This window comes from Juglans regia, chromosome 4, assembly GCF_001411555.2.
Source record: "Juglans regia cultivar Chandler chromosome 4, Walnut 2.0, whole genome shotgun sequence".
NCBI classification, from domain to species: Eukaryota; Viridiplantae; Streptophyta; class Magnoliopsida; order Fagales; family Juglandaceae; genus Juglans; species Juglans regia.
The window spans coordinates 570,511-642,599 of NC_049904.1; the positions used below are offsets into that span (position 1 = coordinate 570,511).

At 36.2% G+C, this 72,089-nt stretch overlaps 5 protein-coding genes across 9 annotated transcripts; 2 read left to right on the plus strand and 3 right to left on the minus strand.

The window, feature by feature from the left end:
* The first annotated feature begins 6,952 nt into the window (after positions 1–6,952).
* LOC108989956 (pentatricopeptide repeat-containing protein At1g13040, mitochondrial-like) lies at positions 6,953–8,706 on the plus strand. Its single transcript, XM_018963745.2, has one exon. It carries the CDS (start codon positions 6,978–6,980, stop codon positions 8,577–8,579), a length of 1,602 nt encoding a protein of 533 aa, XP_018819290.1. The 5' UTR covers positions 6,953–6,977; the 3' UTR covers positions 8,580–8,706.
* A 950-nt stretch (positions 8,707–9,656) lies between these two features.
* Positions 9,657–14,612, minus strand: LOC108990016 (probable serine/threonine-protein kinase PBL18). Of its 5 annotated transcripts, none has more exons than XM_018963852.2 (5): positions 14,407–14,612; positions 12,560–13,230; positions 11,732–11,989; positions 11,011–11,130; positions 9,657–10,618 (listed from the first exon to the last, which is right to left on the minus strand). In XM_018963852.2, exons 2-5 carry the CDS (start codon positions 13,187–13,189, stop codon positions 9,980–9,982), a joined length of 1,647 nt encoding a protein of 548 aa, XP_018819397.2. In that variant the 5' UTR covers positions 13,190–13,230; positions 14,407–14,612; the 3' UTR covers positions 9,657–9,979. The 5 variants fall into 5 exon arrangements, with proteins under 5 accessions (XP_018819397.2, XP_018819395.2, XP_018819393.2 ...); XM_018963850.2 differs by having other exon boundaries at positions 12,560–13,234; XM_018963848.2 differs by having other exon boundaries at positions 12,560–13,234; positions 14,364–14,612.
* A 7,802-nt stretch (positions 14,613–22,414) lies between these two features.
* On the minus strand, positions 22,415–23,479 carry LOC109020000 (non-specific lipid-transfer protein 1-like). Its single transcript, XM_019002383.2, has 2 exons — positions 23,041–23,479; positions 22,415–22,573 (listed from the first exon to the last, which is right to left on the minus strand). Exons 1-2 carry the CDS (start codon positions 23,388–23,390, stop codon positions 22,564–22,566), a joined length of 360 nt encoding a protein of 119 aa, XP_018857928.2. The 5' UTR covers positions 23,391–23,479; the 3' UTR covers positions 22,415–22,563.
* An 8,496-nt stretch (positions 23,480–31,975) lies between these two features.
* LOC109022157 (uncharacterized mitochondrial protein AtMg00810-like) lies at positions 31,976–33,112 on the plus strand. Its single transcript, XM_019004980.1, has one exon. The coding sequence runs from the start codon at positions 31,976–31,978 to the stop codon at positions 33,110–33,112; it is 1,137 nt and encodes a 378-aa protein (XP_018860525.1).
* A 995-nt stretch (positions 33,113–34,107) lies between these two features.
* Positions 34,108–40,184, minus strand: LOC109022158 (protein DETOXIFICATION 53-like). The gene is made up of 3 exons (XM_019004981.2): positions 40,005–40,184; positions 38,428–38,571; positions 34,108–35,553 (listed from the first exon to the last, which is right to left on the minus strand). The coding sequence occupies exons 1-3, from the start codon at positions 40,182–40,184 to the stop codon at positions 34,108–34,110; spliced, it is 1,770 nt and encodes a 589-aa protein (XP_018860526.1).
* Positions 40,185–72,089: the final 31,905 nt, after the last annotated feature.

Consider the following 72,089-nt stretch of genomic DNA (forward strand, 5'->3'; position numbering starts at 1 on the left):
TTCAAAGGATAAAATTTTTTAACGGTCTATTTTTTACAACGATCATATTTTTTCAACTGATAAGAAAACAAAACTAAGAACAAGCAGATATCCAAATAATTTCAAGAATTTGCAAGTTACGGCAAAGATAGATAATCACTCCTTAAAATATTGATATTAGGGAAAGTGACTTATCTGCATTAAATATAACCATTTCAAGGACAATCAAGTGGAACACACTTTTGCTTTTGGGAAGAAATGAAATCATGCAGTGGAACGCGCAAAACGAAAGCATGTGGGAGATGAAACTTTTTATGCCTAAATAATATTTTGGCTAGCAGTTGGGGCTCAATAGATTTGGCCAGTGAAATTGATGAAAGCTAAAAATACTGTAGTTTTGTTGAGTCTACTACAGTTCATTTTTATGCAATTTAGTTAAATTTTGGCCAAATTCTAACTTTGTTGAGTCTACTACTAGTGCTCTTCAGTGCTTGCACTCGCCGCAATATAACGATCGAACACAAGCCCCTAGACTTGTTAACTCTTGCGCCACCAAAGTCGAGTCCTGAGACCTACCACGATACAACGGTCGAACACAAGTCCCTAGGTTTGCCGACATTCGTGCCAAAAAGCCGAGTCCCTAGACTCGCCACGATGCATTGGTCGAGCTAGAGCCTCAGCGCTCGCCCACACAACCAATCGGACACAAGTTCCTGGATTTGCCGACCTTTGTGCCGCCAAGTCAAGTCCCTAGACTTGCCATGATGCATTGGTCGGGCTAGAGCCACAACGCTCACCCACACAACCATTCGGACACAAGTCCCTAGACTTGCCGACCTCGCACTGCTACGAGTCCCTAGACTCGCGCCGAGTGTTACACTCAAGCCACAACTGCTTTGCCTAGGTTACTTCATACAAACTTTAACACTAACAGAAAATTGAAACCGGGAACATCGGGTAAACATACACTTTCCAATAACGACAAGCATACATACAGATGCACCACTGGACTACGCGCATTACGCGGTCGAGTACACCTCCCACCACAGTCGAGCTGTTAAGAGCCTCGATCTAGCCCTTAAACATAAGCCTTCCTCTCCTTAGATCCGAATGATGAAGCCTCCTAGACCGATCAAGGGAAATACAAGATCTCCTCCCAAAAGCCTAGATTCGACAATATGAGGTTAAAGGTTGGTGTTTGAGTTGAATGAGGGTTCGGGTAGGTGTTTAGAATGGAAGCATGAAAATAACATAGAATTGAGTCACTCTTATTCATGGATTGCAAAGAGCCACTCTCTACAAGGGATTCATGAATTGCACCTTAGTAGCCCAAGTGTAGAGCAAATCAGCTTAGCACAAAAAATCTAAAGAACTAAACAAGCCTAGCCAAGATTTCTAAAAGCCATAGAATGAATGAAAATTAGGCCACAAGGCCTTTATTTATAGCGCTTTCTAGCAAAGCCCTTACACAAATGAAATGCTAAAAGCTAGGAAAATAAAGTCTATAACATAGGAGATAAAGTCTAAAAGCTAGGGGATAAAGCCTAAAATGAAGGGATAGGCTTATCCCCTCTTGGTGGCCGGCCACATAGTGCCCTCATGGTGTCTTGGTTCGTCTTGGCTTCATCTTGGACTCTTCCTCTATCTTTGTCTCTCTTAGAGTCAATCTTGGACTTTACCTTATCTTGTGTAATCACTTGAGAGTCCTGCTTGATCTTGTCTCTATCCTCTCCAACAACCTTATCTTCCAGAAGCCTTGAGTCCCCCTTATTCATGTCTCCTTGGTGGCCATGGGTTGGGCTTGCTTGGTCATGGGTTGGCCATGGCCTTGGCGTGGCTTGCCATGACATGTTGTAGGCTGGCCTGTGGCTAGCCTCTGGTTGGCCCTTGTGGGCTGCTGATGGGTAGACCATGTGTGGTCGTGGCTTATCCTTAGCTGGCCCTTGGTGCTATTGAGGTATGGGCCATGGCCTATCTATGGCTCGCCTATGGCTTGTTGTGGCATGGTCATGGGCGTGTCCTGCTAGCCGCGGGGCAAGGGCCATGGCACGACCAAAGTCAGGTCATGGCCTGCGTATGGCACATGCCATGGTGCAGCCGAGGCTGGGCCATGGCTTGCTCATGGCATGGGTCATGGTGTAGCCAAGGCTGGGCCACGACCTGTCATGGGTTCAAGGTGCCATGGCTCGGTCATGGCCGAGGCAAACCTGGGCCTTGGTTGAGCCACAAAGTCCTTCTAAGACCTGCCACATCCCCACCAAGTCTTTAGACGCGGCTGCCCAATCGTTCCTATTTTCTCTCCCAGCACCTTTTCTTCTAGGGTTCTTGTCATTCCCCCTTCCTTTAAGAGTGCCCTTGTCCTCAAGGGTGAATTCTGGAAATCTCAGCTTCATATAATCATAGTCCTCCCATGAAGCTTCCTCCCTTGGAACCCCTAGCCAAAGCACCAAAACTTGCCATACCTTCATTCTAGTCTGCCCCCTCTTGATCACTTGGTAATCAAGAGCCTCCTTGGGTTGGAGTAGCATCCTTCCCTCTTCATCAAACAAGGGCAGCTCCTCCACAATCAGATTCGGGTCTCCAAACCTCTTCTTGAGCACGGTCACATGAAACATCGGATGAAGCTTCGCCATAGGGGACAACTCCAATCGATAAGCCACCTCTCCAATCTTCTCTAAGACCTTGAAAGTCCATAGAACCTCTTGGACAACTTGTAGCTCACCTTCTTCTTCAAGGTCTTTTGCATATAAGGTTGAAACTTCAAATACACAAAATCTCCCGGTTCAAAAGATAGATCACGCCTCCCTTGATCATAGTGCATCTTCATCTATGCTTGAGCTTTTGCAAGCTCCTTCTTCACCTTAACTAGGATCTCATCTCTAGTTATCAACTCTCTCTTAACTTTCTCATTCTTGGTTGTCCCTCTCTCATAGTTGGCCAAGATGGGTGGTGGTCTTCCATACACAACTTCAAAAGGGCTTGCATTAATGGGGAAATGAAAAGAAGTGTTATACCAATACTTGGCCCAAGGAAGAAAGTCTTCCCACTTCATTTGTTCTTCATGGCAAAAACACCTCAAGTATTGCACCAAAGTTCGATTGACCACCTCCGTTTGCCCATCGGTTTGGGGATGGTAGGAAGAGTTTGCCTTCAACTTGCTACCTTGTAACTTAAAAAGCTCATTCCAAAAAGAACTCATGAAAACCCGATCTCTATCCATCACTATGCTCCTTGGAAAACCATGAAAAAACCCATGAGGTTTAACCACATTATCCACAAAAGTTTTGGCCACACTCTTTGCCGTGTAGGGATGCTTTAGTGAGATAAAGTGACCATATTTACTCAATCGGTCCACCGCCACCAAGATTACTTCAAACTCGTGGCTTGTCGGAAGCCCCTCCACAAAGTCCATCGAAAGACCCTCCCATATAGCCTCCGGAATAGGTAGTGGTTGTAAGAAGTCAGTGGGTGCCCTTGTGTCATGCTTGGCTTTTTGACACACATCACACTCGGCCACAAGGGTTTTGACCTCCTTCTTGGGCCCTTCCCAATAAAAGAAGTGCTTCACCCGAATATAGGTTCTCAACCATCCGGAATGACCCCCTTCCTTGCTATGTTGAAAGTGAGCAAGGATCTCATTCCTCAAGTTAGGAACATCTGGCACATAAACATACTCCTTGTAAAAGACAAGACCATCTCTAACCTTGTACCGAACCACTCCATCATCTTGAGCCTCCAACTTCTCACAAATCTCCAAAGCTCTTGGATCAGGCTTCACGACCTCCAGGGTCTTGTCTCATACCCTCCATTCAACCAAGTACTCGTAGTGGCTTGAATGAGTTCTAAAGGTGGCCTTGTCGACATCTTCTTCCTTTATCAGAATTTGGTGATAGCCCGCACGTAGATCAAGCTTCGAGAACACCGTAACCCCATGCAACTCATCTAACATCTCGTCCACCGTAAGAATGGAGAAATGGTCATTCACCATCACTTCATTAAGAGCTCTATAATACGTGCAAAACCTCCACGTACCATCATTCTTTCTCACCAACAAGACTGAAGAAGAAAATGGGCTTGTGCTTGGTCTAATGAGCCCGCTTGACAACATCTCCTTCATTTGTCTTTCAATCTCACCCTTTTGGAAGTGTGCATACCAGTAGGGTGGAACGTTGATAGGCTTGGACTCGTACGTCAACATTATGCGGTGATCAAAAGATCACGAGGGAAGTAGGTCACTAGGCATATCAAGAACTCACTGATGGCCCTTTAGAAGGCTTTGAACTTCACTTGGCAACAACTTCAATTCATCCTTAGGGCTCTCCCCGCGGTCTTCTATCTCCTCTAGGTCTCGATTTTGTGTAGCCACAATAGCAAAGCATCTAGCACCACTTTTGCACAAACGTTAAAAAAATTAGCTTCACATACCTTGACTCATTTGGTTGCCAAAGCCATCCATACTCTCTTCTTGCCTCCAACCACGAGCTCCATCACCATGACATAATTTGATTTAGAAGATAAATTTTAAAATATGAATCTTACATATCAAATTATCTCATGTAGATAATGTGTGGTGCAAAAACTTTCAAATAGTAGTACTTTCTTTTAACACTGAAGTAATAGAGTTTGGGCCGATTGATCATTTTTAAATAAGAAAAATTATATTTATCATCTTTACACTACACACAATTTTTTATTGAGTAATTCTACATACAATCGTGAAGTGCGTAACCGCCGCGTAATCACTTTGAAAAAAAGTGGGGTCCATTATTAAAAAATTAATTTTTTTCATGTGGGTCCCATGTTTTATTCATTTTTTTCAAAGCGATTACGCGACAGTTACGCAATTCACGATTGTAAGTATATTTTCTCTTTTATAAAAGTAACTTACCCAAAATTGAAATTCCTTATACAGATGGAATTCCTAGCCCTTTCCCCTTCACCCCACACGAACTATAGAGTATTATTGAGAAAATGTTCTCTCTCTCTCTCTCTTTTTTTGGGCTCACAGTTAAGTTAACCCAAATTTCATCTTTACAGTTTACACACAAATATATACATTCTAAGACAAACTTGAAAATAGATGGACGAGATCTACCATTCTAAGACAAAAAGATCTGAGCTCAAAAATTCGAAGCAAAAGATTTACCACTTGTTCACAGAGACACCCACGGATATGGACGAGACACCCATAGAGACATTCTAACTCGGTTGCAGCCATGGGCTTTGTTCCTGGCTCGAGTCAAAAAAATAAATAAACGAGTAGGCCGGTACTCAAACCAGCGGGTTCTCTGGCCATTTGCCCAGTGCCCAAACCCAATGTCCAAAAATTAGGGATGAAGGGGAAGGGGCTAGGTTAGGGTTATGATTTCAGGATGGGTGTTGGCAAGGAGGAGAAGATTCGGTGAAGGGGGAAAATAAGACTTCGTGGGTTGAAAAGGAAACAGACTTGCAAAACTTAAGCAAACAAAAATAGATCTTGATGAGGAAACTCAGAGGATCAGAGGAGACGCAAAGATGGAGAAGATAAAAGGAGATGAAACTCACGAAGATGGAGATGGAGAAGATCAGTTTCAGAGGATCTTGAGAAGATAAGGATGGAGATGGAAAAGAGGAGGAAGGGTATGTGGAGAATAGAAGAAGAAGGAGAAGGAGGACGGGTTCGTGGGAGATCATAAGGGCTATAGGGAGAAGGAGAAATTCCAAATTGAAACACGTCGTTGCATAGGTTCGAATGAAATAAACTATTTCATTAACCCGCCACGTAAGACATGGTTACGCACCAGTTTCCCAAACCGGTTGCATTCAGCATTTTTGTTTTTTTTTTTCTTATTATTTTATGGAACTCAACTGATTTGTTAGGATCATGTGATAGTGTTTGTCCCTACAGTTTCTATGTGTACGACATAGTACTTCTAGTATTTTTTTTTTTTAGCGCACCACAATTCTATCGAAAAAATTGAATAAATATAAGTTGTATATAAATTTTTATTTAATAATAGATTCAACTATTTTTTAAAATAATCTTATTGAAAAAGTTGAGTACATATAAAATTTATATAAATTTTTTCTTTAATAAGGATTTCATTATTTTTCAAACGATATTGCAAGCGGGTCGCTAGTGTATTTAAATTTTTTTTAACATTTTTAATTATTAAAGAAAAGAAAAAAATAAATATCATTTTATTAATAATTGTTTTTTTAACAAATAAATAAATAAATAAATAAATAAAATTAAAATAATACGTAGCTTTTGCCTCGTAAATTAGAAAAATATTATCTCATTTATTTTCATAATTTCTCTCAACTTATCTTTAAAATTTTTTTAAATTTATACACAAAATAAAATAAATAGTTTAATTTTTTTAAATTATAAAATAAAATAATATTAAAAATAATATATTTTAATAATATTTTATTTTACTTTTATCTTTAACCTCGATATCTCATCTCAACTCGGTGCCATGACAAACGAAAACAAACGAGAGCTTAGAGCATTGGTAGTGGTTTCTCTATCTTCATCTTAATCTTTAAATTTAAAGAATATGTCTTTAGATTCATCTACATTGACTTATGCATCTCTAAATTTTTGCATAACTATAAATAGTACTTCTTCAAATTTGAAGAAGCACTATTCATTCTTCAAACATTAGTTTACTATTTTTTTCTCTCTCCTACCCTTAAAATCAACTTTGTAGAATTTATATTAAAATGATTTTGATACATAAAATTTGTATTAAGTTGATAATACAAAGTGGATGTTAATTGTAAAATATATATAAAAATAATAATTTTAAAAAGCAAATAAAAAATAAAAAAATAAAAAATTTTTATTATTATTTGATTTAAAGATGTATAAACCAATATGAGAGTTTTTTTTTATATACAAAATCATTTTTCAAAAATAATAATTTTACTTATGAAGATGAAACCGCTACCCTCCGATTTCATAGTCTTCTTTATATCTGTACTCTCCCTCTCTCTCTCTCTCTCTCTCTGTAATGATGTCTGCTCTGTGTCCTGCACCCTCCGGATTTCTTCAGTCACCCGTTCAATCCGCTTTACCTAATTACCCTTTCTTCTTCGGCATTTGCAGACACCACAATCAGAAAGCACCCCAAGGCAACTTCATTGTCCTTGCTGCACTCTCCCTTTCTTCCTCCAACCCAACAGAGCGCCCTCGCCTACATACTATACACCTCCTCCACGATCATTATCGATTTCTCCCAAGGAAACACTCCCACTTGATTTATGTTAATAGGAATCACTTGGTCGATCCCAGAACTAGTAGCTTTCAGGTCCCAGATTTCGTAGGCACAATCGGATCACTACCCACTGAGGAAAGAACTGAGTTTCTCACTGCCTATATCAAAGATACTGAGTTTCGTACCATATCCAATTTCAATGATCTGCTCATGGCTTTACTTATAGCTGAAGAGCCTGACCTTGCCTTGAAACTGTTCTCTGATTTATCATCTTATGCGTCAATAGAGCCAGATTCTTGGACATTTTCCATCGTCAGCAGATGCTACTGCAAGAAAAACCATCTGGATGAGGCCCAACGAGTGTTAGACCATATGGTAGAAGAAAGGGGTTTTCACCCAGACGTAGCAACAATCACCATGCTCATTAATGGGTTCTGCAAAAGAGGTAAATTGCAGAGAGCTTTTGAGCTCCTTCATTTCATGGGCCGAATCGGTTGCGAACCCACTGTTCGTACGTACAATTGCTTGTTAAAGGGGATGTGTTATGTGGGAAGGGTGGAGGAGGCATTTGAGATGCTGATAAAAATCAAGGAGAGCATGAAGCCAGACATTTATACGTATACAGCTGTTATGGATGGTTTTTGTAAAGTGGGTCGGTCAGATGAGGCTATGGAACTGCTTGACGAAGCCGAAGAGATGGGGTTGACACCAAATGTGGTCTCTTACAACACACTTTTTCAAGGGTATTGCAAGGAGGGGAGGCCATTGGAGGGTATTGGTGTTTTGAAGCAAATGAAGCAGAGAAATTGCATGCCTGATTACATCTGTTATAGCACTTTGTTGCATGGGTTGTTGAAATGGGGTAAGATTCGGTCTGCCTTACGAACGTACAAGGAGATGGTGGGGGATGGTTTCGAAGTGGATGAGAGGATGATGAATACTTTCCTGAGAAGGTTATGCAGGAGATCTTGGAAAGAAAAAGATATGCTAGAAGATGCCTATCAAGTGTTTGAGAAAATGAAGAAGAGGTTTTATGTAATAGATCTTAGCACCTATAGCCTAATGATCCAAGCTCTATGTACGGGAAAGAAGATTGAGCAGGCTTTGGACAACTTGCATGATATGATAAGAATGGGGCATTCTCCACCTATAATTACGTTTAACAGTATCATTCGAGCACTTTGTGCTGGAGGCAGGGTAGATGAAGCCTTGTTAGTTCTGGCTCTAATGGATGAAGGAAGAAGAATGCCTAACAGAATTTCTTATAACCTTCTAATTGAGGAGTTGAATAGACGAAAATGGTTGTTGGGCGCTTGTAATATCTACGGCATGGCGTTGAAGCGAGGTGTGATTCCCAATAGGAAACCACCACAGACGAGGAGAAATGTGTTCATGTAATTCTGAGCCATTGAAGGATGGCAAAAACGTTCTGATATAAGGATACTCCGTACGAGTAAGTGCTATATTTATTAACACTGGGACATTAAACAGAACGCCAGCGTCAAGTGTCGCTGGCTTTGATCCACCTGCCAACATGATTTCATTTCTCAAATCATTAGCTAGTGAAAAGTAATGAAAACAGAGAGATAGAGGAGGAGACGAGAAAAAATGGGCCACCATGATTAAACAACTACTCTTGAAAATAAGATGGGGTAAAGACGAGACACATCCAAATAACTTGCAGCTTTGTGTTTGCAAACACAAGGGTTAAAGGGCGAACCAAAAATTTCACTCACTTTTTGTCTTCCATTGATGAAATGCAAACCATCATTTATTTAAGAGCTCATCACTTTTGAAATCTACAGAAGAAGCCCTTTAGATGCACATTTAGATAGTGAGACGAGACGAGATAGTTTTAAATGAGTTGAATAAAATATTATTAGAATATTATTTTTTAATATTATTATTGTTTTTAAATTTACAAAAGTTGAATTGTTTATTATATTTTATATAAATATTTAAAAAAATTATAATAATGAGATGAGATAAATTGAGGATGTTTTTGTATTCAAACGGAACGGAAATTAGAGGGGGCCTTAGAAGCCATTTGGAGGATTATTAAGGTTACATAGTGATCTGTCCAGGGGAGTACAACTAACTTAACTGATCATGCAACTTCCAATATAGGAATGACACGTGGATAGGGTGCTGCTAATAATTTTGGTACACAATAAAAGGACAGGTCATGAGTTGACTGGGATTATATCTAAGAAAATAAATAATGTAATTCAAAGAGGACCTCCAGTTGTAATTCAAAGCCTAATAAATATCGCGAACTAGTTAATGCAGAAGTAGTATTAACCCTAATTTTCAGTATAATTACACGTTTCCCGTTTTGACTTTTTGTAGGATTCAAGTTTGGCGGTAAAAGTCCGCCCATCGCCAACTATTTTAATCATATATACAAAAAATGAGAATAGCTTAACGTCCGACTCTTCTCCAGCATGTAGACGTCAAGCTTTGAAGTAGTCTGAATGAAGGCAAAATTCTATCTAGGCATTGCCTGCTACATTGCATTGATTTTACACAACATACATTGTAAAACAGAGTAAGAGTAGAAAATGAGAAAAAAAAAAATGGAGGGGTGGCAAAAGGAACATACAATTTCCTATAATATATAATTGATCGAACCCAGTGAGAGTGGGCTTGCGCTATCTACAAAAGAGCATCCTCTCTTTCATCACCTCCAGGGATGGAAACGTGGGCTAGAACAGCAGCATGTTTATCTTCTATATATTGTGTTAAATCACCAAAAAGCACCAAAAAATTTAAGAGAAAAAAAATGCCACTATATACAATCAAAACCCTTCGACGCTACCTCTCCGAAGAGTTGATGATGATGATGATGATTTCCTGATTTCCTGCCGCTCAAGCTCCACCAAAGAGAGGGTCGAGGAACAAGCACGAGGAGGAAGAGTCAAAGGTAGGGCAGGTCGCCTAGTAGGAGAAACAGATGGTTGGGCTCTCGATGGTGGTGATGGCGAAAAACTTAACCTTGGAGCTGGGGTAATGATTCCATTTAGACTTGGTGACCTAGACATCTGTTTTCCAGCAATGGTCGCTGGTTCTTGCAGAGGAAAACGACAGGAATACTTCATGTCTTGTATCATTTTGAGATGCTCAACAATGGTTCTCATCGTGGGTCTTTCTGAGGGGTCCTTCTGAAGACATCTTTGTGCAATGTCAGCAACTGTCCTGGCTGCTTTGGATGGGAACCGGCCTTTTAAATGGGGATCCATGATCAGAGATAGTCGACAATCATCAGCAAGGAAAGGCCAGCTCCATTTAACTAAATTCCTCTCTTCCTTCGGATGACGGCTATCAAGATTCTTACGGCCAGTAAGTAGCTCTAGAAGAACAATTCCAAAGCTCCAAACGTTGCTTTTTGGAGTGAGCATTCCTTTCTCCAGCGTCTCCACAGAAAGGTTTGCCACTGCCTGTATACACGAGCGAAATGAAGGTTAATCAACCCATTGACTTAAACAGACCACAGAAAAGAGAGGATTTGTAAAGAACAAACGAGTACATGTGACCACAGCCCACACATATTATTTTGCATGGAGTTGGTCATTAAAAATAGAGCACCGGCATGGACACAACCAATTTACAACCATTTTACAACTCCACAATAAAATATTTTTTTTGAAAAATTCAAATACGCCAAAGTCAAAAGCAACAGTTAACAAAATTTTTATAAAAATATTTTATTATATGGTTGTACACTACACTCGTTATGTCCCTACAATTTTTTGTTAAAAATAGCATATACATGATCAACTAAGCTGGAAAAAGAACACCATCACTAAGCAAAGTAAAATTAAGAACTTACTACTGAATTATTAGAGATCTCCAGCTCAGGAATGTGGCCAACACAGCCATATCCTGAAAGCTTTGCACTAAAATCTTTGTCAATCTGAATGTTGGCAGTTGAAAATTCGTTGTACATTGCCTGTAAATACATGGAGAGCTTCCAGTAAACACAAGTAATATACTTCAAATTCTCTTTGAGGAACAAAAGACTGGAATAGTAATTATTGATCAATTAGAGTGGGTAGGTTATCAAGGTAGTCATGGGTGCCAAGTCCCAGATTGGCTACTTGGTCAAACTGGGCTTTATAAGCAATTCAAGGGAAACTTCAAATTGACAAGTCTTTCTGGGGTTATAGTGCAGAATTGCTTAGCACTTTCCCCACGTCGTTACATCTCTATCCAATTTTCTTGTCCATATAATCATATAAAACAGAGATAACAAACCAGGGTAAGCATTTCCTTACACCAAAAAAGGGTTAACCATCAATCAACAAGTGGATATTATCTTCTTCCTAATTATAAAAACCAATAGTAAGCCACTATAAACCCAATTCCAACGCCACACCTGGCTGCTTGAGCCAGCCAAAGGGATTTACAAACAGACATTATTGTTCATATGGAAGAAAAAATTAAATGGTAAGTACACAAATTAAACGGTAAGTGTGACTACAAAAAGCAGCCGCATAACAGCAGCCAATTTCATTAACTATAAAATGATAGTGCAGACAACTTCTGATTACCTGGAAAGGTCCTTCCTCGTGCAAGAAAGTAAGACCTTGTGCAGCACATAAAGCAATTTTCATTCTTGTATTCCAGTCAATGGGAGGCCCATCTGATCTCCAATACAGAAGTCGGTCCAAGCTTCCATGAAAGAGCCTCTCATATATTAACATTCTAGGTTCTGAGACTTCACGTGCATGGTACCCAAGCAATTTACAGAGGTTTGGATGATGCAAGGATGCAATTGTGCTTACCTCATTTATGAATTCTTTCAAACCCTGGAGAAACATGAACACAGTGACAATATTACAAACCAGTGAAGCATTTCCAATATTTACGATGCAAAATGATTGAAAGCTCATAGAGTTCTAGAGCATAAGTGACCTATCAAAGTTCTATAGCATAAGTGAAGCCATAAGTTGTATCTCATTGTGCTCTTGTCACCTAAAGAGGGGAACTGGCATCGTGAGCTTACTTAGTTAATTAGTTTGCATGAAGAGGTTAATTAGTTAAACTGCCTCTCAACCCAATTGGAAGATTCCAAGAGTTGTCTCAGAACTAAGGCGTTTCTTTTATTCTTAGCTATGTTAACTACAAGAACAGCTATGTTTATAGAGACGTGGAGAATTAAAAGGGGGATGAGGGACAAAAACGTGAACAATTTTGTGTGCTCAGTGAAACAACTTGGTTTTCTGTTAAAATAAGAGTACAAAGGCAGGCTAGAAGTCATTAACTACTAATAAATCTATCTATATTTAAGTGACAGCCATTATCATGCAGGAGCTTACCAAGTAAATGAAGAAAAAAAAGTCTTGAGCATTCTAATAATCCTTATATGCATGCATTACCTGAGTGGATGGGTGAAGGCGAGTAACATTTGCTTCAAACTTCTTTGAACTAGAAGCGTCGTCTCCAAAAGAAGCCTTATATATAACGGAGGAAAGACCTTCTGAAACACATCGATCTGAAGAGAAATTGTAGCAAGCAGCAGCAACCTCATCGTATGAAAAGTTCCGAAGTGTTCCTGTACGAGGCAAAGGCAGTGGTCCAGAAGCATAGAGAGGCCCGCTGCAAGTTCCTGACTTCAAGCTTCCTGTAGTCTTCAATGCTGCAGAATTCCGAGGGGATGGCAAAGGAAGAGGTTGTGGACTTGGGGATCGTAGTTCCTTTATTGATCCATTTTGGTACCTCAACTCTTCCTGCTCGTCATATTCAACTGATGTAAGAGCATCTTGTTCCGCAGCGTCAAGAGATGATGGAGCAGATAATGCCCGTGTTCTATTGTTGATGACTTTGTTAACTGGTGGAATGGGTTTCACTCTTGTCCTAAAACTTGGGGGTGCAGACTGTAGTGACCGGGTTTGAATTGGGGGTTCTGGAAGCACCGCAGGTGAATGATCCTTAGGTTTAGCACGTGCAATGTAAACAGTCAGCTCAGACTTTTTCTTCTTACACTTCAAAACTGTGAAACACCCCATCTTATTGTATAAATATTTGGAAATGTTACGCAGTCTTCTATCTTTCTACAAAGAAAAATAAAGAGCATATCAATCAGTTGAAGCCTTAAACTTAGTAAGGTCTTAGAACTTCATCAATTTCAAAAGTTGAATTAAAAAGAAACCTTTGGCAACAATTTCAAGTGGTCAGACACCCTAAGAATTTATGCAATTTGCTGCATGAACAACTACGATTATATTACAATAGTAAGCACTTCCAAGTTCCAACGCCCTTTATAGAAAGTTTTACACAGATGCATCGTGCATGATTATCCACAAGTGTTGCTGTCAAAAGATGTATCTTGGCAAACCATGTAAGTAGTGCCAATCACAATTCCCATTGTAAAAATACTACCTAAAATTTGGGTGGGTCACGATCCACCTTTTCATAACTTGCTTGGGTGATACCCCACCTAAAATTTGATAATTCATTTCTATACAATGAATCTTACTGCAACTAAAATGTTAATCGGTGAGTGAAAGACCACCCTCCAAGTCTCTCCCACATCATCTAATACACAAATCACTATCTAAATATGACAACTTGGCGATATTACTCTAGGAATAGAAGTATTAAGTTGCAGCACCTAAAGAATTAGAACGAAAACTTTAATATCCATCGGAGCTTCTTTCATAGAAAATACAAGAACCCCGTGAATCATTATCCACTCAACTTGACCAAAAAGCAACCCAGATCCATGATACCGCAGATTTTTCCTAAAAGTATAGAGAGTATACCCATTATTTAAAACCTAGAAAAAAAAAAAGATTAGCCAATAGAAGAACGAACAAAATTAGAGGATAATTCGATGTAGCTGACCTGAGATTACTACAATTAGACATACCCATTTACGCCCAACACGGCAAACCAAGCAACAAACTTTTTTAACAAATTCATCGAAAACAAAATCATGACCACCAACATCTCGAGAAAATCTCTAGCAGAAAGAAAATTCCCAAGAAACATGAAAGCCCAAAACTTGTAGCTGACCTAAGATTACTACAATTAGACATACCCATTTACGCCCAACACGGCAAACCAAGCAACAAACTTTTTTAACAAATTCATCGAAAACAAAATCATGACCACCAATATCTTGAGAAAATATCTAGCAGAAAGAAAATTCACGAGAAACATGAAAGCCCAAAACTTTACCAGGGATCCCAATCCGAGAAAAATACAAAGAATCCAGTCAAACCTGGAAAATAGCAGCATAGCACATGGAACTTCCTCCCAAAGAGATAGAGAGAGCCACAAATGGTGGGATTTTAAAGCTGTGGCCTTGATTTGGTGAAGGAAAAAGCCCAGACAAGTCGACGAAACAGATGACAGAGGCCAAGAAGTGAAAAAGATTTTTGAGAGAGAGAGAGAGAGAGAGAGCGGAGGCCAATGAGCAGCGGTCAAACCTACCGAAACGCAGATTTAAATTAACCATTTAAATATATATATATAAACAGCAGAAATGAGATTTTATTTTCTCTTGTTTTTACGTTTATGCCCTCGAGAGCCTCACTACTATTTTCTTCATTTTTCTAAACACACTTTCTCCTCAATGACCGTTCAGCCATGGAATAGAATATTTTGGTACCGATATAAGATAGATATTAAATAAATAAATTATATTTATATAGAAACTATATTATAAAATAACATCAATATAAATTTTAAAAATATACATAATTGAGAAACTCAGAAATTCAAAACACAGCTAAATAGAATTAAATAAAGTGTGTAGTTTGTTAACCAGAACACAAAGCTTCTATTGCTTTCCAACCCAATATCATAACATTAGAACATAATGTTATATATACCAGAATGTCAGAAATTTGCACAAAATAAAAAAATAAAATTACACAAATGTTAAGAGAACAAATAAAAAGCATGAAAAAGAGGCATACTTGCATTGCTTTTAGACATTTAGGAGACGTTTGGATTCGAAGATGATTTGAGATGAACTGAGATGAGCTGAGATGGATTGTGAATAGTAATGATATGAGTTGTAAATAGTAGTGAGATTTATGAGTTAAAGTTACTGAATAGTAGTGAGATGAGCTGAGATGAGCTGAGATCACTTACGAATCCAAACGAATCCGTCTTTTTGGGATTTATCTAAGGAGACTTCACATGGTAAGGGGGAGAAAATGGGGTGGTTAACTGGGCATAAAAATACCATTTTGTTCCTCATTTTTCAGTTGATTTACAAAAAAAATCATTTATTTAACTTCGTTTAGACGTTCATATTAATTTTGGACCGAAATTACCATTTTGGCTGGAATATCAGACTCCGACTAGAAAGTATTCCGACCAGAATGAACCGTAAACCAGTCATAATGACATATATTTGACCCGGTACGGAATAGTGACCTATCCCATGTCAGTTACTGTTTCAGTACGAAAAACTCCTATCAAACTTTGCTTGAAATGCACTTGCACGCTCATATTTTGGACATGGTCACGTGAGGTTTTGATGGAATTTCTACTTACTAGACTATTATATTATCATTTCACTCTTATTTCATTGCGATGACATTATTTACAAATATTTAAATTATTTTTTTTAAAAATAAAAGATAATCCAAAAATAATAGAAAATATTACATTTATAAAGCGGAATGAAAGCAAAATAAGAGTGACATTTAGCCTTAATCAATCTTAAATGGTGCATCTTGACTGCATTTCTTTAAACTATTACAAACATATTTTTTTATATATATAAATACCATCATTCTAAAAATAGGTAATAGGTGCACAATTTCATTTTGAATAGAATTATTAAGTTATGAAGTGAGATATAAGTAATATTGCAGGTTCACCTTGTTTTTTGAGTGCAAGTACCAACACTTTTATTTTTTTTAAAAAAATTATGTGACACTATATGGTCGTACACGTCAATGAAATAAAGTGAGAGGTATAACTGAGACGACACACTAATATTTCTCTTTTGAAAAATATAGTTCATGGGATCTCCGAGCTCAATTGGGAAAGATATATAAATTAATGTAACATGCTTTAATATATTAAACATGTATATAAATAAATTTTTTAATTAAATAATGCCATGTTAATGTTTCCAATTTTTTTTTTTTTAACCGGGGAGGTCAGATTCGGAGGGTTATTTTGGATATTATATTGGATATTGAGGACAAAATGAGTACAAAAATATTTATATAAAAAAAAAAAAATCAACAAAGAGCACCTTGATTAAAAAATGACAAAATCCCCGGCCGTTTTCCGGTCAATGTTTTGAAATTTGCAAGAAATTTAAAACAAACAGAATTGATGTTCCCGGCGCATGGTCAAAGACACACCTAGTTAAAGACAGTTCTTTGACTCTCAATATGGCACGTCGATTCGTTGTGGCAGAAAGATAGACGGCCAGCATGTTGCCATTTCAACCCCCTGTGGGACCTACTTAAGTCAAACATTTTTACGTCACGCTCCATGTGCGCTTGGAAAGGAATTTCCCATTATCAGCCGCAAAAACTAAGTAACCGCAAACGCATCGGAAAAATGTTTTACGTGTCGGAGTCATTCCGAATACAAGTGTTGTGTTTGTTATTTGGATTTGTTTGATTCGGATACTCAAATCAGTAATTCACACCTAATAGAAAGCTTACACTACACGGCTTACTTCTATTATATGATTTGTTATTTTTTTCATTATGTTTAAACAAATATATTTACACATTAAGATAGAAGAATAAAAATATCTAATCACATGTTGGCGTAAAACTTCGTAATAGAATTTCTCAATCTTAAATAGGAAAAAGAGTTATTTGCAAGCCTCTTTTTTAGATAAATTATATTTATCATCCCTACGCTATACACCACACATCACATATAATTTTTTAATTTTTTTTCTTACCAAATGTGTAGTATATGGATTATGAGTAGAATAACTCAATTAGTTTAGGAGGAGTAAAAAAAAAAAGTATAGTGTGTAATGTGTAGGATGATGAGTAACAAAACACTTTTATTTTTTATTATTATCATAGGAAATATACTTTATATTCATTCATAAAAGTGAAGTTACAGCTGTAATTGATACATACAGGAAAAAACCCAGATTACAAGCCAACTACTCACGGTTGAGGCTTTACTAGTATACAAATTCATTTGTGATTGGTATGATCTTAACTTCTAAAAACTCTCGATAGACAAACCGTCTGATAGACCACACTCTACCTAAAGCAGAGATTTCAAACTCCACCCTCTAGAGGACGAGAGAACTTTCACACTATGGACAAAATGTCCAAGAGACCATTTTTTTTTTATTATTATTAACCTAAAACAAAGGAAATAACAGAAAATGTAAATGATACATGAAAAAATAGCGAGATACAGCTTGGAAAGCTGTAGATTCGCATTTTCAATCTCAGAGAAAATAAAAAAAAGCAAGCATAGGGACTGTGGTGGCGCAACTAAAGAAACCGATGACACTGGTTCCAGAAATGTCGCGCATGGTGGCGCTAGAGCTCCCCTTGTGGTGGCGCGTGGATGTCATGCGCGCACTTTGGACCACGCGTCTAGCTCACGCGTCACTCCATTCGACGAAATTCTTCAAAAATCACTTATTTTGTAACCATGTATCAAAGTAACAATAAAAAATTTAACAAACTTATTCCATAAAACAATGTGGATTGACACCTCACGGCTACCCTTAGGAACATGGGCTCCCTGCTAATTACCGCATCACATTGCTTGCTCTCTTGACTGGGTATGAGTATGTCAAAGTCCATATGATACGGTAGTTTATAATTTGCCTTCACCGTATTTTACAATGTGTTGCATCAACTAGTGTTAAGTACAACTACTTCACTTTGGAATCCCTTAGAAAGAACTCATTCGAAATTTGTTGACTGTGCTTCGTCAAATCAGGGGTTATCACTCCTATTTAAGCACTTCAGAGTGGATAATAGAGTTCTACTAGGATATTCTCTCATCCTAGCACTGGGGTCATGAAAAAACTGTTTTTCCTTTAATGCCCAAACTGAAAACACGTGACATGTGACCATGTTGAATCTAGGCTCAATACTTGTGAGACATGCTCAATACTTGCGCTTCAATAGTCGAATTGTATTCCTTAACATATTCATCATATAACTCATGCAACACTTGAAGACATGCTCAATAAATTAAAGGAAAAAAAAAATGGATTAGCACCATCTTGAATCTAGGCTCTAACACCGCATCAATTGTCATCAATATATTATACTACCGCCAATATTTTTCAAACTTAGCACTCATTTTTCTTACTATTAATTTCATGTACTCATTCTCATCTCTAGACTTCTTACCCAAGATGTTCTTCATTCTCTATACTTTAGCAAGAAATAATTTTGATGTTGGGTAATCACTCTATACAATATTGGCTATTTCATTGAAAATAGCAAGTAGTTGGCAAATATTTTCAACTTGCCCCCACTCTTCAATACTTGGAACCCATTCAAAACTGTTATCCCTATTACCATATCTAGAAAAAACTTCTTTGAATTGAATTGCAACATCCAACATTAAATGTGTTGTTTTATCTTGTAGGCATATCTAAAATCAGTTTCTTTGAAGGCAATTGCAATGGTTTTGCAATTTTACTAAATTGTTTTAGCCTACTCTCTGATGCTACCAGATATTTTATACCATCTCTCACACAATCAACGATCTCCTTAATCTCCCTAAGTCTATACCGCACAAGCAAATTAGTTATATGAGCATAACAACTATATGAAACAATTTTCCTCCAACAGACAATGTTTTCTTTAATCTTAAATCATTTTTTAAAATCCTAATGGAAACATCATTAGAACTTGTATTGTTAATATTAATTGAACTAATTGTATTCTCAATTCTCCAATCTTGAAAATACTTTTGTAAAGCATCAGCAATAAGAATGCCAGTATGTGAATGTGAGACATTACAAAAGTCCAACACACACCTTTGAAAATGCCAATCACTATCTATAAAATGACATTTCACTACTATATATAAAAGTTTTTTAAGAAGTCTGCATGTCAGTTATGATATGAGCTTTGTTAACAGGTTTAAGCAAAGCCTTTAACTTCATCTTTTCAAGTCTCATAAGTTCTCATGCATTCATTCTTTGCAGCAGCCAGAGACATTTTTTTCCAATGTGGAATGTTTGCACTCATAAACATATGAAATACCACATGCTCCATAAAAGAAAATAGATATCCATGATAAAGTCTCATATGAGAGGCATGCTCTTGGACCCTATTACTATCATAGGTAAAGTTTGACACAGTGAAGCCACCATCTTACTCCTTAGACTCAACTACTAAAACTTTTTATTTTTTCTTAGACCCTATGTAGGGCAAACAAGCTAGCAAGTGCCTACATAGTGTAGTCATATCACTCGATCAAGATGCTTTAAACAAAGTTTTACACCACTTGCATTGAAGCTGTTTAGCAACATCTCGTTCAATTTCGACAAAATCGTTCTTTATAACAAAATTCCTCTTTCTTTTCTTTCTTTCATAGGCTATCGTTTGAACTTCTGTTGGGCCCTCATTAAAGACTGTATAAGGGGCCTCAGTATTTGCAATGTCTCCATCATCATCAGATATGGACTCTACTAAGCTAATCCTAATTGAGTTTTCATTTTCATACTCCTCCACCGGATCTTGTTCATTGATAAGATCATCCATTTGCTAAAATAAATCATTTGTAAATACAGAACCAGACAGATTACATTAATAAACTAAATTACAAATTAAAGTAAAATAAATGTGACCCAATACATGTAAAAACAACCTTGCCTCGATGGCTTAAAGTGCCTTCAAGAAGCAAGACTAATACAGTTGATACTAATAAAGTAAAACATGTTCCATACAATAGATTTGAGTAGAACAGTTTTAGTATATAGCCTTGCATTAATAGCTTAAAGTACCTCCAGATGCAAGATTGATACAAATGATATTAATCAAGTAAAACATGTTAAAGTCAAACATATTTCACTTGAAATTTCAATATACAACCTTGCCTTGATGGCTCAATGTGCCTCCAGAAACAAGGCACCTCTAGGGTCCAAGATTATAATTTTTAAATATAGAAGATTATAATTTATAATCAACCAAAAAATGTTAAAGAAAACATCATTAAATACTTAAAGCAAGAACATAAAACAAAAACAAGACATGAGAGAATTAATCAACCAAAATATATTAAAGAAAGACCTTTTAAATACTTGAAGTAAGAACATAAAGCAAGAACTAAATAGGATCAGATTAATCAACCAAAATATGTTGCAGAAAGCATCATTAAATAGTTGAAGCAAGAAGCAGATATGATAAGATTAATCAACCAAAACATGTTAAAAAAGAATCTTTAAATACTTGAAGCAAGAACACAAAGCATGAACCAGATATGTTCAGATTAATCAATCAAAACATGTTAAAAAAAGCATTTTAGAATTTACAGAGAGAGAGAGAGGAGGGAAAAAAATGAGTATAAAGAGTTTTGGCACTGAGTGATTAAAATTGAGTTTTTTCGCTGGAAAATTTACAGAAATGGGCAAAAGAGGTGCTTCTATATTCTACACCATTTTACAAACAAAGGGGCCCACTATAAGTTTTTTTTAACCTGGAAGTTTCTATAGTTTTGCCCATTTGATCAACAGTAAGTTTTTATCACCATTTTACAAACAACCGAGCGGTGCAAAAGGAACCCGAAGAGGCAAACAAATTATGTCAAGCAGCGCAAAAAATAAATGTATTTAACAAATAAACGAGCAGATTTCCGTTGAAAACATCTTGAAGAGACGTGCATGTTTTGTAATCTATATTTTTATAGTCACTCATTTCATTTTCAGCCCTATTTTACGTCGACTCTTCAATAACGGCTAACCAAGTTCATAGTCGGTCTCTAACGGTAAATTTCTACTAGATCTGAAGTTACTACATATTTTCCTTGGTCGTTAATTTGGTGCAGTTTTATGTATTTATTTATATTTTTTTTTTCCAAATTTATTGCTTTGTGTGTAATAATTCTCTTAGTGGTTTCTTTATTTGGGTATGGTTTCTAAAAAGAAAAATGAGTATTGGGTTAAAAACACGTTATTTGTTAATCTTAATGTTGAACAGAGCAGAATATATAACTATCACCATTCACCATGTGAATGGTGAAAAATGTGGTTTTTATTTTGTATATGGACATGGTGGTACATGAAAATTTTATCTTTGTAACATGTTCTAATTTCGATTACGTTTAGGATCATATATAAATAATACTTGCAGTTGCTTCATAAACTCTGTTTTTGGTTTACGTAATTTTAAGAAATGGTGAAGATTTTGGTTTAAGTTTCCCTATTTGGTTGCTTGTTATATTTCAGTACGTATTTAGTTTTTGGTTATATGGAAAAGATAAGTTGGCTAGATTTGTTTGGAAATGGAAGCATCCAATATTTGCCAAAATGATGGAATTGTGCTTTTTAAATCCTGTTAAAAAGATCTATAGATAAATTAAAATCTATTAGCGGCGAATTGAAGCGCCGTGACGCTATTTTTATTCTATTTTGTTTATATTCAGTTAAAATTTAAATGTAATATTTTGTTGTCATTACTATTAATAAAAAAATCGAATGAGAAATGGATGGAAAAGAAGATCATGGCCTCACAATTGAGGGAAAAAAAAAAAAAAATCTATGTTCTATTTTCTTTTTCTTTTTTAAATATGGCAAGGTTAAGCGATCCATTGAACGGTAGACTCGGACCAGGTAGCATTTTTTTTTTTTTTTGGTAAGTCAACAATGATCTCATTAATATTACGTTGTCCCCAAATAACGACTAAGCTTCAGACTTATGTATAACTCTTCCAGGGTCAAGTACTATAAATTCATGTCCATCTTCTGATTTAATGCATACTACTAAGTCACTAGCTAGCTAGGGTTCGTAAAATCCACCAACACTAGATCTTCATGAACACGATTTACCCACAAATATAATTAATTACTCTCCAACGCATGATGCACCGTAACTAAACTTCCAAATGATCACAGAATTACAAAGCACCGACACTATGGTCATGGAAATTTGGACCCGTACAAAGGCAGCAGGTGACATGAACGAAAGAGATCATCATGAACACGTAAGTATAGCTCATATATATATATATATATATATATATATATATATCTTTATAAATACTGGACGTTCATTACATAGAACGACCGACTGGACTCACACTGGTGACACACAAACATATATAGTGACTAGACCGTAAATATTATGGAGAGGCTCGCTAATTAAGTACTGCAGCCCCATCCGGACTCGCTCGACGTACGTTAACTTTATTCTCGAAGCTACATATATCCTGCCGCCGCAAATGTCTTCTCCATTATTTCTCACTTGACGCTGCATTTAAAAGAAGGAACAATAAAATTAATCGGGGATGCCTCTTTTAATTATACCGTTTCCAATTCAGAGCATTTTAGAATGTGTTTTCGTTGATGTCTGTCATGAGAACGGAAGAACCCGTAAAAACTGTGCAAAAATGTCTGCATGTGCTTTCTTCGATTTGTGAGAAGGATGGACCATTCCTTTTTAAAAATTTGCTTAAAAAATTTATGATTTTCTTATGGGAGAAATGATGAAGTTTCTATACGTATTTTCTAAACAACGAAGTACTAGAACTGCACCAACAATATGAAAAAAACTTTCACAACTAGATTCTTAAAGGAAAAGGAAAAATCTTGGTGAATTAAACTAAAATCCAGCAGCCGCGCGATCAAGTTTAGAGATATAATCTAATCGAGAAAACTAAGCAGCTGGGAGTTTATTCTAGAATCGAAAAGTTCAGGGTACGTGTGAGGGGGGGTTACCTGTCGCAGTTGGTGGAGATGCTGATCTCGTATGGAATGTTGACTTTGCACAAGGAAGGGAGTCCAGCTGCATACTTAGGGTTAAGGCCACCCAGCAAGGCACCAGCTGCTGATTTCAAGCACCTGCATGCGTTCTGACGGTCAGGAGTGGTGCTGGCTGCTTTGTTGAGATTGGTGACCGCCGTGCAGCATGGCTGAGAAGGTTGCCCGCCGGTCCTCAGGTAGGAAAGGCAAGGTATGAGGCTGCCTTGTATCTGGCTGCATGATAGTGGGGCCGCCACGACGGCAAAGGGTGCACATGATACCATCATGCACAAGAGAAGCACGCACGCCAACTTGAGGCTTTCCATTGTCTGATACTTTTCTGGAGGAGAAAGGACAAAAAAGGCTTTCTTTTGGACAATATATGGAAGAGGAAGCTAAGCAGCTTGGAGCTTGAGTACTTTGAAATTAAGCTGGGTGGGTGAGGGTGAGATCAAGCTTATCGACATGGTCATTATATAGATCAGAAGTTAAGAGCATGAACAAGGCAGGCAGCGAGTACTGTTACCGGGTATGGGTGGTGGTTGGACCTAATCCAATGCTCTCGCCTTTCCAGACTGTACGTACGTAACGTACAGTAGCGCGGATCAGTAATGCAAATAAATTAAATATATATCTGTTAAAAATATCACCGAAAATGTAATAATATATATATATATATGTATGTATATTGAAGAAATATTTATAAATATTTATTCTTATGAATCATGTGATGATCCCGTACTACGCCTTCTAATTATCTGAAAGTTCTAGTTTTATATGTTAAGTTGGTTTTACCTCGTGCATGAGTTCTATGTTTGAATTTAGTCAATAATTTGGTCATCTACTGATCTGTTCATGTCTAACTTTATACACATGCAAATCCGCTATTTCGCGCCATAATTGATGCTCGCTCATATTCATTCTCATGTTATCCGTCTTTCCATAATCCTCGTTTTTTTCCTATCATTTTCATGAACAAGGATATAATATATATATATATATATATATATATATATATATATCATATCTCTAGTATATATATATGCTAATATATAAAATTTATTCTATGCCATTTGATATTATATATCATTCATTTATTTTATTTTCATTCATTCTCTAATTACCTCATTCTCCAATAAATAATTAGGACATATATTATGTATTCAAGCACATTTCAAGGGGAAAATGAAGGACATAATTGATTTGCAAGCTATTGGAACATGTGACAATTACAAACTTATTCAAGACTTGCAAAAGGAGGTGGACAGCTACCTTTATCTTGAGGAAGAACTAAAATGGAAGCAAAGGGCAAAGCAAAACTGGTTGCATAAAGGAGACATAAACACTCAATACTATCACAAGTTTGCTAATCAGAGGAAATCAATTAATACCATCAAAGCAATGGAAGACAGTCAAGGCCAAATCGTCATTGATGCTCACCTGATTGGAGAAACCTTATTGGTTATTTCTCTAATCTTTTCACTTCTACTAATCCATCTGATTTGTCTAGTTGTGTTTCTGGTTTAACAGCATGTGTGACACCTGAAATGAATTCCAAACTTCTTAGTGAATTTATTACAATGGAAGAAAAGGATGTAGTTTTTTAGATGGCCCCTCTTAGCTCACCAGGCCTAGATGGATTCCCTGCCCACTTCTATCAAAAAAATTGGTCCATCATTGGAGAAGAGGTATGTCTATTTGTACAAAAAGTTTTGTAGAATGGCTGGCCTTTACATGACATTAATGACACATTTATCACATTGATACCAAAAGTAAAGCAGCCAAAAAAAGTGACAGATTTCAGGCCTATTAATCTGTGTACTGTGCTTTACAAGATTTTTTCCAAAGTGCTTGCTAATAGGTTAAAAATAATCTTACCTGAAATAAACCAGAGTGCTTTTGTGTCTTGGTTGATTGATCACTAATAAAATTTTAGCAGCATATGAAGTTCTTCATTCTATGAACATCAGAATGTATGGAAAGTCAGGTTATATGGCTCTTAAGCTTGAAGAAGTTATGCACATACTTTGTTTTGACAGAAGATGGATCAATCTTATGATGGGTTGCATTAGATCAGTTTCTTATTCCATATTGATTAATGGAGAACCTCATGCATCTTTCATACCCTCTAGAGGACTTAGACAAGGAGATCCTCTTTCTCCTTACTTGTTTATTTTATGCTCAGAAGCTTTGACCTCCTTACTGAATAATGCATAAGCTATTGGGAGTATCTCAAGAGTATCAATTGGGCATGACAATCTTCAGATTAACTATCTTTTGTTTGCTGATGACAACCTCCTGTTTTGCAAGGCAAATTCTCTTGAATGGTGTAGGCTACTTCACCTGTTGGAGATCTATGAGAGAGCCTTGGAACAGATGCTTAATAAAGAGAAAACTTCCCTATTTTTCAGCAGAAACACCCCAGCTAATGTTAGATTATGCAAATTGTTGGAGTTAAGTCCTCGGGGCCTTTTGAGAAATACTTGGAGCTCCTTGCTGTTGTTGGTAGATCAAAAGCTGCTGCATTTCATTCCCTTTTGGATAGAATTTGGAGTAGAATTTCAAACTGGAAAACTAAAGCACTTTTAGTAGGTGGCAAGGAGATTCTTATAAAAGCAGTTCTTCAAGCAATTCTCACCTATTCAATGGGTATTTGTTTTTTGCTGCCTGGGTTTATTATACATAAGTTGAACAGTATGCTCAAGAAATTTTGGTGGGGCTATAATGAGGATCACTTTAAAACTCATTGAGTGAAATGGAGTCAGTTGGGTATAGCAAAAGACTATGGAGGCCTTGGATTTAAGGATTTTAAGAGCTTTAAGTTAGCAATGCTTTCCAAGCAAAACTGGAGAATTTTTACTTAGCTCGACCCTTTACTTGCAAAGATTTTTAAAGCAAAGTACTTTCCTCAGGAGGACTTCTTAAAGGCAAGACTAGGATCAAGTGTACCCTCCTATGTGTGGAAAAGTATCAAGGCAGGGACAAAGCTACTAGAAGAATGATTATACTGGATAATTGGCATTGGCAAGAGGGTAAGGATCTGGAAAGACAGATGGCTACCAACACCTTTTAGCTATAGTATTACATCTTCCGATTTTACTCTTGGAGAGGAAGCAAAAGTGGCAATGTTGATGGATCAAGATCTAAACTGGTGGAATGAATAGCTGCTGCATCAATCTTTCATTCCTCTGGAAGTCCAACATAATCTTAAAATCCCCATCAGTTCAGGAGGTAGAGATGATAAATTGGTTTGGTTTTATACCAACAATGGCCAGTTTTCTATGAAGAGTGCATAACATATTCACAAAAGAGTTGGTTACCAAAAAAGAGGCAAGCACTTTAGATGTCAATAATAATTCTGGGTTCTAGAAATCAATATGAAAAATGAATGTTCCCAATGCAGCCAATATGTTTATTTGGAGAGCATGTCGAGATGTCATCCCCACTTCCTCAAATCTGTGCAAGAGGAAGGTTTTGATAGATGATTCATGTATTTTATGCAAATCTCATGTTGAAAATGTGGGAGCATGCCTTATGGAGTTGTGTAGCTTCTCAAGATGTTTGGAGTATAGGCTGCAAAAGAATTCAGAAATTATTTGTTCAAAGTCATAGTTTTGCAGAAATTTGGAAAGAATTAGTACAGAAGTTGAGTAAGAAAGAATTGGACACTGCTATGATAACAAAACTGATCTAGTTTAGAAGCTATTCTATTCTTATTGGCAAAGAGTTTCATCATCCTAGATTCCTTATAACCAAAGCTACAGAGGATTACTAGTTGTTCCAGATCACTCAAGAGAGAAAGTCATCACCAGGTGTTACTGTTGCTCAGAGATTTGCTTGGACTAAGCCACCTGCTGATTGGTTTAAAATGAATTGGGATGCATCATGTGCTCAATCCAGAGGAAGGGTAGGCATTGAAGTGATTATAAGAGATACCAGTGGTCAAATAATTGGATGTTGTCGTGACTCAAAGCCCTTAGTTGCTAATTCTTTCATGGCTGAAGTTGTTGCACTGCAAGTGGCTGTGAATTTTTATAAGGATATAGGGATTAAAAGGGTGATGCTAGAAGGTGATTCTTTGCAAGTGGTTCAATATTTGTAGAAAGATAGTCATGATATGATCAGCCCAGTTGGCCTACTATTGGAAGACAAAAAATTGCTGCTAAAGTCCTTTGCTCAATGGTCTATTCATCACACAAATAGGCTAGCAAGTGAAGCTGCACACTACCTTGCTCAAGATGCTATTCATCACAAGAATGTTGTGTTAGATATGGATATGATTCCTTATTGTATTAAATCTATTATTTTAAAGGAAGTTTTATAGTGATTGATTGATTAATAAATCATCTTTCTTTCAAAAAAAAAAAAAAAGAATAGCAAAAAAGAAACCTTTCAAAGTGTCCCTCCATCTCCTTCTCCCATGCCTAATTTTTTTTCTATTTTATACTAGCTATTTTCTACAATACATACATACATTCATATATATATATATATATATATAATTTTTTTTGCAGTTGATGGATGCGTGCTTTTTTTTTTCTTAGGCAAGTTTAACATTTTATAGATAAATTAAAAGATTACATGATACAAATCTCAGTGGCGTGGAAGTCTCCTACAATCATTCCAAAACTAACAGATGCATCACATAAAAAAGAAGAAAGAGAGAAGTGGAGAAAATTAATTGACTCCCACCCATGTCCTACTAGAGTATGCCACTTGAAGTGGTTTTTGTATAGTCTCATAAAACAAATTATATTACTGCAACTAAAAGTCATAGTAAAAGAGGATGTGCTGCATCTTGTTGGTTTGGACTGACTGGAATAGATTGTCAAACTTATTTTCACTTGATCCTCGGTTTGGAAAAGCGAAAATATAAGATAGCAGTTCGAAATAAAGTCGAGTCCTCGGTAGAGGACCAACACATACTATGACGACACGTGCAGGTCACAAGCCACCGCGTCCTGGAGCTGCTCCTGATGACATGCGCGGCGGCCTGGATGCGTGCTTGATTCTGTCTATCTAATAATTGATATTTTTTTTTTTATCAAAATATATACCTAAATTATGTATAATATCGAGATTAAAACTTTTTCCGATAATAAATAGATTGAATTTTCAATGCAAGGATAGGCCCTGCATGCAGTCACGTCAAATCGAGAACCTCGTAGCTTCTGGGGCTGCGATTTCGCATATATATTATTATTATTATTATTTATATTTTCAAAGGCTGCATTTTCGTACTTGGTTGTGAAATACACCACTGGGGTCAAATTTTAAAACGCCACACAAAGCTAGCTCTCTCCGGCCTATTCCTCACTCGGTACTATAGCCTCGGCCCCAAGCATTTACTGTCTCAGACTCTCAACCTCTTGGTGGTCAAGATCAAGTAGCTAGTCATTATTAGCATAAATACAGAGGATACAACTCAATTAAATGTGAAGCATCAGAAGCCACAGCAGCTCTACGAGCTTCCAGAATCTTCATGATTTATCTTTTATTCTGATCTGTTGTAACCAACTTATTCTTTCTGTTATTTCCTGCAGTACCTCATGCATTTTTGTACGTGCTTTCTGTTATTACTTGCAGCACCACTTGCCTATATATTATGTCAAAGGCACAGTGTATTACGATATGAATGAAATGAACATTTGAGAAATACTTTTCGTATTGTTCTGTTATGGTATCAGAGCTGCTAGACTAGCAGTCTCTCTGGTCCTCTATCATGGCAACCTCATCGCCACCTTCCCCTTCCCTTCAATCTTCCTTTTCTCACTTAGTAACCACTAAACTAAACTCTGAAAATTATATGCTGTGGAAAGTCCAAATCACAGCATATCTCCGAGGGCAGGATCTGTTTTCTTTCGTGGATAGCACACAAATACCTCCACCCAGAATGATTTCCTCCGAGAATTCTACAACATCCAAAATGAATCCTGCTTACCTCTCTTGGCAAAAAACTGATCAACTCATATTGAGTATTTTATTTTCTTCATTAACAGAGTCAATTCTTGCTCATGTAATCTCTGCAGGTACATCACATCAGCTTTGGAAAGCTCTTGAATCCTTGTACAGCTCTCACTCACAAGCTAAGGAGTTTCAAATCCGATTTCAACTCACAAATTTATCAAGAGGAGATCAATCCATTACTGATTATTTCAGTAAAGTCAAGCTGCTTGCCGACACTCTTGCTGCTACAGGAGCCTCTCTTTCAGAAAAAGAATATGTCACTTATCTACTGAATGGTCTTGGTCCAACATATGAACCGTTCATCACCTCTGTTACAACTCGAGCAGATCCCATATCCTCTAACGAGCTGTTTCATCTGCTTCTTATCCATGAGAGCAGATTAAATCATAACTCACGTACCATTACCTCCTCTCCATTTGAACCATCAGCGAATCTCAGCACAGCAAATTCTGCAAACTCACGAGGTCGCGGTCAGTTTCGTGGAGGACGAAGTAATAGAAGCAGAGGTCAGTTTCGTGGAGGACGAAATACATCATCCAGAGGCCATTCATTTTCCAAATCTCAACCTCAGATTAACACCCACCGACCCACATGCCAAGTTTGCAACAAATCTGGGCACGTTGCGTTACAATGCTATTACCGCTTTGATCATGCTTACCAGTATGAGCCACCCACTTCCTTCTCTGCCAATTACACAGCACCTTCCGCTACCACAGATTCAACTTGGTACCCTGACAGTGCAGCTACACATCATATAACCCATGATTTCTCCAACCTTAACCTCTCATCTGAACCCTTTGGTGGAAACGAGCAGATTCGAGTTGGAAATGGATCCGGTCTTCCCATTGAAAATATTGGTGATTCCTCTTTCTCCATTAATTCCTCTTCTTTTAAACTTCATAATCTGCTTCATGTCCCTTCTATCACAAAAAACTTGGTCTCGGTTCTACAATTTTGCACTGACAATTCCTGTTTCTTTGAATTTCATGATACTCACTTCTCTATAAAGGACAAACTGACGGGCAAGCTCCTCATCAGTGGACCAACCCATAATGGTCTTTACAAATTTCCTTCCTCACTGCCGCTGTCTTCTTCATCTGTTCATCTTGGTGAAAAGGTCTCCTTAAGCTGCTGGCATCGGCGCCTTGGTCATCCAGCACCTCGTATTGTCTCCAACATTTTGCATCACAATTGTTTGTCTTATGCTCCCTGTCCAACGTCCTTTGTATGTCCTGAATGTCCCATTGCAAAGGCCCATCAGTTACCTTTTCCTTCATTTAGTAACACGAAGTCAGTCAAGCCCTTAGAACTGTTATAGGCTGATGTCTGGGGCCCAGCAGCTTATGTCTCAAGAAATGGATACAAATATTATCTTTCCATTGTTGATCATTTTACAAGATTTACATGGTTCTTTCCTCTAAAAAATAAATCTGATGACCACTCTATTTTTATTTCCTTTATTAAATTTGCTGAACGATTCTTTAATACAAAAATCATTTCCTTACAAACTGATGCCGGAGGAGAATTTCTATCTCTTAATTCACTTTGTAAAAATCTTGGAATATCCCATCGTTTTTCTTGTCCACATACTCATCAGCAAAATGGTCTCGTTGAGCGCAAGCATCGTCATATTGTTGAAACAGGACTTGCTTTACTAGCTCAATCCTCTCTTCCTTTTTCTTTTTGGGCTGATGCTTTTGAAACTGCCACCTATCTTATCAATTTGCTTCCCACTCCTGTTTTGCAAAATCGGTCTCCTTATTTCATGGTCTATCACAAACCACCTAACTATTCATTTTTAAAAATCTTTGGTTGTGAGTGTTGGCCTAATCTTCGTCCCTACAATCGCCACAAATTAAGTTTTCGGTCCACTTCTTGCATATTTCTTGGCTATAGTTCATCTCATAAAGGATACAAATGCCTGGATTATCAAAAAAATCGACTCTACATTTCACGTGATGTCATCTTTAATGAGTCTAATTTTCCTCACAAAAAAACTGATCCTCATCCGTGTCTTACCCAGTCCAATTGTGATACCACTATTCTTCCTCATTTTCCCAATTCTATTCTTGGGCCTTATCCCCATTCTTCTCATCCAGCTCACAACCCCACTCCAATTCCCTCACCTTCGTCTGAGTCTAGTCCGGCCCAACAAAACTCCAGCCCATCTATTTCGCATTTACCTTCAGTCCAATCTCCCTCACAATCTCAACCCGATCTCCCTTCATTGTCTTCCCCAAATTCCCCTTTCTCGCCCGACTCTCAAATCCCTAACTCCCTTTCCTCCCAGGTCTCAACCCGATCTCACACCACCACTCTTATCCCTCCCAGATCACCAATTATTACTCGATCCCTCACAAATTCCTCTCAACCAAAAATTTTCATGGACGGTACTGTTCCATTTCCATCTCGGCAATGTTACGTTTCCACTACAATGGTTCCCGATGAACCCTCTTCATTCACCACTGCCTCAAAATTTCCTGAATGGCAAAAAGCCATGTCTGAAGAATATCACTCTCTCGTTCAAACCCACACCTGGACATTAGTTCCCCCTTCTTCGGTTTCTAACCTAATTGGTTGCAGGTGGGTTTTTCGAACAAAGCTGAGGTCAGATGGCTCTATTGAACGGAGAAAAGCGAGATTAGTTGCTAAGGGATTTCATCAACAAATCGGTATAGATTATACCGAAACCTTCAGCCCCGTGGTAAAATCTACCACCATTTGGTTAGTTCTCTCCATTGCCATTACTCATGGTTGGTGTCTCAGACAAATTGACATACAAAATGCCTTTCTTCATGGTCCACTTTCTGAGACAATTTTTATGGAACAACCGCAAGGTTTTGTTGATTCACTGAGGCCTCATTTTGTTTGTAAATTAAACAAGGCCATTTATGGCCTTAAACAAGCTCCTCGAGCTTGGTTCTCGGCCTTGAGCTCTTGGCTAATGTCTTACGGCTTCACTGCATCAAAGGCAGACCCCTCACTTTTCATCATGCACACATACTCATTCTGCATGTTTATCCTAGTCTATATTGATGATATGATAATTACTGCATCCTCCTCGGTGGTTGTTGACAAGCTTATTGCCTCTCTTAGTCAGGCATTTCCTGTTAAGGATCTGGGCAGACTGTCCTATTTTTTGGGGTTGGAACTTGAGTATCTCTCGGATGGAATTCTTATTTGTCAAAGAAAATACATTTCTGATCTGTTAAAAAAAACTGGTATGAGTGAAGCTAATTCTGTCTCCTCACCCATGTCAGCATCCATAAAGCTTTCCAAATTTGACTCTCCATCCTTTGATGATATTACTTTATTTCGAAGTGTTGTTGGCAGCTTACAGTATCTCTCTTTAACAAGACTTGATATCTCCTTTTCTGTAAATAAAGCTTGCCAATTTATGCATGCACCAAAACTCTCTCACTGGACAGCAGTCAAGCGAATTCTTCGCTACTTAAAATCCACTATCAACCATGGACTCTTTCTCTCCAAAAAATCCTCTTTTGTCTTACATGCCTATTCTGATGCTGATTGGGCTGGTTGCCCAGATGACAGAAAATCTACTGGAGGTTATTGTATATTTTTAGGCAAGCATCCTATTTCATGGAGCTCAAAAAAACAACATACTGTTGCCCGTTCCAGCACTGAGGCTGAATACAAATCACTGGCAAACACCACTGCAGAGCTTATTTGGTTGCAATCTCTCATCAAAGAACTCGGTTTTCCTCTCCCTCATCCACCTGTTCTGTGGTGTGATAATTTAGGAGCAACTTACTTGACTTCTAATCCTGTGTATCACTCTCGTACGAAGCACATGGACATTGATTTTCACTTTGTACGAGACAGAGTAGCTGCCAAAACATTGCAAGTGAAATTCTGTAGTAGCAAAGACCAACTTGCTGATGTGTTTACTAAACCATTAGTATCTGATCGTTTCTCTGCTCTTCGATCGAGCCTTCGTGTATTTGATACCACACTTGCCTTGAGGGGGCGTATTAGCATAAATACAGAGGATACAACTCAATTAAATGTGAAGCATCAGAAGCCACCTCAGCAGCTCTACGAGCTTCCAGAATCTTCATGATTTATCTTTTATTCTGATCTGTTGTAACCAACTTATTCTTTCTGTTATTTCCTGCAGCACCTCATGCATTTCTGTACGTGCTTTCTGTTATTACTTGCAGCACCACTTGCCTATATATTATGTCAAAGGCACAGTGTATTACGATATGAATGAAATGAACATTTGAGAAATACTTTTCGTATTGTTCTGTTAGTCATAACCTCATGATCCATTATTTAATTGTTCATGGGTGCATGAGGGAGAAATATTATCCATTAATTGGCTTTCAAACATGTAAAATCCACAATTTAATATTTAACTAAAAATATATAAAGATCATAAAAACATATATAAATCTAAACCATCGTAAAAAGCAAGAACCATCAATCCAATGCAGTATTTTGATCATGATTCACTATATTTTTTATTTTATTGTTGGCATACACATACACATACAAATGCAACATAAAAACAGTACTACCCGTACTAGGGCCAGCTCGCACGAATGCCCAAGGCAATTCCGGCCATATATATATATATATAAGTTCAACTTCATATATATATATGTTCAACGTTAATAACGCCTCCTACTTCCCTTTTCTAGATTCTAATTCCCACCAATGTGAGCAAATTATAGCCAGGATTAGATAAACAATATTAATTTGTCAATCGACTAAAAATCAGCAAATTAAATATAAAAGAAGGAAAGAAATCGTACAAGCTGGTACTATGTCATGTGAGTTTGAGTACGTGTGTTTCTATGAATTGAAGTAAATTAAAGAATATACTCCTAGTCGACGTACAACGAACTAAACATGCATTTGATGATCATCCACCAGATCAGATAGTTGGCCCATTTTTTAACTTCTCACTTCTGTTCCACCTCAAGTACTTAAGATCATTAATGCATGTAACCATGAGTTTCATGATTTATATATATATCCTTCGCGTGTACTCTTGCCAATAATTAATGTCTTCATGCAGTACGGACGGACTTAAAAATTGGTTTTTATAACTCAGAGATCAGTGGTAATTAGTAGGACGCTTTCCAAATCATCCCTATCTGGTGCGCGCGCCTCTTGATCTGCTGCAAGAGTCAGCTCCTCAGCCCTTTTAGTTTGGTGCCTCCAATCTGTACGGATCAATGCGTATCCCATCATAAACAAACAAGAAAACTGTGCTGACAGTAGCCCCAACCATAGACCTAGAAACCCAACCTTGCACACGAAACAAGTCAGAATAACCACTGGCAATCCAACGACGTAAAATGCACACAAGTTTATACGGGCGCCCAGCTTAGGACGTGCTGTACCGGTTAAGACCCCACACGCAGCGGTTTGGGGTGAGTTGCCGAGTTCGCATAACCCCAATATTGGAAGTGCAATTGAAACCAGATCAAGAATCTTAGACTCATCTGTGAACAACTTTCCCCAAACAGATCTCACTGCATTCATGAAAATGAGGGCCGAGAGTCCAAAAGCAAAGGCCACGATAAGTCCAATAATGGCTGCCAATTGGGCCAGGGATGGTTGACCAGCCCCCAAAGCGTGGCCGACACGTGTTGCTATGCCACTGCTTAAAGAGATTGGAACCACATATAGCAAGCCTGTCGTTTGAATGAGGATGCCCATTGCAGCTAAACTTGCCTGTGGATCGCTCAATAATCCACACAGAAACAGCATTATTTCATACCACCACCACTCCAAGCACACTGAAGCAGCGCTAGGCAGTGCTAAACTTAGCAGTGGCCCCCAGCCTTGAAAGGCAGAGGTAAATGTAGCTCCATTCCAAGGTTTTAGTGGTCTTTTGGAGACCATAAGATATATTATCAAGCCCAAGTTTAAGTTGAGAGTATTAAAAGCAACAGCCAGTGCAATACCCTTGACACCTAATTTCAAATATGTAGTGAGGAAATAGTTAAAAGGAAGGTGAAGGAGGGCTGCAAAAGTGGCTGCTATTGTTAGTGGGGTGGTTAAGCCCTGGGTTCTTAAGAAGATCCTTAATGGGTGGAGGTGAGCTTGAGCTAGCAATTCAGGAATGGAGAAAACCAAGTAAACCTTTGCGACTTTTGTGATGTTTGGGTCCTGACCCAACCAACGAAAGATGGGGCCAGCGTTAAGCCATATGACTGAGATGGATATGGAAACGAGTAGGAGAAGACATAGTGTTTTCTGGAAGGTTTGGCTGAGAACTGAGTATCTTTTGGCTCCATAGGCTTGGCAACAGATGGGGTCCATCCCCATGGATAGGCCCCTGAGGATTGAATTGCCTGTGATATTCAAAAAACCAATCGCCAGTGTTCCCCCAGCTAGCTCTGTTGTTCCGAGACGACCCAAGAAGAGCATGGAAATAACGGACCTCGAGTATATAAGAAAGGTTGTCATCCCGATGGGCCCTGCAATCTTCCACAATGCTTGAACCTCTTCCCCCACCTGCAAGGATTGACAATATCTATTGTTAATCTAGAATGATAATTACAAATCGTTATGAAGTTTATAACATTAAGCCTAAACTATTTTGGTAGGAATTGAGTAGTACATGAGAACGCGTGGCTTTATTACAGATGACATGATCGATATATAGACACAACTCTGTATACTAGTTAACTATATATATATATATATGTAGAGATCAGAGTTAATTAATTAGTGGCTTAATTTAATAGCCGTTCAATTATTTTATATCGGTCGTGCAAATAGATATTACTAAGAGTAATTGTTGTTATAGTAATTTAAATGCAAGGGATAAGACGGGTATATCTTAAAAGGAATAATTAATTAATTAATTATATATATACATTATAAGAAACTGTTTATTTGTGATCAGTTAATTATAGCAAAATGACTATTTACAACTAAAATTGGTTACAAATAGTCTTTTAGTTACAATAAATTGATCACAAAAGTCTATTTTTCTTGTATGAACATATATAGTCCAATCGCATAATTACGACTTAATCCTAATTCGATCATAACACATGGCCGGGTGTACGACCAAATTTACGTTAATTATATTGATGAATACAAACTCGCAAATTTTCATATGATGAAAAAGGTCTAAATATATAGATCATGATGATCTCACCCGAAATCAGATGCCCTAATCAAAATTAACAAACTTTGATCAATTAAAAACACTCTTAAGGTAAATTATTACAGTTAGAGGAGCTCATCATCATGTATTCTTGTTTGAATTTTTTCTTATGATATCTTAACTCGAGTATCTTTACGTACTGTGAAAAACACTTGCGTGAGGAATTATAAAAGAACATTACATGGTAGAAACCCTTTCCAATTCTTTGTACAAACTGGATGCTCATGAATTATAAAAGAAATAGAGAAATCATTAAATGCATGCCTATGTAGAGTTTATCCTTCTTTGTGATCATTTTATTCCTATAATTTGCCAGCATTTTAGTGAATTAATCTAATATGTAGGCCTGCAACGCCTGGCCCGCCCAAGGCTATTTTGGGTCCGACCCGACGACCAGTCAGTCCAAAATTGACCCGACCTGACTCAGTCCATTTGGGTCGAGTTAAAATGTCGGTTTTCCATAAATTTATTTTCTTTTTTATTTTTTTTATCAAAGGAAAAAGAAAGAAAGAAATATCCTTAATTTCTGTTTGTTTGTTTTGCAAACAAAAGATTAGAGATTCAACAAACACCAATATTGCACCACCAAACTCTCATTATACTAAAAAACTTCATCAACATCACAATCAGCATCAACATAATATTGATTTTATGAAATTAATTTCCAATTTACCCTATAATTTTCAAACCAAAATGAATATGCGCAAGAATCACTAAAATTACCAAAAAGGAACAAAAAAAAAATCACATTTTACCAGAATCACATTTTACCTTTTCTTTTCTAGGAAAACAAACGGTGCCTAACAGAACAAAAAAAAAAAAAAATCACATTTTACCTTTTCTTTTCTGGGCAAACAAACGGTGCCTAACAGAACCACACACACCACTTCCCAGAACTTGGCACTGATCTGGTTGTCGCATTGCCCACCTTGGATGTGAAGGATCTCACGCATCTTTGCTTGAAGTCAGGATAGGAGAAAGCGAAATAGAGAGAAAAATAGAGCGAGAGAGGAGGAGAAAAAGAACATTAATGAAACTCTCAACTTTTCTATTTCCTCCTCTGTTGAATGGGTAAAACTCCACAACCACAAGGCTGGTTGCACAACCATAGACACACGCACACAAACACTTGGTCTATGTTGGTTCAGGTCGTGCGAGATAGGTAGACAATAGGAGTTTACTTATGGCAAGAAGGACTAAGTGAGAGGCAGAGAGGAGATCACAAGGTGGCTTTTAGGTGTAGGGATGGCGTGAGAGACGAAGTTGATCTTTGGTTGAGACAGTGAGACAGTGATGAGTGTTAAGGAGACGAAATGGTGCAAAGACAGTGAGAGAGAGTGTTACGGAGAAAGCCAAGCAATAGAGAAAAGGGGTATTTGCTTTGGTTGAGCTATTCCATGAAATGATGAGGAAAAAGAAAACGATGGATATGAGACATATGAGAGAAAGGCTAGGGGTTGATGAGAATAGATGGGCGTGGGTTATTTCTTCAGGATGATTGGTTTTGACCGATATTAGATTAAATGAACCCGTTATGGGTTTTGACCCGTTGAACCCAACTTTAGTTGAATGGGCCCATATCGGGCCTTTCGGTTTGAATGAGCCAAGCCCTATTTTGCACAGGCCTACTAATATGTTCACTTTATCCAGATGATATGATCTTCACATGATGAACTTTAATATTAATTAAATGATGAAGATCATCATGTGTCTACATATTATGTCCATAACTACTCTTTAATTGGATGATCTGGTTTGGAAAAAAGTAAAGAAAAGATTTAAAAGTCACAAGTTACACCTAAATGATCACCATATTGTTGGATCGATGTGTCATTTATAAGATAGAGTAATTCTACTTTAGGCCCTTGTTTCTCCAACAACACACACCCGGTGAGTTGGACTTATTTTAATTGTTTTTTCAAAAGTGTGATTTTGCAACGTCACCTTATCATTTTACATACATGGCTAGACTGGATCTAGAAGACCTCCCTTTTACCAATTTACTAATCTACCCTTAGACGGTTCATTTTCGACTCTGCCGATGTATCACGGCCTCACCCTGAAAAATCTTCAGTGTTCAGAACCACAACAATGGCCATCACTACCTTATTCTACCTTCCAAATTCTCTCTTTAGTCATAAACCCATACAAGCAATTTCCTTTTCTACTCCAAAGTCTCAAATACACAAACCATTTCAAACGCAAGTCCAGACCCGCACAGAGAATCCTGCCAATTATGTTACCATCCACAACCCGAAGGCCATGGTGGCTCTATTTGGAGTGGGTTTGACTCTGAGCTTAATTGGACCCGCCTCAGCGGCGGAGCTACCGTTGCTGGGTTCCTCTCTGCAACTTGTTGAGCCCGCCAATGCTCTCTCCCTGCCCACCTGGGCCATACATGTGTCCAGTGTGGTCAAATGGTGAGCCTTTTTCCCATATTCTGTGTGACTTTGTTGATGGGAGTGAGGGCGACAAACAATGGGTGAATAAAGGGATATGAGGGAGAAGTTTAGAGTCTGCGTGAGAAGAGAATGGGGAGAAAGGGATCTCACAGGCTACGGAAAGACGAAGTGAGGGAGACGGGGAGGAAGGATCTGAGAGAGAAAATTCCTTAGCCGCGATAATATATGCGAACAAGATCCTTCTAGACGGAAGTGAGGGAGATGGAGAGGAAGGGATCTGAGGGAGAAAATTTTTCATCTGCGAGACTACGTGCGAATCTCAGTTGAAGACAGTGTAAAATCGTGATGTGACGACCAAATCGGGTTCGCACGTCACGGTGTGTGGTGTTGGTAAAGGGAACCGGCCTAAGAGTAGAACTTCTCTATAAGATAAGTGCAATTTCGGTCCGGTTCAGGTGCTAAGCCAGCATTGGCTTCATAATACCCTCCTCTCACTGGCTTTGCACCCAGCTCTCTGCGTCTAGTTTTCAAACTTTTTTCGAGCGGCTGTGGGAGCTGGATTGAGTTATTCTACTTCGTAGAATGTACTAAAAATCTCTACTCATCCTTTTCTTTCGCTGCCTTTTGTTTGTTCGCTTGTGAAACTACAAGAGGAACCGAGCAGAATGACAGTGGGCTTTGACGAGGTTGACGTACATTAAGAAAGTGGAGGCCGGAACAGGAAACAGAGAGTTGGAAAATGATTTTAACTACGAAGGAACTGGACACTGGATGTGCTGGAAGAACTGGATATATATCATAAAAGAATGGCTGAAGTTGCAGGATCTGAAGTTTCAACTCTGATGATCGTAAATACTTAAACAGAACAATGGCAGCATGAAGAAGACTGCTGAAATGAGGTGGCCTCATGGGTTGGGACCAGAAAGATGGAGGAATTACTCAGGTAAGGCCAGCTGAAGAAGCTGTTACGTATCCTTGCGCGCTGATCGTCAAGGCCATTTTGAAGCAATGGGATCGTCGGAGTTAATGAAGATCAATCTTCTTTTGTCTCCAAAGTTCAAAAAATTGAGGAGCAACGGAGTTAATTATCGGCACATATGAAAACTGAGATTTTATTTGAGAAACGTTATAAGGTACGTACGTACATGATCCGTTGATTTTAAAAAGAGAAATACATCAGTAACTATATATCATTAAAGATAAGTAGAAAGTAGTTTTATTCTTTTCAAAAGTTAAACACGTACGTACGGCACCAAACTGGAAGCTATCCTCACTTTAAAATGAACAGAAAAAATGGTGTGTATATATATATATGCTCCTATATTTCAATATTCTCAGAATGTAACAAAGGAGGAGAAAAAAAATAGTTATGTATGCAGTATGATCAGTATGTTAAGGAGATAGAGAGAGTTAATTACCTCTGTGAGCGGCAGTGTTAGGAATGGACCACTGGCCTGTAGAAGACGTCGGAGAATGCCATTGAAGAATCTGCCTTCGCTTCTACCTGATCTCATACTGTCTTCATTGCAGCACTCATCCTTGGATTGCAAAGGGTCGCCATTTATAATTCCTCGAGATTCAGTACAAGTACTGCACATGTTTTTTTCACAAGGGTTTGCAAAGTGGCCGGCGGATTGAGAAAACAACGCTAAAAAATTACAAAAACCGGACCACTTCCAGAGAGGGTTTGCCCAATATTGGTGCCGATCGAGTTTAATTAAACATTAACTGATCATTACAAAGAAAACACATGACAAGAAAGTATTAGTCATGAAATTCGAGCTCCTCCTTAATTGATATATATATATATATATATTTATATATATATATATTTGTATATATAACTTATAGAATCACACACGCACACATATGTAGCACTGGCCATATATGATGTGAATATATAATTACGTACGTACGTATAACGAGAGATTTTCATTTTAGACATTCGTGCCTAAAGATTTGATAATTGAAAGTAGAAGATATATATATATATATATATATATATATATATATATATAATCCAAACCTTAAATTTTACGAAGCACAAAAACCGGTATGCTGTCACCGTGCACGGGAAGTCGTTGGCCGCACGTTTTTAACTATGTCCTCCGCCCGTGGCATTGGAAGTGTTATTGCTGAAAGGAAGGAGTAAGAGGAAATATTTGGTGCATGCACTGGGACAAAGATCTCACAATTGGAAGGGACAGCTAGCTAGAACTCGCAATTCTCTAGGCCGGCCTCGACTACTTTATATATACTCATGTTGGTGTACGTGCTAGCTGCTTGTAATGTAAATTGTAATATAAGTTTATAAGTACTGTAAAGCCGACTAGTACTGCATGCGTCCACTTAATTTTTTTGGCTCAACCCAACAATTTTATGTTCGTGTCAAATTGTCATGAATCACCCAAAAGATATTAGCATCCTAAATTAATGCAGATATATAAATATATATATATATATATGTATATAATTGTACAGCTTCTAGCTAGCAATTAGGGAAATCAGAAATATATGGTAAAACCTTTATTTTCCTTCTTAATTCGGGAGGCTTTATGGGGTGAGTGGCCGCGAATAAGATACCAAATTAAGGCGCTAGCTTCATGGCAATTAAGAACTAGTAGAAGATCAAATGGCAGATCGAAGGACCACATGATACACTATGTATATGTGCTTGTGTAAAGTCACGCCGGACTACTTTGGGAGTTGGTGGTGATCATCACTAGTTTGTGTCAACTGATGATCCCATGTGCATGTCTTGAAAAACCAGGTTACTGTGTTATATATTAGCACGTTATATATACATATATATATATATTGTAACTTAATTCAAATTGTATTAGGGAATTTAATTAAGTACTCCACAGTAGTAGTACTGTTACGGGATGCAGTAGTACTAGTGCAAGCTAGCACCAGCCTGTAAAGTATTCATTCATATACCTCCTTTAATTTGTGTATGTTTTGCATGTATTTTTATCTTTTATTTAGATTTTTTTTATTTTTTGCAAATCTTGAACGTCTCAGTTAAATATCTGTAAGAATGCATGATTAGCTAGATCATATTCGAATATATGTACAGTTTATTTCAAAAAATTGACAGGACTCGATTGTGATCCTGGCCTATATATATTAATTGGATGATCATGATCATATGTAGTTCCCACAAAAGAGAAAAGATACTTACAACCGTGAATTGCGTAACCGCCGCGTAATCGTTTTGAAAAAAATGAATAAAACATGGGACCCACATGAAAAAAATTAATTTTTTAATAGTGGACCCCACTCTTTTTCAAAGCGATTACGCGGCGGTTACGCACTTCGCGGTTGTATGTAGAATTACTCTTCTCAAAAATTGAAATTGCAATATGCGAAAATTGGTTAGTATAAGTACCTAATTCATCATGGTACTACTGATGATCAAGTCTTGGTAGCTAGCTAGCTTCATGAGACGTTCACGGGAAGCCATTGCAATTCATGATCAATTGCCTTAGATAATTTACCAATATTGTTAGTATTAATTAATGTTAATTAGCATGCATATATTTTTGTTCTGTATTTATATTAGAGGTAGTAATATGTGACACGACCCGTTAAGTTAATACGAACACATGATATATAATAACGGGTTTGAGTTTAGTCTCAATGGCCGGGTTCGGGTCAAAATGGGTTGACTCTTTAAGACATAATTTCTTAACGGGTCAACCCGTTATGAAAGTTAAAGTTACAATTATACCTTTATACCTAAAAGTAAAATTATTGGGATTTTAATTTCAATAATTTTATTGTTTGAATTGTAATTTTGGACTTGTAATTAGTTTAATATTTTTTTATAGATATTGTGATCTTAACATTTATATAAAATTATGTTAAACTTAATTAGGTCAAAAAGGTTAATTTTGGGTATATTCAACATATTTACATAGACGAGTTGAAATGGGTCGGGTCGGGTCAGGTCGTGTTAACCTATTTCATAGTATTCACTAACGGGTCAAAACGGGTTGACACGACACGTACATCCATTATGTTAATAGGTCGTCTTAGGGTTTGATGATACGATAAGCTTAACGTGTCGTGTTCGGATTGATCTATATAGTATAATGTACATGCCTTGACACGACACGAATACAACCTATTAACACGATTTAACACTCCTAATATATATGGTCATTAACTACATGAGTGTATATTCTATTTACCGAAAGAAATCCTGGCAGGTGACCTAGCTAGCCTGTTCTCTTTCTTTAAGTACTATTGAGCACTACTGGAAAAGGTCCAAATTACAAATCATGAAAATAACGTAGTTCACATCTCATGATCTGCTTTCGCTTCTAACTGCATGTACGTAGTAATAAACTCAAGTATACTTAAAAATTAATTTCAAAATACAATTTTTTGCTACATTATAATATATATATAATATTATATATAGTTGATTTGTCCCTTAAAAAGAGCAGGATAAATTAAAATGATCATGAGAGATTCTCATACGATATATATAGGATAACAACAAATCATGAATCATAGGTACTACTACTCATGATCATCATGTACGTACGTGGTATAAGCTATAACTACGTAAAATATTGCAGCATCTGATCTGTCACCCGTTTGATCGCCTTAGTTATGCACATCGTTGAAATAAATCAACGTGCATATATATATATATATTAATTCGAGTATTCGGACTTGATATCTTTAATTGGCTCAGAGTTGCAATAAGATCAAGTTGAATCATGATCACATGATGCATGCGTGCATGCATCGATCCATGTAGTCGTTTATTATTGAATCTGTTTATTTTTTGTCTTTTTGGTGAGAAGGAGATTATAAAGATCAGGATCGATCGAAAACAACAGTACTACATGAAGACCTTACAAGGTATAGTACCACTACTATACTTAATTTTATATATATATATATATATATATATATATAAATATAGGCGGTGTTAGCTCCAGCTCCAGTTCCAGCAAGAATTGCGCTATATGAACTATATATATATAACAAGAGTATTTAAAAAGAAGTTTGATAAAACTCATCTAATTAATTAATTAATGTGCCCTACATGACCGAATACTAACTAGCATTATAAGAAAAATGAGTATTTGTGACGAATTATATGCGATGAGAATGATTATTTACAACCAAAACAAACTCATATTCACAGGAAATAAATGACTATATACATGACTGAACAGTTTAATTTCTTGTAGACGTACTTATGGGATGCTAGCCTAGATATACATACATATATACATATATATATAGTTGTATGTACGATATTATATATCGATCCAACAGTAAATATATATATTCTCTCGTAGTAGTAGTAGTCGTAGATCGAACATGATGCATGGTACATGATGATCTTCTATATATTAATTATAAGTTGGAGCGAGTGCAAGTTGAGAGAGAAGGCAAGGCAAATCACGTGGTTTCTCCACATAGGAGGATACTAATTAAGTAGTACTACTCTTCAGTCTCCATTTTGGGGTTCTTTAATTTAATTTAATTAATTTGCTTAATTATGCTAGCTAGGCTGTTTCTTAATTATTAGTTAATCCACCATCGACCACGAAAAAACAAATTCCCTAATTATATTAAACAAATCATAGCCTTATATATATATATATATATATATACATATATATAGGTGGTTGGAATCAAAGGTACGGTCTTGCCCGATGAGAATGATTCTCCCACACACGCACAAGAAAGCTGGGAGGAGTTACTTTGGCCTTTTCCACCAGACCATCATCATGTGAACATTTTTTTTTTTAAGATAAAGAATTCACAAAAAAGTATAAATATTATACATATTTAAGATCATAATTATTAAGCAGTACGTAGTTTATATACTAATATTTACTCAATTATATATATAGTACTACTTATCTTACAAACCCACAAAAAATGGATATATATATATATATATATATATATATATATATATATCAAACTATCATTATTGTGTATATTTATATATATAAAGTACTTAATAATTAGAACTTTAAAAATTGCAATTAATTAGGAAAGTTAATTATGAAATGGTAATTAGGACATTTTAAAAGTTGATTTGGATTCAGAAATGAAATAAGATGATTTTAGATGAAAGATAAAAATTAAAAAAAATATTATTAGAATATTATTTTTTAATATTATTATTATTTTAAATTTTAAAAAAATTAAATTATTTATTATATTTTATATAAAAATTTAAAAAAATTATAATAATAAAATAAAATAAAATGAAACACTTCTTAATTTCAATCAGACCTAATTATTTGAACCCTGGCCCATCCTCGTCACTTAATTCGATCCTTGGATTATACGCCAGCTTGTTAATGTGCCCGTGCTCATTCTTTTTTATTTTTTCCTCATCTCTCCCCCTTTTAACGATCTCTTTTTTTCTCTGTCCCTTAAGAGAACGATGCTCGTGGTCCTGAGACACTTTCCAAGGTAGCTTTGCACTGCATCATAGGTTTGGAATCCCATTCATTGGATAGGTTCCAGCTAGCTGTACATTATCAGTAAAGTACGATAAAATGTCTGGAGTTTAGGGTACCCGATTGACTAAGCAGACCAGAACTGGAAAAAGGAATATGTCTATTTTCTCCAATCTTTGTCGAAGATCTTAACTCATGGTTTTTCTTAAAGTTTGCTAACACAGATAATAATATATATATATATATATATATATATATATGTTGAGTGAAGAATTATCATAATTATAATTGTGGACGTTTTGATAGGAAAAAATTATTTTTATTAATTATTATTTATCATAATCTCATACTTTATATCTTATGAAAATTTTTTTATATTTTATGAAAAACGTCACAAATTTTATAAAAAAATTATAAATATGAAGTATGAGAATGAGAATAAATAGTAATTAATGCATAATAAATTTCTTTCTAATTATATATTTTTAGTTAGTTAAATTAAGTGCAAATCATGTGATTGGTCTTTAAACTTGTAATTTAATTAAGAAGCATCATGTCCGGCCATGATGCTCCACTTGGGCACTTTACACCTTTAACTGTGGGATCTAAATAGACGAGCCATTGATCATTCATCATGTTGACAGGGCTTTTCCAGGCAAGCAGAACGTACGGTAGCTAGCTAGCTGCTTAATTAATTAGAATTGTGTTGATCATGTGTGCGCGTGTTATATGAAAGCTATAAACAATTAAATCAAAGTTATGGGAGCAAATAAGAATTAAATCCTTGTTTCATTTTCTTTTCTTCCCCACCCTCCATTTTTAATGGCTTTCACAGCTAATTTGACAAAAGAAATCGATTCATGATGGTCTTGCTTGCATGTCCCCTCCTCCCTAAACAGCTTCCTGATCGTGTATTGAAAGTCTTGAAAGAGATGATCATAAGGTTCATTAAATTTGTCATTTGGTCTAGCTAGCTTCCATATTAATTGCATGTAGGCAACGACATCGACATGGTCGGCAAAGAGTACTCTCGATTCATCAAGTACTTACCGCCCAATAAGAAGTAGTACTTGATCATCATCATGCTGCAGCTAATTAATATATAAGCTAGCATTTAGGACTTTTTATATATAGGTACAGCATCATCATTGAGTCACATTTTTTTTCCCCTAAACAAGCAATTAGTATATTTCATTTATATGATATAAGAGGAGGCCGGGGGTGTGGTTTCTTAAAAAAAAATTCAGAATAATAATAACAGTAAAAAAAATAGATAAAAAAGAAAAAAAAATGAATTTTTATGATTAATTTCTTGATCTTTACCCATATTTTACAGAGAGAATGCCATCTTAAAAGATAAAAATAAGCTATTCGTAAAAAATTGCGAACAATGTAACCACCGCTAGTAGCGATGGAACCTCTCTTGAAAGCGATGAGAGTGGTAGATGTACTGTTGCTTATTATCTTGATATGATTTTTAAAGAAATCACAATCTCTTCTTCAATATCACGATTTAGAGAAAGTGCTAACATAATGAAAATTTCGACTTCGGTTGGACTGATATGCTATTAGTGATCATCTGAGTCAACATTGTTATTAATGCCGGACCCATTATTTATATTGAAAAAATATTCGTATCAGCCGGAAGCCGCCGCACACTCAACGCAATGAGTGAAAAAAAAAAATACCTTTGAATTGTACTGCGGCTTCCGGCTGATACGCAACAAACCTCATTTATATTTATCTACTAATTGGTCTTTTTAATATACGTGTCTACGCTATATATGATCATTGGATTCTTTCAAAATTATATTCCTTTTGTTGTAGGCCGATACATGAGTACATCTGATGACTGATCATCGAGAGATCAAGTACTGATGCCTAATGCTTAGCAGAATTATCTCCTTATAAGGACATCTAACGTGGATCGATGAAGGGACAATTTATCTTTAACATGAAGGAGATGTCCAGGATCGCTAGCTAGCTAGCAAACCATGTTGGAAATTAAAGACCAACCCTGCAATTAAGTACTAGCTAGGCCGGATTCCAAAATTTAGCAAAAGAATCCCACATGAGGACCTCCTGCTTGCATGCAGCAATGTAGTGGGCCCATGGCCTACGTCCAAGAGATATATGCCATACATACCATCTTGGTCTCATGATTTCATTAGTGGCTCACAACCCATATCGATCCCATTGGACGCGTGGCTAATTTCAGCTAAATCAAGACATATATATATATAAGCAGTCTCACATGCTGAACAGTGATCTATCCAAATATTATTAGAGGGTTTAATTTTATTATAAAAAGTTCCACACATTATATATATATATATGAATCTTATAATATTTAATTAATGCATGCTACTTATATGAAATTTTCATTATTCAGTTTTATCTAATAATTGAAAAGAAACTTCAGATATCCAGACGCGGCCTTCTAAGGCCATCCTGTAGCTAGCAGACCAACAGGAATGTTAGTAAGATCATGATAGGTCCCAATCTAAAAGGCAAAATGAGTGCTACGGAATGAACCACAATTTGAATGAATTTTCTCTTCGGGTGAGAACGCACCGCACGGTTTGGATAATATGATTTCTTGATGCCTTTCATTGATAACTTTTGGCTGCTTAAATAAGTAAAGCCATGTACAAGAATACCGAAATACATGACAAACAAACTGCTGAAATAAATGACAACATGCAACTGAGTAGCTAGTAATCAAAACACATGATATGCACGTAACAACATGAAAAATGAGTGCACGAAATAAATATGTGAAAAACAGAGTACACGAACTAACGAAGTAAATATGTAGAAAACATCCTCTAACTGCCAATGACTCAGTCTACGAAGCATGCATATGAGATCTTCACTTAATGACCCAGTCCACGCTGCATGCATACGACGAGATCTTTATGTAATAACCTCATCCTTGATACTTGGGATTTGACTTTAGGCCTTTCTCTGAACACCGAGGACTATCAGATCATTAGGGCTTTTTGTTTGGTTGGAAACGCCATGGTTAAATCATATCTAAGTACTTTACAAACCTCGGATTACATCTATGTTATTGTCACGTTATATCCTTTTGAGCGAAGAAAGTTTTAATCAGATTATATATGCTTAATTATATGTAGATCGAGGTGTTGTTGGGGTTCATAACGGCGCCTTTCATATCGAACTCTCTCTGGTGTTGGCGTTCATAATTTACAAACTAGATCTGTCAATCTAATCAAGGTTGAAGCAGTAGTCATGGATTTCATCAACTCTCTGATCAAGTTATATATATGGGGCTGTCCTTGCGATGATGATGATCAGGCCGATCGAGAACGCGATGGTTGATGATCAGAAAGTGTTGGTATTTTTTAATAAATAGAGTTTTTGTAATGTTTCTTTTAGTGCTATTACGGCATTTGATATTGAGAATGGTCTTTAAAGTGTTTTTATTCCGTTAATAGTTTTAATGGTTGAAGCGTTATTGTACGTTATGAGGTTTATTGCTTGAACGTTATTCAGCCCATCTTTATTCTCTTGATTGCCAGTAACATTTTTTTAATAGACTTGTTGTAAAGTAGTCGTTTGGTATCTTTATTATAGTCATTGGTGGGCTGCTTGTGTTTTAATTCTTTTTTATTATTTTTTGCCCGTTAAGTCTTTTTACCTCCTAGGACGTCTATTGTCCATATGGTTTGTATATGTTCATCTGGTTTTTGGGTATGAAAGTGTGAACATTAAGAGAAAGTGAGATAAGAAAAACAAGTTTAGTAAGTATATATTTTTTAGAGTATTTGTAGATCAAATAAAGTTGTTCTTTTGAGTGGAGTTTTGGGCTCAACCACTTGTGCATAGTAGACTTGAGTTATACAACGATCAGTTGGGCTGTTGTATCCTGGAGGAGTCAAGTCAAAAAGAGTTCTGCTGCACCAGTTAATTTGAGATTTTGTATACCGCAGAGGGCTTGAATCTCCTTAGAGAGAGCAAGATTTCCGTGCCTCAGTCCAAACTAGCTTCGTCTTAATTTTTAATTTCATTGTAACTTTTATTATATTATTATGAATTTTACCATCAATTTTAAGGAGATTCATCCATGGAGCCTACAACTGAAAAATCCACAGAAAGCATTGGAGATCTCAACAAGCCCTTCCGGTTCAAAGGAGCTCATTTCAAGATATGGAAGTGCAAGGTGCTCTTCTATCTAAGTCTTCTCAACGTTTTTTATGTTCTCACTGCAAAGAATCCTAGCAAGATTACTACTGAGAATATAGCTGAAGCTCAAGTGAAAGCCTACGAAGAAAAGATTGAAAAATATACTAAAGATGAGTATAACTGTCGATGCTATCTTTTAAATTGTCTTGCTGATCAATTTTATGATTACTACAACACTACTTACACATTTGCAAAGAAAATTTGGAAAGCTTTACAGAGTAAATAAGATACGGAAGAAGCTGGAGTGAAGAAATATGCAGCAAGTCGCTTCTTTCGATATCAAATGGTAGATGAAAAATCCGTTGCAGAACAAGCGCAAGATTTTCAAATGGTTGTAGCTAAAGTTAGATCTGAAGGCATTAAGATTGGAGACAATCTAATTGTTTGTGGCATCATCGACAAGCTACCACATTCGTGGAGAAAGTTTCAAAAGCCGATGCGTCATAAACAAAAGGAGACCTCTTTGGAGACCTTAATCACATGTATTCATGTAGAGGAGGAAGCTAGAGGCCAAGATGATTTGGTGTTTCAAAATGGTAATAAGGATTTCATGACAAAGGTAAACTTAATTTATGAAATTCGTAGCTTGCCCAAAGGTTAAAATACAAGAAATAGTTTATTGAAGCTGCAAAGAAAAGATTTCAAAAAATTTAGTAGACCTTACAAAAAGGATTTTCAAAACCAAAATGATAAGAACTAAGGACTCCTCCACAAAATCAAGCGTGTTTTGTCTGTGGCAAATTTGGGCACTTTGCTCGAATTTGTAAGTTCCGAAAGCGAGAAAATAATAATCTTCAAGTTAATATAATTGAGGAGCCATTTGTAGCAATGGTTATAGACATTAACATGTTTCAATTTGTTGAAGGCTGGTGGACAGATTCTAGTGCCAATAGGCATGTCTACTATGATAAAGATTGGCTCAAAAAATTTACTCCCTTTGAATAAGAGAAGACTATTATGCTTAGTGATTCAAGTAAAACCGAGGTTTTTGGGAGTTGTGAGGTTGAGTTGAAATTCACTTTTGGACGTATATTAATGCTCAAAGATGTTCTCTATACACCGTCCATGAGGAAGAATTTGAGGTCGAGTTTTTTATTCAACAAAGTAGACTTCAAACAAACTATGGAATCTAATCAATATGTAATTACAAAAAATGGAGTTTTTGTGGGCAAGGGCTATGCTTGTGATGGGATGTTTAAATTAAATATTGTGAATAAAGCATATAATGTTTCTTTTCATGTGCATTATTATTTAAATGTTTTGGCATGCATGCTTATGTCTTTCTTAGATATGGAATAAAAATAGAAGTCTATTTTTTTGTTCATATTGGAATAAACTGATTTTTGAGTAAGGTGTATTTTTTTTTTTTGTGAAAAAGAAAATGTATTTTTAAATCTAAAAATTAGTGGGGGTCAAGGTTTTAGAAAATAATATTTTTTCAAAAGATTTTGCCTCCAACGTCTTTAGTTTCTCTTCAGTTTTCAATTCTTTGAGCTTTTGGGAGTAAAGCTGAAAGTTATTAACTTTTTTGGGTATTAAATGTACGCAAATGTTATTTACGTCGGCTGCCTCTATTGTCTTTATTGCCATTTGGTTTTATAAAACGTATTTGGTATTAATTTGTGGACTCAGTGATATAACTGAAAGCCTTTCAGATCAGTTTTGAATAACGTACGCTATTCTGAGTTGAATTTGGATATATATATATATATATATATATATATATTTATATGTAAGGCCTTTCAAGCCGTTTTATGATTTTAAGTGCTTTACTGCATATTTGGCTGCCGTATGGTGAGATATTTATTCTTTCGTGAAAAAAATCAATTGATTCATTGTGACAGTACTACTACAATCGGTAGAATACAAAATTATTATTATAATGGTAAATTCAGATCTTTTAGAAGAAAAACATAGTACTGTAAGATTTTTTTTTTTTTTTTTTTTTACTGATGGTGTTATTAATGTAGATCCACCAAACAAAGTTTTGACAAGTGAAATGATCTGGAATATATTAAAGTGAATGAGATTAAAACCCATAAATGCATGAGCTATGTATAAGGATACCCAACCTGGAGACTAGAGATCCTGAGAACTGAGTTCAATGGAAAAAACGAATCATATGATGGTCGTAAGAAATGCATTATTAATTTTATTTCTCATTTCTATAATGTGGGTGCATTTGTCCTATAATGTTGCAGATGATGAGTTTTTGAAGAAACTCTTAATGAAATTCTGTAGCTCTTAGAAGTAGGGTGTAAGAATTACAGAAGCACTATTGACAGATTTCACCTATGTGAGTGTGAGAGTGGGCCGCTCTCTATGAGATTTGGGTTTATTCTCAAATACAATCATGGAACTGGGATAAGCACAAGGTCGTAATGTGCTAGTTAATAAAGCTCATGTCAATACCTGGATTTTTATGTGTGAGTAATAATTCTTTATTTCTCCTAAGCAGTCATAGTTCAAGTCTGAAACCACTACTGACTCTGAAATAAATGTTGTTATTTCACTAAGTGAGGGTTCAATGCTAAGCACACATTCATGATGCATAATAATCATTATTTATCTGAAAGTATCTCTCTTATTTATATTATTTATATTATTTTAAAAAAATAGTAGAAAAATGTTGGTATTTTTTAATAAATAGAGTTTTGTAACCTATTTTTAGTGCTGTTACGGTGGCATTTGATATTGAGAATGGTCTTTAAAGTATTTTTATTCCGTTAATAATTTTAATGGTTGAAGCATTACTGTACGCTACGAGGTTTATTGCTTGAACGTTATTTAGCCCATCTTTACTCTTTTAATTGCCAGTCACATTTTTTTAATAGACTTGTCGTAAAGTAACCGTTTGGTATCTTTATTATAATCGCTGGTGGGCTGCTTGTGTTTTAATTATTTTTTATTATTTTTTGTCCGTTAAGTCTTTCTACCTCCTGGGACATCTATTGTCCATATGATTTATATATGTTCATTTGGTCTTTGGGTATGAAAGTGTGAACATTAAGAGAAATGGAGATAAGAAAAATAAGTTTAGTGAGTATATATTTTTTACAGTATTTCTAGATAAAAGAAATATATTTTTTTGAGTGGAACTTTGGACTCAACCACTTGTGCAGAATAAACTTAAGTCATATAACGATCAGTTGAGCTGTTATATTCTGGAGGAGTCAAGTCAAGAACAGTTCTATTATATCGGTTAATTTGAGATTTCGTATATCGCAGGGGGTTTGAATTTCTTTAAAGAGAGAGAGATTTTTGTGCCTCAGTCTAAACTAATTTCATCTTAATTTTTAATTTTATTATAATTTTTATTTCTCCTAAGCACATGCATGCATGCAGTACGTACCCTCCAGCTCTTCTATCATCAGTACTACGTACGTACTGCTCGATCGGTCTGCATGCAGCAAGCTAAGCTGCCCAATTAGCTAGCTAGGCGTCTTATCCAAGTGATCATCCTTCACGTTGATATTTACTAATTTGTTTTTTTATAATTCCCAAAAACGTCCACTACTTTGAATGATCACTCGATGGCAATTGGCAACATGCACAATTTTGTACTACTTTGTTTGATTCTGTCGTGTTGGGGTTAAGTATTTCAGCGGTACTCCAGCCTGTGCGCACGTACTTATCACTTAGCAGTTCATACAAATTAGACATTAATATTATTTGAATATTATTTCAGTCGTTTGTAGTGCGTACTTAATTGATCATTTTGTTTACGAATGAGGGGGCTCCTTCGTCCTCTCATTTTTTTTATTTTTTTTATACGGAGTTCTGTTATTATATATAATTATTTTTATATATTTTTTCTATATATTTTATTGATATAATTAACCGTCAAAATAATTATTTTATATTAAAAAAAATAATACAGTCAATCATAATAATAGAGTGCATAAAAAATATCATTGAATAAAATACCTTTTTCACTTTAATTCAATCACATGATCATCTTGCGATCAACCGAACAAAAAGTACTGATTTTTTTTTTTAAAATCTATTTTTAAGCTTTATTTTTTACTTATCTAACAAATTGCTGATGTTCACATGATATATCAGCTATGCTAAAACATTATATATTTTGTAAGTTAAAATGGGTTCTAATATAAGTACTAGTGTGTTAAAACACCAATTTATCTCTGAATGTGCGGTCTACGGGACTAGAGTTTATTTTGTAGGGATGGATCCGAATGGTCCTGCCTTGAAGAGGTTCCAGTCAAAAAAATAAAAAACACCTTACCAAAGTTGTATAATCATAATTGCGTTAAAGTTGTAACTCTATCGGCCTTTTATTTTTTCCATACTTATTAGTTAAATCATTAGAGAATGAGATTGAAGCGCAAAAGCGGGGTTCTTCATTTTTAATACGCATGACCATTAATTTAGGGAATATGTCCACAGTTTATTTGGAAAATCCTAGCTACTCCTTCATTTTCATTATAGAGTCGCATTAGGAAAATTCCATATCTTCTACACCTTACCAAATGAAAACTCTATTGGAAAAACTCACTTCCGTTAGGAAAATCCCATGAGTCATATTGTAACTTCGACACCTTCAAAGATATATTCATTTAAAATATTTCTAACTAGCTAATATGCACAATTCTTCAATTTTGCATCAGATTTTGCTGCCCAGCTTACTAAACCTTTAGAAATGAGAGATCTTTAATGTTTTTTGTTTCGATTTTTTCTAGGTCGAATGATGCATAATTGTTAAATTCTATGATGATAATGTTGGATTACCTTGAAATATTGATAGATCATAAGCACAATCATTATAAGATACAGTGAAGTTTCCTTATATTCGGGGGATATCATGCATATAAAAATCATGTCCCCATTATTTGTTTGTTGGTAATAACATATTTGGTTCTTATCCATTATTCAACCTTAATATGATTTTCTCAGTGACAGCAACATTAGAGATTTCTCTAGAACAATCTTCCATCCACACGACTTCAGACTTTAAAGCCAGAGCCTTTTTTGCGAGCCTACGTGCAGCCTCATTTGCTTGTCTTTGACATGTTGTTCGATCTATCCATTCTTGTCTTTCGAGTTCTAGCTTAATATCTTTGATAAGTTCTTTGATAAGTTGACCGTAGTTAATATGAAATTACTATTTATTCTAAAAGTTTAAAATAATGAGAAGAAGTAGATTTAATTCTTTGTATTATATTTTTAATACTCTTCCTCACTTGTAGGCCAGACTCCTATTTAATGAGTGAGGGCCAATAAGTAAAATATTTAATTAAATAGGTAGAGTATAGAGTCAGAATTTGAACTCATGGCCTCTGCTCTTATAATATGTAAAATCACTAGTTGTCTCAAAAGTTTAAACTAATGAGAAGAAATAAATTTAATTATTTATATTATATTTTTAACAGGTAATCCTTGATTTTTCTTAGCTTCCATAACCATGAGAGAGTCTCATTCCAAGAAACATTCGAGATCTCGATCAGTTTACAAAATTCTATAGTCTTCCAAAGAGCAACCACTTAATTACACCACGTTGGGTCAATGATGTTTTGGATTGGAACACTCATTGAGGCTAGGACTTCTCCATTTGGATCTCTAACAATGGAAATAATGCCTATTTTCCTATAATTAGCCTGGGTTAAGGCATCTCAATTAACTTTCAATGTATTTTTAGTTCTGTGAATTTGTTCTAGTCCAAGATTATCACTACGAAGGTTTGGAAATCTTCCAACCATGAATTTGCTTCCTTTACTACCATCTCCAGTAAGGTGAATATTTTGTTGAAAGCAAAGACATTTCTTTGGAACCATATTCTTCTCATTACAACTACCACCAATGATACAACATGATCTATATTTAAGCTTGACATCATTTCCCCATCATATCAATGAAGTCCTCAGCTTCACTATATTTTTTAACACAATTCTCTTTTCTACTCATACATCCTTTGATGATTCACAGTTCCATAATATATATGCTTTGACCTCAAATTCTTGCTCACACGAATGGGTTCAGTACTGTGGCACTCTCAACCCTCGCTTGTGATTTGGCAGAAATTGAAATACTTGGACATGCAACACCAGAGTTACCTGCTCCTCATACATGACAAATAAGATGCAATATACCTAATGATAACTAGCAATATGCAGTATATTGCAGCGAAAAGTCAACTTTAGTCAAGTAACTGAACAATAGTCATGGTACTGAAGAACGAAAAATCCCAAAAGTACTTCATAATCTATAAAAGTCATCAAAAGTAGTATGAGTTTCCAAGGAACTCCCAAAACACGGGACCAGAATATCAAGGTTAAATAGGAAGTCATTTTCCAAAAGTGGAATGGGTCAGAACCAAGGTCCCATTCTCAAGTAGACTTTAAAATTCGCCTAACAGTCGGACATCTATATCTAAACCCAACTCTGTGGCTATTTCCTTGGCTTCTATAGTAGAGTTCTTAACTTGCTCCAGATATCATGACACAAAACTCATGTCATGCTTAAATCTTAACATCCTTTGAGGTTCCAAGGTTGAAACTCCAGCATCAGACTCATCCTCAATTATTTCATAGATCTCGTCCATGTCTAAGAGTCCTGCGTACCTGGCACAGCTTCTACCATTTCAAGTTGGGGAATGATGGTGGAGAAAATACAACACAACAGTGAGATTTCGAGAAATCTCAATAAGTAAACAAATAATATGTAACAGATATTGTAAGCATATGAAAGTAAACTTAGTAATGAATGTATGGACATGAGACTTTACTTATGCAATTGACCTTTCAAAAAGACATCGTTTAAAACATGACTTTCATAACCTTTTCTTTCATAAACATTATTTCTTCCTTTCATATATGTTCCTTTAACATACTTATGAGCTCAAGGCATTTCTTGACTTATAACATATAATTGGATACCTCACGGCTCCCATATGCACCGTGTGTTCCCCGCTAGTTACCACATCAACTATTGACCACTTTGAGTAAGTGACTACGTCTTATCTTTCGTAGTCATTCAATAACTTTGAATTCAACTTCAAGTGCTCCTTATGCTCAACCTGGACCATTCAATAAGGTGCATTGTATACTGGGGCCGCAACTGGCTCCAACTCGATTACAAACTTTGTTTCCTGATTTGGGGATAGTCTAGGCAAATCATCAACAAACACTTCTGGAAATTCTTCTATCACAGGAATCCCTTCGGCTCCTTTAGGTTCTTCTACTATACTAGTCATAAATACTGGATATGCATTAAATCTTTCTTTTAGAGCCTTCTTCACACGTCCTACTGTCATGGTTGGCGGAACCGATTTCACTACTTCCACCATGTAATAGATCCTATCCTTTGAAGGTAACTCAAAAATCACATTTTTTTTTTTGGCAATCTATCTTAGCGTAGTGCTTAGATAGCCAATCCATTCCTAGGATCAAGTCAACTTCCATTAAGTGGAAAACAATTAGATCTGTTGTCAAAGTCAGTCATGTGAATTCCAACGAACAATTCCTAACTATTCGAGTGCATCCAACTACCTTCTCATCCGTAATAGTCACTAGAATCTTTTGGGATAAAGATTCCACACTCAACTTACACCTTCTTATGCAATCATAAGATATAAAGGAATGCAAAGCTCCCAAAACAAACAAAGTACAAACCAACTGTTGCATCAACTTAATCTTACCTACAAACGTAACTAGGATTACTTAAGGATTCTTAGCAACATAATCTACCATCCAAAGTAGGGTTAGATCGTTACCAGTAATTACTCCAGCATCCGTTGCTTCTTCGGCTTCCAGGTCCACATCTAAAGCATGCTCCGGTGATGAATCGACATTCACCAATGTGTCTTTGCCCACAACTATGACATGGTGGCGGCGTAACAGGCACGACATTTTCGACTACCTTTCCTTTTCCCTTATTCAGAGTGTAAAGGACATTTTTTTTTCCATATTTCCCCCTAGAGAGTATGGAAGTCCTCTTTTACGACCATTCTGAACTTGGGAAATTAGATTTCGCTGCTCCGCCTCGCTATTGAAGCAACATTTACTAGCTCTTGAATGCTCCCAATCTGCAAGCAAGCAATCTGGTTCCAAATCCTCAGCTGTAATCCATCTTGGAATTTCTTAGCTTGCATTTTTCCCGTACAAATCAAATGTGGAATAAATTTTCCTAGCCCCATGAATAGAGTTCTATATTGCTCTACTGCCATATTTCCTTGGCTCAAATTTGTGAATTCTAGCGCTTTATGTTGTTTGGCTATTTTTGGGAAGAAATGGCTGTCAAATTCCTTTTTAAAACGCTCCCAAGTGAGAGTAGCAATATCACCCAATTCTTGCACCAAAAGCTGCCTCTTCATGTCCCAACATATGCCAGCCTATCCTTGGAGTAAATGTCCGGCATACTGGACATTTTGATTCTCCGTACATCCACTGATGTTAAAAGTTCTATTTAAGTCGATAAGCCACTTATTGACTCTCAAGGCTCCCTTTGACCTCTGTACCCATGAAATTCGGGTATCGATATACTAGAAACCTTTTAAACAGGCATCCTATGTTCTCACCTCTAGGCGGCTCTTGTCTCACATTCTACCCTTACTCCATTTGGTGTCTTACTACCTCAGTCATTTGCCGTATAGCTTCTGTGATAGCCTGACCTCCTTCCAATAGAGGGTTCTAAACCTCCCGATCTCATGACCTCAAAGATATATCATCGCGCTATCTGCGCACCATAGATCCTTTCCTCCTGAAATGCACAAAACTAATGTATCAACATCAGCTTCTCCTAAGGCAGAGTTTTACTATTTCATCACTTCACAATAGTGTTCAACAGCATACTTAGCCTTCGAACGTTCCTCCTTATAGATTCAAACCTATAGTTACAGAGTACAAGCCTATAACTATCAGATTTCAATCCTAGCATCAGGTACCATGTATTCCAAGGAAAATTTGTGGTTTTATCTAAAAATGTAATCGCTCTGATACCATTTGCTGTGGAACCCCCAGCCCCTACTTGGGATTTGGGGGAAACTGAAATGCTGGACATGCAACACCAGGGTTACCTGCCCCTCATACATGAAAAATAAGATGCAATACACCTAATGATAACTAGCAGTATGCAGTATATCGCAGCAAAAAGTCAACTTAAGTCAAATAATAGAACAATAGTCATGGTATAGAAGAACATAAAATTCTAAAAGTACTTCATAATCCATAAAAGTCATCAAAAGTAGTTATGAGTTTCCAAGGAACTCCCAAAACATGGGACCAAAACATCAAGGTTAAATAGGAAGTCATTTCCCAAAAGTGGAATGGATCAGAATCAAGGTCTCATCCTCAAGCAGACTTAAGAATATTCCCCTAGACGGTCGAACGTCTATATCTAGACCCAACTCCGTGGCTATTTCCTTAGCTTCTACATGATAGTACTTAGCTTACTCCAGATATCTTGACACAAAAATCATGTCTTTTAAGGGTCCAAGGTTGAAACTCCAGCATCGAACTCATTGAGAATAGCCAAAATATTTTTGAGTTGCTAAGCTGACACCTTAAGCAATTCTAGGGTAGATTGATGACGAGTCTCCACTGTGAACTCATCCTCAATTATTTCATAGATCTCGCCCATGTCTAAGCCTCCTGCGTACCTGGCACAATTTCAACCATTCCAAGCAGGGGAATGATAGTGGAGAAAATATAATAGTGAGATTTCAAGAAATCTTAATAAGTAAACAAATAACATGTAACAGATATTGCAAGCATATGAAAGTAAACTTAACAATGAATGCATGGACATGAGACTTTACTTATGCAATTGACCTTTCAAAAAGACATCGTTTAAAACATGATTTTCATAACATTTTCTTTCATAAACATTATTTATTCCTTTCATACTTGTTCTTTTAACATACTTATGAGCTCAAGGTCTTTCTTGACTTATAACATATAATTTGATACCTCACAGCTCCCCTATGTACCGTGTGTTCCCTGTTAATTACTGCATCAACCATTGGCCACTTTGACCAAGGTGACTACGTCTTATCTTTCGTATACGACAGTTTGCATTTCACCTTTACCGTAGGTGCACCCACTAGCTTTAGGTGCGAGTCCGCTCCGATGTCCTTTTTTTTAGGAACCATTCAAGATCTGCCGACAATACTTTGTCGACCCAAGGGTTATCCCTCCATTTTAAGCACTCCTAAGAGGACAAATGAGTTCCATTAGGACATTCCCCCGTCCCAACATTTGTGGTTGTGATAAAACTTTACTTTTAAAAAGACTCTTTTTCTTTCAAATGGTTTTCACAATACCAATGCATGTTACATGACAGTGAAACTAAGAAATTTCATGAGACACATAAAATGCCGAAATGCCTCTTCATGACAGTAAGACATTTATGCATGCAATACATTTTGTGTTACGGCTTGAAAATATTAGAACATGCGAACATGTTCCTTTATAAAAATTTGAAGGCATTCACATCAATCAAGAAGCATACATTCCAATATTTTTCATATAGGGGTCGAAACATACAAACCCGAGCATAACTAAGAATCATTCTTAACTTATTAAGCTTAAAAAACTAATGATCATACTTCATTCATGGGGTTTGCTGAAACCTCTTATTTTAGGAAAAAAAAAACATGCATTCCAATCAATTTTCATGAATTTAAAATCTTATAATGTATTAAGCAAAACCTTTAATAAAGAATACTTATGGATGGCCGAAACATTTTAGTGGTCATGGACAACATTTTCATGAACTTAGTCCCATAATAAAAACGGTTAAGTGACAAACATTCATATACGAACAACATAGTACAAACCGAAACCCTAGCATGACTTCTTACTCTTTTTTCATAACATACACACCTTTCATAGACAATTTTAATCGTACTTTAAAATAATCATATCAAGAGAAGTTCATATTACATGGAAGAACATCAAAGTCACAAACAAACACATAAAACGGAATCAACCAACAAGTTTTCATGACATATACATAAAATATTCAAGTACAAGTTAGATGTTTACTTACAAAAATCTGAAATATAGATATAGCAAGTAAGCTAAAAAATCACATGTAGTACTAGTTAGGATCATCATTTAAGAAAAATCCTAAAACGTGTGTTCAAGTATAGTGTTCTTTACATCTTTTTCCAAGAAAAAGACTTCAAACTTTTGGACCATTCTTCCTTGAGTCCGAAACTTAACTTCAATAAGAACCATAGCCCAAAGAAACACTAATGTCATGGCCTTTAATCTCAAAAACACCATACTTATGAACTTTAAAACAAGTAGGGTTAAATCCACGTTCCTTGAAGAAAACCCTAACCTAGTCGTGTGTGTGAAAATATAGATTCATATGAAAACCTCCAAAAGTATATGAACTAATTCTTCTAGCTCGAGTGTGTGTGAGAGTATGAGTTCTTGATGGACTCACAAAAACTGAAACTTCACCTCCCTTCAATCTGTGTGTGTGCATAGTAAGGGAAAAGTTGGCTTCATACCTTCTAAACTCTCCTCTTGGAAGTATCTTTTCACTTTGCTTATCCTTGAAAGAATGTTTGGGTGAGAAGAAAATATTGTGGACAGTATTTGGATGGTGAGAAAATGATAGAAAATTGGAGAGAATGGTGATGGTCGAATATCTCAAGAGCAATGCACATAGTGACTAAAGTTCCTAGGGTTTTCGGCTCCTTCCCTTTTTATAGACCCAAAAATCTTCTTACATGAGCCAAGCTCATGCATTGATGCCAAGTGGCGTGTAACCCTATGATCTCTTCCTCTAGCTCATCATTTGATTGTGTTGGAAACCAAAAGCACATTTTTGCATGTGTCGCCTTCTTCCTTCAAAAGCGAAGCTCCCTTCATCTTTTGCCCTCCAATTCATGTATTGGTTCAATGTATCTTGTGGCTATAAGATCTTTTATAAAACTCAAATCATTCTCAAACTCTTACATGTGTACATGAGTGCCAAGTGGCATGTGAGTAGTGTGTGTGTGCATGGGCTGCCAAACCCTCTCTTCCCTAGGAGATCTTATTTCACCATACTTTAAGATAAGCATGTGATTGGTTTCTTTTTGCACAAAAAACTTTGCCCTAGCTGTCCACCTCAAGGTGTTCTTATACAAGATTTTCCTTCTAGAAGCCCTAGGGGTGTAAGCCTTTCTTCCAACCTTGATTTTGCCTTTTCCCGAGGCAACTTTTGACCTACCTTTATGTATGTATGACACATGACAAAAAGCAAACCTCTTTTTCTCCATGGTTGTCGTCCTTGGCCTCTTAGCCTTCCCTAGGTTCCACTTTTCCATAACTTAATCATTCCCTTCTAGAATCTCTTTCCCATAGTGACATGTGTCAAAAAGCTTCTTTCTATAAGCAAAAATCTTCATGCATGCGTGACACATGGCAAGAAAATAATTTATCCCTTATGGTAGGCGTGTATGCCAAACCCTAGTTCTTTCTTACCCCACTTTCTTATTTCTATCTAGATTCATCAAACCCTAAACATAGCTTTATGGATAACAAGTGACATGCTAGAACTTAAGTTGGGCGTGAGCCCTAGTTCCTTTGGGCTTTAAAATCCTAATTCCATAAGAAGCCAAACTCCCATGGGCTTATGTAAAAAAAAAAAAAAACAAAACAAATTATACAAAATTCTAGAAAGTCTTTGTTGTCACAAGTATTGTAGTTCTCCTCGAAAAGAGTTTGAACTTAGTTGGAGAGCTCATCAATAAAATAGGTTTATGATGATGATGTGATAAGACATGATTATAATTTGTAATAGAATCAAAGACCAAATCGTACGAGTAATTGGCCATGATGTGTCAAATTAAACATTACTTGGATTTAAAAGGAAAAAAAAAGGTCCATAAGTATAAAACGACTATCCATACCAAAAAATGAAAGAATGAAAGAAAGGAGATTATCAACTCTTAATACAAGGGAAAATATTTTTGATAAGTAAGACAAAAATTAGGGATTCTAATATCGATTGTTATTATTAATATAAAAATCTAAAAAAATTAATATATAGGTAAAGTGAGTATTAGTTATCATACGATAAAGACAATTAGGTAAGAAAAGTGTTATTCATCGTCCTTTTAACCCTTATCTTCGCAATTTTGTGTTATGTGGCATCAAATGATTGTTAATCAAATAAAATATAACAAGTAATTTTTCACTCATTTAATATCACATCAAGATAAAGTAATTAATAAAAAGATAATGAGTAACATTACTCACTAATTAATAATCCCAAAAGTTCCAAGGTATCCAATTAATCAAGAACCTATGGCCAAGAAATATAGATTGAAGCCTCGACAACTTACTGAACCACTCTTATAGCTAGGCTCAAATACCTCGGAGACATAATAAACTCCATATCCCTACCAATAAAGGAAGAGATTTTGAGCTCAAAGCTTGATGCTTGCTAGACATAAAGCAACACATGTTACAATGAGTGTAATGTCCTAATGCACTGGGGGGGATTGTTTTATTATGACAATCCCTATCATTTTTATTATTATTATAGACATCATAGATATTAGAAATCATTCATGTTTAAAAAAATCATTGTAAAAGTAACACTACAAAAAGCGTCGACAACGTTAAAAATCAATACCAGTATTCATCTAACTATGTTTATTTACTGGCACAAACCAATGTCAACAACGTCGACAACTTTAACGTTCTGACATTTGCTCAAACCAATGTCAATGTTTATTTGCTCAAACGTTGAGATTTGAAAAATTCATAACTAGTATTTTTGTACAAATTAATAGTATTTATTTAAACGTCACCATTAGTACGTTGCCAGCATGTTGAGTAAATTAATGGCATTTATCTAAATGTTACCACCAGTATGCTGCCAACATTTGTGTAAACACGGGAACATGAAAAATCTATTACCGGCGTTTTGGTTCAGTGTAATAGCATTTATCTAAACGTCATCACTAGTACGTTGTTGGCGCATTATATAAACGTCACTAGCTATCTTTTTTTTTCAGCGTTTTGTAAGCGCAACCAACTTACTAGAATTACCATCTAATTCAATAGTTTTCGGCATTTTTAAAGCGCCAATAATAGTCACTGACATTTGCGAGCATATGTTAAACTTTAAATAAACGTCACATTATTTATATTCCTGGCATTCTTGAAACGCCACCAAATTTAACCAAAAGTCCATAACGATTTTGGCATTTTTAAAGCCCAATAATAGTTACTGACATTTGCGAGCATATGTTAAATTTTAAATAAACGTCACATTATTTACGTTACTGGCGTTCTTGAAATGCCACCAAATTTAGATGGAATAATAAATATAATATAATGGGTCATTATTGATGTAATAGAGAAAAATAATTACAAATCAAATCACATGAAAGTGAATTAAGAACAACTACTATATATAATATTATTATGTGCAAAGAGAGACTTTAATTTCTATCAATTTCAAAAATCCCTTGATTTTTCACTAGCAACCTCAAATCTCCAAAATAAAAATGTTAAGCCGTATATTTAATAAGTGGTTGAATATTGGTGTAACATGCATAAATAAAGTTAACTCATGAAGTAGTTAACTCAATAAATTGTTCCAATAATGTAAGAAGGTTCTTATCTTGAATTTCTCATCTCCAAGAAATAATTTGAAGCTCTGGATAAAGAATAAAATATAGCCATATCAAGTTAAAGAAATAAGCAATATGTAAAAAATAATAGAGTTTCATCACAAATTTCCATGATACAAAAAAAAAAAATGGATTTTCAAACTTAGATTAATTTTGTAAGCTCTATACTTTTATACTGAACATGAAAAAGGTTAATTGTATATTGAACAAGAAATTGTCCATCTTAGACTTCTTTCTATTTGCAAGGCCTACCACATCAAAGTGTTTCCTTCCACTGATTTTCATGGCATCAAAATTGAGTATAGAGTATGGAAGAGCAGAGAATATGACATCAAACTGCAGTTTCAAATATAAAATGCAAAGATTACAAAGGAAAATACAATCATGTGCTCTCCCTATAAGTTTGACAAGAAGAATAATAATCCCAATAATCCCAAGAAAAAAAAAGAAAAAAAAAAGATTATGCACATTTGATCATTAATGAATAACAAAATGAGTTTAGTGGTTGATTTAATCGGTAAGAGCTATAAAAATGGACCAAAATCTCCTTTTTATAGTATAAAAAACAAGCTCAAGAGTCGAGCACAATATAATGATTATATATGCAATTGAGGGAGACAAATAGAGAGAGAGATTTTCAGCAGAGAAACTTGATAGGCGAGGATCATATTTGTCAGGCATCGCAGTGATTTGAAATGGATCACTTAAAATTTGAGTGGAAATTTGAGTGGGAGTTGAGGACACCAAGTTAAAATCTTCAGCCAAATTAGTTTTTTACAATTTTACCCATTTCGTTATTAACATATTATTTAGCACACAAATAGACACCCCTCTCTCTCTCTCTAAACCCTCTCCCTTCTCTCTAAACTCCCACAAACTTCATAATTGGCTCGAGGGGGTGAGAGCTTAAGCTCCTTCCCCCCTCACTCCTTCCTTCCGCTTCTCTGTTTTCTTCTTGTGCAGTGTTTAGGTTTTATTTTTTTTCAGGCCAAATACAGGGAGAATCGCCGATCGAGACTTTTCAGCACCCAATAGCCAACACGCAACCCACCAGGAGGTTGCTCAGCCACCGATCTACATGACCACCAAATGCGACCCAACCAGAGTGGAGCGTAGCCCACACGCACGGTTCGAAAAACTTGGAGCTCGCCGGTATGTGGCCCTCACACGCCACCAATGAGCCCTCTACGGCTGCAACGCGTGGCTATTTTAGAACCATCGACTCTGGATCCCCCAAAATCGACCGTCGGTTTTTCCTTCCAGCAACGTTTTTATGCACTATTTTTCTACTTTTACAGTGTTTTCACAATGTAGTTTATTTTATGTCCTATATTTATTTTCAAAATAACAAAAATCTAAAAACATAGTGCCTTCAGACCTTAGTCCAAATGGAGTTGCCCCTTTCCGCTTAGACGGTGCTTATGGTGGGGTTGGTGCTCCATATTCCGATTAGTCGGGTATGAAGTTTTGTTACTTGGTTATTGTTAACTCTGTCATGGACAGAGTTTGTGCTATCTCTTAGACTTAGGTCTTTAGAGATCTGTCGTTTGGACTAGACCATATCAGTCACAGAAGTTTGCTAGGAATCTATTAACGTTTGTAATTGACTTGTTTTTAAGTCAACTTTATATGTCCTTTATTAATAAATGGAATGTGATCCGTTATTATAAAAAAAATAGTAAAGAAATAATTTAAAACAATGTAATTGGACATATTTATCCTTCTAATATTTTGTACTTAAAAGATAATTTAATAATGATAACCAAATACGAAAGTTTACTCTGCTAGGTTCTAAGAAAAAAATAATAATATTTGATAACTTACATTAAAAGAATTGTATTGAATATATATTTGTAGATAAGGTCGTAATACTATACTATACTAAAGTTTTGTAATTTTATTTGATTTAAAAGATAATTGAATCCTCGTCGACATCATCTTCGTTCCTTCCTTTTCTTCATCTTTTTGTTGCTCTTCATGCTCTATTTGATTGTTTTCATGAAGCTTACATATAAATTTGAATGAGGGTCCAAGAAGTCCAAAACAAGTTCAATTGACATCAACCAAACATACGTGACTGTTAACCTATTCGTGCATGAAGGTGTTCACTAAGTTCTGTAACTTTGGTAATGTGTTCCGCATTTAATCAAATTTCATGCTGGATATACCACCATCTTCTTGCTTAGAAGTTGGTATTACATGCTAACAAATTTGCTTGGTAGGGGTTGGCCCAAATTCCAAACTAGTCACATTTCCAAGCCGTACTGGGCCCATAACTTTAGAATAAACATCATTTGATGCCCACATGATAGTTCCTCTAGACCATTTTTTATGGGGTTGTGTCCTATGTCAAAAGTTTCTCCATCTGAACCTGTAATAGATAATAAAAATACACATTCTTCATCTTCTAAATCATCAAGAAAAAAGTAATAAACTTGACAATAAGCGTATCACTTTCTTCTTCATCTCATTATTGAAGTATATGTTATCATTTTTCTTATGAATCGTGATAAAAAATGAAGCTCGACTTGGCAAAGTCCCAATTGATTTTTACTGCATGTAACTTACGAGTTAAATAATATTAAAAAAAGAACTAACAAATATTAAACAATAAATAAATATTAATTAAATAAATATCGCATCATGGGCATATCTTGTATAACTTCTTGATCCACTCCTATGAACAACCAACTGTTTCTTACGACACTCCTTCTTTCTATTACTTTTTCACTACATCTTTGCAAAATATTATGAGAATTAAGATTATAATAACTAGTTGGTTGACGCTCTAAATCTCTAATTGAAATATGTTGTTATCGTATATTGTGGATCGAACCAAAGAGTAGCCAAGTCCGCTAGTTGCGACAAGTCCATCATTACAGGACTTACCCTTGCCACAACTTGTGTTGCATATGTGCTTTTATCATAAAGTAACTTTTTTTTCAATTCGTTTGTAGTCTTTCCATTTCTTCCCTATGTCCTTTAGCAGTAATTTTTTGAATGCTTGTAGTTTGTCATCAGGAACTTTGAACTTGCCCTACGGTCAAAATAAAATCACACAAGTATGTGTCTTGCTTTCTAACAAATTTTTCAAAATATACCCATTTAATTAAGAAGAGTGATATAATACAAATTTTATACCATTATAAGATCTCATGCTTCCTCCTTTTGTAGCTTTAACTAGGCACTGACCTCTAATCCTTGTAAATTATTAGGACCGACCTATTATTTTTTCTATCAAGCCACCAAACCTTGCCACCTCTGAGTCTTGCTTTTTGATAGGTCGACCAAGACTATTAAGGTCCATCTCAATCAATTTGCTCCCCTTTTGGTAAATCTCAATTATCATGAATCAAGTGCAATGGTTTCTTTACTCTACCCCCACTAATATATGCATAAATGGATTTTGTGACACTGTTAGTATTTGTAAATGTGAACTTATAATGGAATAAATATAAAGTAAGAAAAAAGCATACCAACAATGACGACAAAATGGCCCCTAATGTTTGAGAACATGTCGACATTTTTTGTTTGTGATTGTGGTGCTATTGGTGTAGATGTGCATGATTGGGTCTCTTGAAATGTATACGCAGATAGCTGGATCCTCATTTGTTGAGACCCTCCATGTGAGGACAAGGATGGCTAGGCAAGATAATCTACAGAAGTGAATGACTCCACCATCCAATCAACGGAGGGGGGCGGCCTATCGGCGGAGGGAATGATTGGGCCACTCTATCAAGGGTTGGATACGATTGTGTCTCACTATGAACGGCTAGTACTGATGTGAATTGTCCTTGGAAGAGTGGTTTACTAGTCTTTGCCTTCTTTGTACCAACACGAAAACAAGTTTTCATATTTACAAATAAAACTAATAATAATAATATTAGGAGCCTAATATGAGAGAGAAGTTAGTTATGAGATAGATAAGTTAAAAATATAAACAAACAAAAACTATAATTACATTGGCATCATTCATATTAAGAACCTAAATATGAATGTCTTATTGATCACTATTGAGGGATCTTGATCATTATTCCATCTAAGTCATTTCACATCCACATAAGATCGTCAATAGCACATTTAATACCTTCATTATTGTAAGTGTTACAATATTCATTGACCAAATATTCATCCTCATCTTCATTAGTCACTTTCCCTTCACCAATGCCATACATCTGTCTTGGTTTTGTCTTGACAACGACAACCCAATTTGGATATCTTTCATCTGCCATATAATATGCTCGAGACACTTTGTAAAATAACATGAACAGGTCATTAGTAATCTAGTTATTAGTGTGTACTAGATAAGGAAAACTCACGAGACTAACTCAAACTCGTCCTTTTTTATACCTTTACCCTTAGTAACGTCCAACCAAACATATTTGAATAACACATTTTGAGACCTATTATAATACATATTCTCAATTGTGCATGTTAATTGGTCATATCAAGTAGGGTCATCTTTAATGCACATGATAACACTATAATTTTGAGTTTTCTTCCTATTTTTGTGATTCCTAGTACAATACTTTGTGCCATTGAAGACAATTCGTTTAAGTTTTTTGGCAACCTGCATAGGACCTTTAGAATGTATTACAACTTTACAGCCCAATTTATTTCTAGTTCCATTGTCATCCATTTTCATTACCTAAAAGATAGTTTTACTAGTATTAATTAAAATGACGAAAACAACATCAATTATGTGATATACTATTGAACGGGATATAACAATCTTATAATCTTTAAACCAATTATAGAATTGGTCTTGGTTCCTTTTTTAAAGTTTTTTATTCGATAAATGATTCAAATCAGCTGTATTCCTCAATATTTTCAAATGCATCCTACATACGTACATGAAACAAAAAATTCATGTTAGAATTACACAACTATAATTAAAATACAATTTAATTCTTCCATATTAACAATGCAATTCACATGAGGAATGGCGTGAAATCGTCAAAATTGAAGAGAATATAGCGATATGCTTGAGGCCACCCATAAAATAGAAATGAATGTCAACAACTTCCCATTTATAATATTCTGGGTTTCTAATCAATCTATTGAATATTGTTTCTGTGGATTTCAAGTAGCGAGAACAAAACGTCAAATTACTCCAACAAATATCATTCAGTAATGGAACCTTCTACCGCAGTTTTGTTACGCACATGAAACTTAAGTTAATGTATGTACCTATCACAAACATCACAAGATGGTCATGAATTGGTTTTTAGAGTTTTTACTATAAAATGTTTATGTGTTTTTAATTCAATCATTTTCATACCTCTAAACGGGATACATCCATCAATAATGAATCGGCTCTTCGAGCTTGTATTTTGCAGCTAAATGTATAACCAAGTGCAGTGCACTATAACCGTGAAAAATGATGTCGAAAATATCATTTCTAATTGGGACAATTTGTAGGGTACTCTAGACTCAACCAGACCAAATCTTTAAGACGCATCGTTTTCAAACAAATTCTCATTAAGAATCCAGATAGCTCAATTAAAGGTTCTATAACCTTCTTAGGTAATGAACCACACAATGCAACTGGTTGTAGCTATTGCATTAGTATATGACTATAATGATCCTTCATGCCCACTATAATATGTTCTATAACCTTCTTTTTATAAATTCTGAAACAATTATACATTATTACCGGTGTACCAATGTAAATACTGGCAAAACTTCTTATTTACCAGCATAAAAAATAAATGCTGGTAATAATTTATATTTACCAATGCATATAAAAATGTCAGGAATATAAATGTTAATAAATCATTTGTTTTTCATAGTGATAATCATATGAGCCAATTTCATATCAGCATAACAATATTTCTTAAAAAAAGTAAAGCTCCATTATCAACATTTAAGGTAATAATCTAAAGAAGAATTCATCTTTCCTTTCTTATTTGTGAATAAGGACAGTTGTTGTTGAATCAATCGATCTAGAGAACAATTTCTATTTTAGTACTTGAGTATCCTTGTCGGAGTGAAGTAATCGGGATATGCACTCACTTTTACTGATCACTTCATATGCAAAACTACAATAATTATATATGTGAAAAATATGAGTTCATGACTTAATAAGTGACTATCAACCCAACACTATAGTTGACAAATTCAATATGGGCGATCTAGCTTTGTAACATTATCAGCCTTGTTTATAAAAGTATTTATTTCTCTAGTTTTAAGAATTAATGCAATGAAGATATAATTTAAAACTAAGCATCCTGAACTAAGAGCTTTTGCATTGGAATAGGCAAAGACAAAGCTTAAATTTGTCTAATATTACATGTTTTTCTTTTTGCCTATTTCATTTAAGAGAAATTTTCACATTAGATAATCCATCTATTAGCCAAAATAATAGTAAAATATTATTATTTTTTTCTAAATTATTTTTGTCATATTTTGCAAAATCTTTTCTAACTTTAGAATTAGTGTATGCACAATAAGGGTGGGCAGCGGGACCCCGCACTGCACTGCCCCACCCCCGTTCACCCCGCCCCGCACCCAAATTTTTTTTTATATAAATATTTATTATTTTTACTATATATAAATATATTAATATGTATTAAGTAGAACTTTTACTTAATACTTTGTGTAGGTTGTAGTGTAGTAGGATGACTCTTTTATAGATTGTCTTGACAATACAAGTCTCATATTTAAGCAATGTGAGACTCTTGTAATATACTACAACTTACACAAAATATGTATTAGCAAATTTAAAGTAATGACTTGATAAGTTGTTGGTTACATCGTCGGGCGACATTAAGGCCTTGAAACAAAGTACTTTCTCAAGTGCTCGATATTCCACGAGTGGGGCGGTTCGCAGCCTTCTTGGTCCTTCAGACAATATGAGCAAAGCCTTCCACTTGTCGTTACCACGAACGACCCTTCCCATTGGGGTTCGAGCTTTCCTTCTTCCTGGGTGGTGATGCATGCTTGCTTTAGGACCATGTCTCCTATCTTGAATGCTCGAGGTTGGACTCGTTTGTTGAAGTATCTTCGACCTTTCGCCTGTTACTCGTTGTTCGACTCGCTTCCTCTTGTTGTCTTTCTTCCAGGAGGTCCAGGTTCTCTTTTAATCCTTCGTCATTGTGGTTTGGGTTGAAGTGTTGAATCCAATATGGCATTCTCACCTATTCTAGGATAACAATTTCAGTCCCGTAGATGAGCGCGAAGGGTGTTTCTCCCGAGGGGGTTTTGATGGATGTTCGGTAGGCCTATAGCACACCGGGGAGGTCTTCGGCCCATCTCCCCTTCTAAGCTCCCAGCTTCTTCAGAATATTTTACAATGTCATGTTGGTGGCCTCTGCTTGTCCTTTTGCTTATATGCCCCAGAGATGAGTACTTGGCTTTGATCCTGAGTTTCACAGACCATTCCCGATAATAAGAGCAATCGAACTGTTTGCTGTTATCCAATATGAAGCTTTGAGGGATGCTGAACCGATAGACCACAGATTTCCAAAGGAATCTTGTGATGGCCCAGGCCGTGATCGTTGCTAGTGCCTTCGTTTCCACCCATTTCGTGAAGTACTCGACTGCCACCACTATAAACTTTACTCCTCCTTTGCCCCCTAGAAACGGGCCAATAAGGTCGAGTCCCCATTGTGCGAAGGGCCAGGGGAGACAATTGAGGTCAGCTCTTCCGGCGTACAGTGGGGGACCGGAACATGTTCTTGGAACTTAGAGCATTTCTTCACAAAGTCCTCTGCATCCCAAAAGGAGTTGGGCTAGTAGTACCTGGCACGCATGACCCAAGCGGCTAGCGCTCTTTCGCCAGAGTGATTTCTGCAGACTCCTTCATGTATTTCGGTCAGCACATACTGAGTTTCTTCGAGTGAGATGCATCTCAAGAGGGGCTTAGAAATGCCTTTCCTATACAGAACTCCTTACAACAATGTCAAGCGTACCGCTCTGTTTTTGATCTTCCGCGCTTCCTCTTAATTGTTCGGGATCAAGCCCCTGTCGATGAACTTTTTGATGTCGATGGCCCACTGTGGCTACGAGGGTTAGACCATGGACATGTCGATCCCGATGGCCACTGTGCCAACCGTTCGAGCTACGGTGTGATCCTGAATGGGGCTTCTTCCTATCTTGGGGCGGCCTTTGCCAAACGATATGCCTTGTGGTTTTCTCCCCTCGGGATTTGCTGGATATGGAAATACTTGAAGAGGTCACGCACCTCTTCTACTTGTTAGAGGTACTTCTTCAGTTTCTCTCCTTTAGTGACAAACTACCCTGTTTCC

Excerpts from the sequence above, each read along its gene's own strand:
- LOC109022158 (XM_019004981.2), bottom strand. The coding sequence starts at position 40,184 with ATGTGCAGTACTTGTACTGAATCTCGAGGAATTATAAATGGCGACCCT. Across the intron at positions 38,572-40,004 it reads TAACACTGCCGCTCACAGAG|GTGGGCAGGGAGAGAGCATT; the intron begins GTAATTAACTCT and ends TGTATGGCCCAG. Across the intron at positions 35,554-38,427 it reads TGGCCTTCGGGTTGTGGATG|ATTAACAATAGATATTGTCA; the intron begins GTAACATAATTG and ends TTATCATTCTAG.
- LOC109020000 (XM_019002383.2), bottom strand. The coding sequence starts at position 23,390 with ATGGAAAGCCTCAAGTTGGCGTGCGTGCTTCTCTTGTGCATGATGGTA.
- LOC108990016 (XM_018963848.2), bottom strand. The coding sequence starts at position 14,423 with ATGCTGCTATTTTCCAGGTTTGACTGGATTCTTTGTATTTTTCTCGGA. Across the intron at positions 11,990-12,559 it reads GCCTTCACCCATCCACTCAG|GGTTTGAAAGAATTCATAAA; the intron begins GTAATGCATGCA and ends ATGTTTCTCCAG. Across the intron at positions 10,619-11,010 it reads AGATCTCTAATAATTCAGTA|GCAGTGGCAAACCTTTCTGT; the intron begins GTAAGTTCTTAA and ends TCGTGTATACAG.
- LOC109022157 (XM_019004980.1), top strand. The coding sequence starts at position 31,976 with ATGTCTTACGGCTTCACTGCATCAAAGGCAGACCCCTCACTTTTCATC.
- LOC108989956 (XM_018963745.2), top strand. The coding sequence starts at position 6,978 with ATGATGTCTGCTCTGTGTCCTGCACCCTCCGGATTTCTTCAGTCACCC.